The sequence below is a fragment of the Malus domestica genome, chromosome 16, assembly GCF_042453785.1.
Source record: "Malus domestica chromosome 16, GDT2T_hap1".
NCBI classification, from domain to species: domain Eukaryota; kingdom Viridiplantae; phylum Streptophyta; class Magnoliopsida; order Rosales; family Rosaceae; genus Malus; species Malus domestica.
This window is the reverse complement of record NC_091676.1, coordinates 15,642,824-15,714,912: the sequence shown is the minus strand read 5'-3', so window position 1 is coordinate 15,714,912 and position 72,089 is coordinate 15,642,824. Positions and strand designations below refer to the sequence as shown.

General features: G+C 38.3%; 2 protein-coding genes, 1 long non-coding RNA gene and 1 pseudogene across 3 annotated transcripts; 2 read left to right on the top strand and 2 right to left on the bottom strand.

Moving 5' to 3' along the window:
- The first annotated feature begins 35,175 nt into the window (after positions 1-35,175).
- Positions 35,176-35,991, top strand: LOC139193229 (uncharacterized). Its single transcript, XR_011577644.1, has 2 exons — positions 35,176-35,408; positions 35,500-35,991. It is a non-coding gene; the product is annotated as an uncharacterized lncRNA (long non-coding RNA).
- Positions 35,992-40,197: 4,206 nt separating this feature from the next.
- On the bottom strand, positions 40,198-44,571 carry LOC103403910 (vacuole membrane protein KMS1). Its single transcript, XM_029095871.2, has 9 exons — positions 44,372-44,571; positions 44,107-44,284; positions 43,013-43,224; positions 42,531-42,609; positions 41,994-42,293; positions 41,648-41,802; positions 41,136-41,252; positions 40,826-40,999; positions 40,198-40,718 (listed from the first exon to the last, which is right to left on the bottom strand). Exons 2-9 carry the CDS (start codon positions 44,183-44,185, stop codon positions 40,563-40,565), a joined length of 1,272 nt encoding a protein of 423 aa, XP_028951704.2. The 5' UTR covers positions 44,186-44,284; positions 44,372-44,571; the 3' UTR covers positions 40,198-40,562.
- A 1,919-nt stretch (positions 44,572-46,490) lies between these two features.
- Positions 46,491-55,203, top strand: LOC103403908 (sugar transport protein MST4-like; annotated as a pseudogene).
- LOC103403901 (large ribosomal subunit protein eL38z/eL38y-like) lies at positions 55,170-55,455 on the bottom strand. Its single transcript, XM_008342746.3, has one exon. It carries the CDS (start codon positions 55,438-55,440, stop codon positions 55,231-55,233), a length of 210 nt encoding a protein of 69 aa, XP_008340968.3. The 5' UTR covers positions 55,441-55,455; the 3' UTR covers positions 55,170-55,230.
- Positions 55,456-72,089: the final 16,634 nt, after the last annotated feature.

The following is a 72,089-nucleotide window of genomic DNA, read 5'->3' as shown; positions in this document are numbered from 1 at the left end:
TCATATAAAAAAATATTTATTTTCACATGTAAAACATCAATAAAATTATATTTAGAAAAACACTTCAAATTCAATAATTTAGAAACACAGAATAATTAATTTATTTTGTATCAAGAGAAGGAAATTAAAAAACTTCGGGCTTACAAGTAGATAGAGTATGAGTTTTGTTTTCTATCTGAACTTTTAAAGTGTTTTTGTATAAATCGTGAGTTATTTTTTCTTATTTACTAACCTCGTCAATATAAAACTAAAAAAATATTAATGTTTTTGAGTCTTTAAGGATATGTATAAGTAATGAATGAATACTAAATTAAACATTTTGATGACACGTAATATTATTTTCAAATTTGGTCTAAAAATTTATTCTACGCATTCTTTGCTGAAGATTAGACTTGTATTGGAATGGATATTTAAAAATAGCAACCCACATAGCTACTAACTAGTAAATAAATTAACAACCAAACAAAAATTTGTAAAAATTGAAAAAAATAAACATGCACATAGCATTTCGAACTTAGGACCTCTCATTAATTTTAAACGACAAAAACCATTGCTTCTAATTAAACTTCTTGATCATTTAGCCAAATTTTATAAATTTATATTGTTATGAAAAGAAATTTGTAAAAATTGGAATGTAAATAAGCACACATGGTGTTTTGGACCTAAGACCTCCTCATTCAATTTAAACAACAAAACCATTAGTTCTAGTTAAATTTCTTTGTCACTAAACCAAATTTTATAAATTTATACTTTTATATAAATATACCACCCTAATAATTTTGGTGCCTCCAATTTTTTGGGGTCCCGGACGGTCGCCCTGCCCGCACTGGGCCTGAGCTGGGCCTGCCGGAAACCAATGCCACGACAGTGCTGTTTGATTTTTGGTGGTGCCAGGAGGCCCTAGTTCTTTCTACTTGTGGGTTAGGGTGACAACTCTCTGTCGCTTTAGCGTTCAGTTAGTAATCCAAAGTTGGGCATGTGAGGGTTCTGGCATGGTAGTTACTAGCAAGGTCTAAAATATCGATATTATCCCAATATTTTCATCGAAATTTCCGTGTTTTTGGACTACTGATATTTCCGATATCATCGATATTTTGGATCTTGATAGGAACTCTATATGGTACTAAGTCACTCATGTATCTTACCATGCAATGTATAATGTGTAAAATATTGTACTAATTCATTATATATAAATGATTATGGTGTGTTTAAACTTCTTTCATTAATTACTACATATTTTTTACACTCATAATGTTTGCCAGCTCGCTATATAATCAACTTAAATCAGTTAAATCCATCATGCAATGCATTCCCTTCCAATTTTTGTGATAAACTAATAGATAATTGACTAAATAAACATCTTGCAAAGTTTCAATAAAAATTTCCAAGTTTTTCTTACAATTTCCATGGTTTTTATTCAATTTTTATCGATATTGATAATATTCCGATATTTCTATCGAAATTTCCGTATTTTTGAACTACCGATATTTTCAATAACATCGATATTTTAGACCTTTGTTACTAGTTAATAAGCGTTGAAATAAACATTCATGATTGTCGGACTAAATTGTAGTTCTTATTTGATGTGACACTCGGTCGCCCAACTCACTATTTTAACTTAATTTTATCTATAAACACATTAGTAATTTGTCCAACGGTATTATTACAACTCTTGTTAATTTTTGTCAATAATCTTCTTTAATTTATTCTATTCGACAGACAAAAATTAAGTTAAGTGTATGAGAAGTAAAAATGAGTACGGCAATACTACTCCCCTGTTTAGAATTGGGCACAGATCATAGTGAATAGTGGCCATAGATCACTTTGTGAGTAACAAACTGATAACTTGTTTGACCAAAAAAAAAACAAACTAATGACTTGACTCTTGACCAGTTGCGGAGCCAACAAGGGACATTAACTGCCACTGACCCAAAAACTTCAAATATCCTCCCCTTGAAATTTTTATATGACCCCAATAATAGTTAAGTCAAACAAAATAGAGTGACCATTTATTGATATTTTCATAATTAAAACTATAACCTTTCCAAAATAGAGAGAGGTTTTTTAGTGATTAATATTATAAAGAATCGACATTATATAGATACTCAATGGTTAAATAATAACTTGGTTGCATACAATAAAAAAGTAATTGAAAATCAATGATTTAATGATAACTTGTTTATATACAATGAAATGTATTTCTATTGATAATGTTATCATACGACGTTTTAAAATATAAGAATATGTAGTTGCCAATTATAAATGAAAGTATACTTAATTTTCGAAACTTGCTTGTTCATGATCCCATTACCGTAACTTTCTGGCCACAATGCTCTTGACACATATGAGAACTCAAATTACACCACGTGAAGTCTGCTAAATCTAGGTCCAAAAAGTTATGCTAGAAAGTGGGATTTTTTATCACAAAAGAATATTTGGACTTTGGCGATACATAAATAATTAAAAACCTTGACCAAGATAATTGAGTGCACAAGATATTTACACACGTATGTTTTGGGATTTGGATCCCATCAATGGTAGGGATTTTAGGGATCTTGACATCTTAATCATTCATCGTACATAGTGCAGTTAGAAATTATTTAATTTTTTTTATTTAAAATTAAATACAAATAATACCTGACGAAAATTGATCGTACGTAGTAAAGTTACTAATCACAAATAGGATCCCCACAATTAAACAGTAAAATTATGAGACTAGTATGCTTAATTACTAAACTAAGATGTCCGCATGTTTTTTTGGTTGAAAAAGATTTCCACAGTTTGAACCACCGCATATGTATAAACAACTACGTTTATATGAAACTATCTTCTAGTTGATCATCATCACTAGGGGTGCGGAGAAATGAATAAGAAATGAACGAATGCATGAAGAGAAATGCCAAATAAAGTATTGTTTGTGCGTTCTAAATTATAGAGCTCTCCACACTTGAACGCATTTTTTATTCTTTGGTGACATCGTATTGTATATTTGTATTCAAACAAAAATAGTGTTTTAATATTCCAAATAATCAAAAGGATTCATGAATAATCCGCATCATGCATTTTTGAATTCCTTCTATATATTCGCACTGTTCAACTTTCGGAACCTTAAAATATGTAATAAATAATATATAATAGTTCCTAGCAAAAAAATCAAATATAATAGTAATCTTATATATTCAAGGTCTTGTTAAATAATTGACGTTGGGAACTATTGGAAAATTTGGAAAACTAACCAAATTTGGGATCTTAAATAGAATTCTAGTCACCTTTTTAAATTTATGATACTTATAACAAAAAATTGATATGAAAGTTGTGAAGACCCATCCCGAATTTATATTTATTTATCCCCGATAGAGTGGAAATGACTATTTTGCCCTTGAGCATTGGGTTGTGATAGTATTAATGGATTAAGAAAATGGAAGAAAACAAAGGGCTAAAAGAATGGACCAATTATCTAATTTCCTAAGTTTTGGGATCCAATTGAAATTGTAGGGTTGTTAGGACCAAGTTTGAATAGCCTAATTAGAACTTAGGGATATTAGGTGGGTGCCCAATCCGGATCAAAACACACATACACACACTCACACGTGCAACCTTTCCCATACTCTCTCTTTCGTTCTCGAACCCTCTCCCTTTCCGTACACTGAAAACCAGCCCAAATCCCTTCAAACCATTGCAGATCGAGCTAGTGGTAGTTACCTTCGAGTTCCTTGCAAGCTCAGGAGTCTAACCATACCATTAGTTTGACGTGAGGACTTCGGGAACTTGAGAACCTGTGAGCTCCGACTAGGTGCCATGTTGCTCGAGCTTGATCGTGAGTGTTTCACGGGGTTTTAAGGTACAAGAGAGTCTTAAAACGACTCTGCAAAGTTGTTAGAGGAATTTTGGAAGGTTTTGGACGTCGGGACACTCGAGTTCAACGAGTTGCAGACTTAGCCGGTTTCCATGAAATTATTCCTGCTAAATTCCGTTGGTTTTAGGACTCCAAAGTGGTAAGATCATGTTCTCCTAGTTGAGAACTTCATTTTGGTACAAATTTCATGAATTTTGGTGTTGAAATGGAAGAGATATTGAAGTTTTTCAGTTTTCTAGTTTCCGGCGAGTGCAGCGGTGACCGGCGTTAGACTCTGGCAAACCAAGGAAGGAGAAGAGGAATATTCCGTCAACTTTGACGGCTAACGGCGTCAGGTAAATTAAACGGTATATTACATTATTTAACTGAATATTCCCTAACACCGTTAGGGATTCCGTCCAACGTGCTAGGCACGTGCCTGCACGTGGGAACTTAGAAATTTTTTCTAAAAATATGGGGATGTTCGTGGTGTTGAGTAGGCCACGATGGTATATTCAAACACCTCAATTGAGCAACGTATGAGAAGTTATTTCCTAGTTTTGATTATGTGCTTAAAATAACGTTAAAATAGTTGTTTCACATATAGGTGAGACGTTTCCTGAGGACGAGCGTAGTCAGGCGAGGCTCGGGGGTTACGACCCTTCCACATATCACTGAGTGGGCTTTTGGTTTTCAATATATATATATATATGCTTTGTATTTTTCCCAGAAAACTTCTTTAAATGGTTTTATGCTTTGAAATGCCATGCCAAATGTTTATTATTTAGAATATGCATTTAGTCGTTGCATATGTTATTGTTGACATTGCGGACACTCAGGTAAGTTCCAGGTGAGTTTATAGATTGTGAATGTCACAGCCCGCCCCGAAAGATTATTTTCGATGACAATTTTACCCTTGGATCTTAAAGTGTATTGTGTGATTTAAGTTGGATTTGGACCCATTTATTATTTTTCCCTAAGTTGTTGGATCCAAATTGGAAGTAAGGGAATTATTGATTTTTGATTGGTGGCTTTTGGACCACACACATACCTTCTCTCTCTCCCATGGACTTCTTTCTCTTCTTCTCGGCATTTTCGTACGGGAAATCCAGGAACCATCTCAAACCTTGCAGATCGAAACCAAGGTAAGCATTTTCGTGTTCCTTATGACCTCAGGAGTCCATTGGTACAAGTTTTAGAACCTGAAACCTTCGAAAACCCCGTGAAACCTAACCCTCGAATTGTGCATTGTTCATGCACACGTAAATATGTTGTTTTCAGGGAATTCTAAGCTCATAGGAAGCTTAATGAGGTCCTCACGAGTCTCGGGGTAGTTCATTTGAAGAATTTGGACGTCGGGATCGCGGGAAACGAAGAGTTGCAGGTTTAGTTGGAATTTTGAAGCTTCCCCGACTTGATTTCGTGAGATTTGAAGCTCTAAATAGGTATAATGCCATTTTTCGGCGACCGGTGACTCGCCGGGGACAAAGACGAAATATTCTGTCAGTTTGGACGGAATATTCTCACAGCGTTAGTTAATTTGGACGGTTTCCGTTGGGTTTTAACGGAATATTCCCAGGAATATTCTTAACGGTAGTTAGGGAATCCGTCAGGATTCCCTGTGCGTGGTGGCGCGTTTTGCTGTGCACCCGCCGGCGCGTGGGAGGTCCAAAAATATTTCTAAAAATATGGGGATGATCCTGAGGTTATATAGATCACTGTGGTATATTCATATACCTATTTTGAGCAATGTATGAGAAGTTATTAGCTAGTTTGCCTATGTGCTTTAAAAATAACGTTTTTATAGTTAATTCGCATATAGGTGAGACTTATCCCGAGGACGAGTGTATCCATGGGCGACTCGGGGGCTACGACCCTTCGACATATCAGTGAGTGGGCTTTTGTTTTCTGTATATATTTATATACTTGATATATTTCCTAGAAATGCATTTTAAGGAAAGTATGCTTTAAAATATTATGCCAAATGCTGCTATATTTTGAATATGCATTGCATGGTTGCATATATATACATATATATATATATATATATATAAATGTGGTGTTGTGGAGGCACATGTGAGTTCCGGTAAGTTATGTTTGGTTGTGTGAATCATTGATGATGTGATATGTGATATGTGATTAAGTAATGTTGAACTCATAAAGCTGCATTTAGGGTGATTGTGAATTAGCCAGAGATATGAATTACAGGCCTGTTTATTTACGTCACCTCCCGCACTATATGCTCATATTGGATCCAACTTAAGTGCACAGTCTTGTCGTACAAACCTTATTCATGGTTCTGACTCATAGGTGACTAATGATTCATCGCCTGCTATTATGAGAGAATGGAATTGAGCATAATTATATTTCACCCAATCTTGTCGTACAGACCCTCTTTAGTGGTTCCGACTTATGTGCAGTATATTGCCGTATAGGTCATTGTAGTGACTTCGGCGAGATTGACTTTTGAGCTATGAATTCAGCCGTACAGACTACCTCAGGGGTTCCAGCTAACATATCACATTTCTATGAAATCATTCTTGCCTGGATTGTTTACTTTGTTATATTTTGGCATGGCATACATATAAATATGATTATGTGAAGTATGAATTGAATTGATATGATTTCATATATATTTATGTATATGCTTATATCTTGATTATGGGAAAAATTATACATGTTTTACAGCGAGGGGTTAGATATGTTGTTAAATGAAATGGTTTTGTAAAACATTTGTTTTTGCCCACTCACGTTTTCTGTTTTGCGCCCCTCCAGGTTTTAAGTAAGCTTGCTGTCGGTGGCTTAGGATCGTCGGTAGTTCTGACCTATTTGAATAATAGTAGGACATTTCTGGTACTGTGTAACTAGTACTTATCCTACTAGATTGCACCTAGACTTTATGCTCTGATTATGATTGTTCACTATTGTTACTAACTCCTATCACTTTCGTTTAGTAGTGCACTCTAGTAATATGGTTTTTAATTATTCGTATAGTTGTTATCTTTATCGCTTCCGCACTGTGCACATGGCTACATCACCCTTACGTGACGGCCAGCATGCCTTGACCTCGGTCAGGGTGTGTCAGTTTGGTATCAGAGCCTAGGTTTTGCAGTCCTGTATAATTCTTGAATGTTCTAATCCTTGTGATGTCTTATGTCAGAACTATGCCGCCTCGTAGAGAGCCCCGTCAACCAGCTGAATCTAGTTTCCCTGATATTGCTCAATTAGGGGAAGCTATAGTTTTTTCCATTCAGACAACATTCCGTACTCCCCAGAGGACACCTCTTGAGACAGTCCATAATCTGAAGTTGACTCACTTTATGGGTAATGAAGGTTATGAGGGGGGAGAAAAATGGTTGAATCATGTGGAGAAGACCTTCCAGGTGATGCAGAGTCAGGGGAATCTTCCTCCTGATAGGTGGGTTGAGACGACTACCTGGTTTTTGGGAGAATAGCCTGCATCTTGATGGAGATAAGAGTCTTACGAGATGACCCTAGAGGAGATTGTGGACCTGGGAGTGTTTAAGGAGCGGTTTTGGAAAAGGCTCATTCCTCCTGCGTATATCGATCTTAAGAAACAGGAGTTTACTCATCTAAGGCAAGGAAAAATGTCTGCTAATGAGTATTACAGGATGTTTACTGATCTGTCGAGATATGATCCGGAGGTTGTTGCTAATCCGGTAGAGATGCTTCACCGTTTCAGTTTGGTGGCTCAGGTGGATCCGGTGCTCCTTTATGCCGTAGGTGTAATAATCGGCATTTTTGGGAGTGTATGAGAGGCAACAATGGATCTTTTACTTGTGGACAGATGGGTCATAGGGCTGATCAATGCCCTCAAAGTCAACAGAGACCCCAACAGCCTTCCTTCCCACCTCATGCACTTACCCAACACGCTTCAGGATCTGGTGGTTACACTCAGACCGGACGAGGAGGTGCCTACCACTATTAGGGCGATGCCACTCCCTACACCTCAGGTCAGCAGCAGTACTCTCAGGATCTTCAATATCAGAGTGGGTACCCATAGTACTAGGGAGGATTTATGTCTTATCAGCCTCATTCAGCCGGAGGATCTCAATGGTATCAAGGGGGACAGCCCCAGCAGGGAGAGATTGCTACTAGTAGTGTAGGATCTTCGAGGCAGTCGGGTCAGCGGAGGCAGGGACGTGGTGTTCACGCCAACAGAGGTTGCAGTGGACGACAGCAGAACCAGGCACGTATCCATAACATGTCACTGCAAGATGCCCAGAATAATCCAGATTTAATCATGGGTACGTTAAATATTCTTGGTCATTTTGCTAGAGTGTTGATTGACTGTGGTGCTACACATTCTGTTATTTCTCATACATTTGCTCAAGTGACACAACCTCATCCTACACCTCTAGGATATAATTTAGAATTTTCTATGCCTAGAGGGGATAGCTGTTTTGTGGATCAGGTATATCCAGGATGTCCAGTGATTGTAGAGGGTATTATTATGCCAGCTAATCTTATGCTGTTGGATATTATGGATTTTGATGTGATTTTGGGCACTGATTGGTTGCACTATAATCGTGCCTAGATAGATTGTTATGGGAAGGCAGTCACATTTCATTGTCCTGGATTACCTGAAGTTACATTTGTAGGAGAGCCTAGTGGGGTGAGGCATGGTATTATTTCAGCCATGAAAGCAAAGAGATTGTTGTCGAAAGGTTGTTAGGGATATTTGGCTCATGTGGTGTTGAATGATGATACTCCCAGTAGTGTGGAGGATGTTTGTGTGGTCAAATATTTTTCGGATGTATTCCTTGAGGATCTGCTTGGATTGCCGCCAGATAGAGAGTTGAAGTTTGTTATTGATCTGCTTCCAGGTACGAATTCTATATCTTTAACTCCTTATAGAATGGCTCATGCTGAGTTAAGAGAATTAAAAGTGCAGTTACAAGAGTTAGTGGATAAAGGTTTTATTCAACCGAGTACTTCACCTTGGGGAGTTCCAGTTTTATTTATAAGGAAGAAAGATGGAACTTTGAGGCTGTGCATCGATTACAGGCAATTGAATCGGGTAACCATTAAGAACCGTTATCCATTGCCTTGTATAAATGATTTATTTGATCAACTCAGAGGTGCCTGTGTATTTTCTAAGATTGACTTGAGGTCGGGATACTATCAGTTGAAGATTAAAAATGAAGATGTCCTTAAAACCGCATTCATGACTCGATATGGTCATTATGAGTTTCTTGTGATGCCATTCGGGTTAACTAATGCACCAACAACTTTTATGGATTTGATGAATCGAGTATTCCAGCCATATTTGGACAGGTTTGTTATTGTCTTCATTGACGATATCCTGGTATACTCTAAGTTTAAGGCTGAGCATGCTAGACATCTGAAGTTGGTATTGAGCAGTTTGAGGGAACACCAACTATATGCTAAGTTTAGGAAATGTGAATTCTAGTTGAATCAAATGACATTTTTGGGACATGTCATTTCTGCTTAAGGCATTTAAGTGGATTCTCATAAAGTGGTAGCTATGGATAATTGGGAGCAACCTCGAACCATCACTAAAGTATGGAGTTTTCTTGGCTTAGCAGGCTATTATAGATAGTTCGTTAAGGATTTTTCAGTGATTGCTTTGCCATTGACGAGGTTGACACAAAAGGATGTTAAGTTTGAGTGGGATAATGAATGTGAGCAAAGTTTTTAGCAATTGAAGTACTATCTCACCCATGCACCTGGTATAGCACTTTCAGATGATAGTGGTAATTATGAGGTTTATAGTGATGCTTCTCTGAATGGTTTGGGTTGTATATTGATGCAACATGGTAGGGTAATTGCTTATGCTTCGAGACAGTTGAAACCTCATGAGAAGAATTACCCTACACATGATTTGGAGTTAGCGGCTATCATCTTTGCTTTGAAGATTTGGAGACATTATCTTTATGGTGAGAAATGTAAGATCTTCACAGATCATAAGAGTCTCCAGTATTTGTTTACTCAAAGAGATCTTAATCTTCGTTAGCGGAAGTGGATTGAGTTACTTAGTGACTATGATTGCACGATTGAGTACCATCCTGGTCGTGCAAATGCGGTGGCGGACGCACTTAGTAGAAAGACTCCAGCCAGACTTAATGCCATCTATGATTGTCATGTTCCTCTTCTAGCATATTTGAGGTCCACTAGAGTGGACCTAGGAATGGAAGATCGAGGAGAAGTCTTGCTTGCTAATTTCCAGGTTAGGTGAGTTTTAATTGATCGTGTGCTTGAGGCTCAGATGATTGATGAGGAGACTTAGGAAATAATTCAAGCAAGGAACCAAGGTTGTTTATACCATACTTGACCAATTCCGAAACTACTAAGCACCGGTTAACGTTATACCGTCAAGGACCCAGAAGAGTTTCCCTCCAACCAGGAGGCCAATCACAGTGCAACACGTGTCGACATCAGAAGCCAATCATAGCGCGACACGTGTCAACATTAAAAGCTAATCACAACACGACACGTGTCAATGTCAGAATGAAACTAGAAACTCTCTTTTATAAATAGAGATCATTCTCTCACAATATTTCCGAAGGTCATTTATACTAAATCATTCACTAGTACTCGTTAAAGGAGAGCTTGAACCTAAGTACTTGTGTAAACCCTTCACAATTAATGAGAACTTCTCTACTCCGTGGACGTAGCCAATCTGGGTGAACCACATACATCTTGTGTTTGCTTCCCTGTCCCTATCCATTTACTTACTTATCCACACTAGTGACTGGAGCAATCTAGCGAAGGTCACAAACTTAACACTTTCTGTTGTACCAAAGTCGTCGCTGATTTTGTGCATCAACATTTGGCGCCGTATGTGGGAGCGACATTTATTCCCATTCTCTTCAGCTTTGCCAAGCTGGTTTCCACCATTTGTACACTCTCTGTTGACCAGGCATCCCTTTCCAACATGGGGAGCAAAGAAAGCCACAGCACACATAATGATACCCCTCTTGCATCTAGTGCGAAGTAACGAAAGAAGCAAGGAAAAAGGGTTGCTCTTCAAGCTAAAGTCAATGAGCTAGAAGCTTAGAACAACAAGATAACAATGAAGAATGAGGTTCTCCAGGAGCAGTATGAGAAGCTCTTTGAGACGCTCCACGAAACTAGGCGTACTCAAACACGCGAGCTCGTTGCCCCTGTGGACATCAACCATCATCTGAAAGACTCAAGGGTTTCTGAAAGAGTCGGTCCCCTCCCACGACCCAGGCCAGCTGCTAATCTAGGGAAGGAATGACAGGTCCCAGAGGAACATGAAGGTACGAGGGACTCTGAGGTATTCCGACAGATTCACTTGTACCAAAGTCCTCGCTGATTTTGTGCATCAACAAAGGTAAAAAGAAAGATTTTGAGATTTGAGAAATTGATGGCATGCTTATGCAGGAAAGCAGGATATATGTGCCGAATAATGCATAATTAAAGAAAGAAATTTTGGATGAAGCACATATTTCAGCATATGCGATGCATCCAGGAGGCACTAAGATGTATCATACCATTAGACCATTTTATTATTGGCCTGGTATGAAAAGAGAAATTGCCGAATATGTGAGTAGGTGTGCCATTTGCCAACAGGTTAAAGATGAAAGAAAGAAGCCGTTTGGATTGATGCAACCACTTCCCGTTCCACAGTGGACATGGGAAAATATTACTATGGATTTTGTGTACAAGCTCCTTCGTACCCAGAATGGTTATGACGGCATTTGGGTGGTAGTTGATCGGCTTACAAAGTCAGCGCATTTTATTCCAGTGAGGGAGAAATATTCGTTAAGCTGATTAACTAAGTTATTTATATCACAGATTATGAAGTATCATGGTGTGCCAGTTAATATTATCTCGGATCAGGATCCCAGATTTACTTCCAAGTTCTAGATAGCATTTTAGGAAGCTTTTGTTATGAGATTACTTTATAGTACGACATATCATCCTCAGACAGATGGACAATCTGAGAGGACCATTCAGACATTAGAGGATATATTGAGATCTTCAGTGCTGCAGTTTGGAGATGGTTGGCATGATTGTTTGGATCTGATGGAGTTTGCCTACAACAACAGTTATCATTCAAGCATTGGTATGGCACCATTTGAGGCACTTTATGGGAAATCTTGTCGTACGCCTCTATATAGGTCAGAGGTTGGTGAAAGAGTTTTGGTGGGCCTTGAGATTGTGGATGTGACTACTTAAAATGTTCAGGTAATTAAGTTTAACCTAAAAGTGGCCCAAGATTGACAAAAGAGCTTAGCAGGCAAGCATGCTACTGATCAAAAGTATGATGTGGGCGATTGGGTATTTATGAAGTTATCACCTTGGAAAGGTGTTGTACGATTTGGAAAGAAAGGAAAGTTAAGTCCTAGGTACATTGGACCATATATGATCACCGAGCGAGTCGGTGAGGTTGCTTACAGGCTTGAGTTACCTCCAGATTTGTCCAAGGTACACGATGTGTTTCATGTTTCGATGCTTAGACATTATGTTTCAGATTCTTCACATATGATTCCTCCTCAACCCTTGGAAATCAATTCAAACTTGACTTATGATGAGGAACCAGTGACTATATTGGATTGGAAGGATAAAGAACCGAGGAACAAGACCGTGGGCTTGGTAAAAGTATTATGAAGAAATCATTCAGTGGAAGAAGCTACTTAGGAGACAGAGGATCGAATGAGAGAGATGTATCCATGATAGGAGCATATTTATGCGACTTAGTTAGCTTGTTCTTGTGCATTTATGTTGTTATTTCTTAGTTAATTATGTATTTTAAGCTACTTTCGTGTGTTTGTAGGTCCATAGGCCTTATAAAGCAATAAGGTCCATTTTGGTGAATTTTGGAGCAGTTTTGGGCTTGGAATGGATAGCACATGCATGGAGCAAGGTGGATGGACGAAATTGAAGACTAAAGAGGCTAGGAATGTGTTAAAGAGAAAGAAGAATTAATGTAAAAAGGACAAGGAGCTCAGCAACCAAAGAAGAAACATGAGTCAAGATTACCTTATCTTGATTTAACCTTTCTTAATCCTAATCCAACTAAGTTCCAGCCACAAGGAGGGTTCCCAAAGATATTAGGACACTAAATAAGGATTCTAGAAGCCTTAATCTTAGCCACAAAGGGGTGTCAATCCACCATTCACCTTCCATGCCGTGCTATCATCATCGTCCATTCCTTGCACTCATTTGATGCATCACTCCTTCACCTTTCCATCAATGCCGTGCCATCACCATTGTCCCCTCATTTGATCCAGATTTCATGCACCATTGCAATCCCCTTGGATTCCCATGCCATGCATCATCATCCATGTTCCCTTCTTGCACTCAATTGATACACCATTCCTTGTTTCCTCCATCATTTCAGATTTCATGCATCATTTCATCACTTTAACCTCCACTCCTTGCACTCATTGCTGCAACATTCATTTGTCCCTCCATCATTTCAGATTTCATGCATCATTTCATCACTTTAACCTCGACTCCTTGCACTCATTCCTGCAACATTCATTGTTCCCTCCATCATATCTGATTTCATACACCATTACATTGAATCATTGCACTCATTAATGCACCATTGCACTCCCTTTGGATTCCCATACCAGGCATCATGACTCTTGCTTCACCCTTAACTCATTTCAGCACCATTCCACCTCCCTTTCCTTTCTCTACCATGTGCACAGTTATTCATGTCCCCTACTTGCACTCATTGCTGCACACACCACTCCATTTTCCCTCTAAATGCCGTGCACTACCTCTATAAAAGGAGTGTGTGTGTGCAGCCATAGGGAGTTCATATTTTGTTAGAGCATTCACCACCATTTCAACACAACCTTCATCCAAACACATCCATTCATCTTCACATCCATTTCTCCATACAAACAAACCTTCAAACAGTCACCAACACCTTGTGCTGTAGCAAAGGAAGGGAAGGAAAGTGCTTGGACGTGCTTGCTGTCCAACTTGGATCGTTGGAGCGTTTAGGTGTTTTCTTTCTTTTGTTTCCAATGTTTAAATTCATTTTCTTTCGTTTTGTTATGAACATGAGTGGCTAAATCCCTCTTGGCTAGGGGTGATTTCAAAGCCATGATTATGTGTGCAATATCATTTGATACATTCTAGTTATGAATTCTTGAATCATGAATGCAATTGGCTTAACTATTTGATTGATAACTTATTTGTATTTGTTAATTAAGGGTCGACACTTAATTGGCATGCATAAATCCGTTGCTAGAGTATAAGGAAGTTTCACATAATCGTTACAAACTTATATTCACATGTAGTGAAGGTCGCTTATAAACGATCGCGTTAAGTTTAATTCCGAGCATGAGTTACATGATGTCATAGTTGCAAGTGCTTTATCAATGCTTATGATTTTCATTAAACGTAATGATCTTCGATGGTATCTCTATTATGATGTCATGTAGGGAACTTTTGAAGAATGTTTTGGGTTGTCGAATGATGTCATCCAATCCAATAAAACAAGGAAAATTTGAGAGTTAACTAGTGATGTCACGATTAATTTGGAGCATTGTGGTTCATAATTTAATGAAGTAGTAACTGGAAATCAAGATGTTTGCATACATGTCATGTGTGGAGGAAAAGTCTCTAGTTATCCCATCATCCATCTAATTTCCTAAATTTGTTTTGAAACCTTTTTTTAAGTTACAATTTGTTTTGTTATTCTAAGTTTGCCCAAAACACAACCCCCCTTTACTTTCTTGTTTCAAATTGTTTTAAACTTGTTTTATTTGGGTTCTAAGTGTTTTGAGTCAAGCCCAAACCTTATTTTCGTCCAAAATTGTGTTTAGTGTCAGAAACTGCCTAGTTGGTGTTTTTAGGCAGTTTTGAGTATTTTTATCTTATTTTGAGTCTTGTGAACTAGTTTTGAGTCTTTTGAATCTATCCTATTGTTTTTAAGTTTGTTTTTGTGTCTTTAAGTCAGTTTAGAATCAATTAGCAATCTTCCTAATTCCCGGCCTAGAACGATCCCTACTTATACATATACTACAATTGTCAAAAGAGGGTTTAATTTGTGTGTTAAGTTAATTTTTGCATCAAGTTTTGGCGCCATTGCCGGGGATTAGCAATTTTGCTAATCCCTTGTTATTTCTTTTTGTTTATTTTCATGTGTTTTTATTCCTAGTTGTTGACTTTACTTGTTTTCTTGTTTTAGATGGTTTATGACTTGAAGTTCTCAACCTGTTCATAAGTACATCCTTGACTTTGACGACGATTTTAAATGAACTTTGAGACGAGCAAGGAATCAACAAGAACCCCAACCACCTCAACCTGCACCAGATCTTGAAGAAGACAAAGTAGAAGAGAAAGAGGAGGCCACGACAGGGACTTTTGAAGAAGTCTAAGATATGGCAGTAGACAATCGAACAATCAATGAGCTTTCTGCTTCGGGATTGGACAATGCTATGCCCTTATGCATTCAATATCCAAGGATGGCCCAAGACAAGACCGACGAGTTCGCATTAAAGTCCAGTTTATTGCACCATATTCCTAAGTTCCATGGGTTGTCCATCCTAATAAACATTTGAAGGAGTTCGAGGTTGTTTGTTCGAGCATGACCCCTGTGAATGTTGATGGGAGCATTCTGAAAATGAAGGCTTTTCCCTTTTCTCTCTTGGAAAGGCTAAAGATTGGTTGTATGAACTAGCCCCCAGAACTGTCACATCATGGGAGAGTATGAAACGGGCATTTTTGGAGAAGTTTTTCCCAACTTCTCGAGTCATTCTACTACACAAAAGGATTAGTGGCATTTAGCAAAACCAAGGTGAATCATTTCCAACTTATTACGAACGTTTTAAAACTCTGGTTGCTTCATGTCCACAGCACCAAATGAATGAGGAGCTGCTCATTCAATACTTCTACGAAGGACTCCTCCCCATTGAACGCCAAATGCTAAATGCCTCATCGGGAGGAGCTTTGGTGGACAAAACACCCATGGCTGCCAAGACCTTAATTGCTATCCGAGCATTGAATGCTCAACAATATGAAGGCGTTGGTCAAAAAGACAACCCACGACAGCAACAAGTTAATGAGGTAAGTGCTATTTTTGAACTTGAAAATCAAATGGCTAATTTTACTACTGTTCTTTCACAGGTGGTTGAAAAACCAAAAGAACAAAGTGTAGCTACTTGTGGCGTGTGCTCAATGCAAGGACACCTCACGGATAAGTGCCCTTAATTGATCGAAAATTGAGGGTGGGAATCTGCCAACGTCGTGGGTTTTGGGAGTCAAAACCAACTAAGGAATGATCCGTTCTTGAATACATACAATCCAGGTTGGAAAGATCATCCAAATTTCAAATGGAGGGAGCCCCAACAAACCCAACAACAAAGTGCATTCAGACAGCAACCTCCGGGATTCTACCAAAGGCCGTATGCACCCACACAACCCCAAATACAACCTGCCCAAAATAACTCAGGTTTGTCTTTTGATAATGCTCAAGTTATTTAGTTACTAACACATTGGCAAAGGGTCAGGAAAATCAAGCCCAAGATATGCACAATTACGCCAAGGAAGTGCAAAATCAAGCTCAAGAGGTGACTGAATTGAAGAGACAAGTGGAACAAATGGCTGAATTCATGGGGCAATTTAGTAGAGAACAAGGTAAGTTACCTAGTTCGATGGATGTGAATTCAAAGGGAGGCTTCGAATCTGCCAAAGCCATCACTTTGCGAAGTGGAAATGAAGTTGGATTTGATCCCAACCCATCTAAATCCAATCAAAAGGAGGATGAAAAGATGCAATTTGAGGAGAAGGAACAAGGCCTGCCCTCGGCAAGGATTGAGCAATCTTTGCCGCAGCCACCTACACACCTTAATTCGACCACCAAAGGTAAGTTGGGTTCAAATTCCATGACTTCTAATTCCATTCCACCTAATGCACCATTTCCTCGCAGGTTTGTGCAATCAAAGAAGGATGAGAGTGACAAAGATATCATTGACACATTCAGAAAGGTGCAAGTCAACATTCCACTTCTAGATGCAATTAAACAAGTCCCCAAGTATGCTAAATTCCTGAAGAAGCTGTGCACTACAAGGAAGAGGGCTTCGAACAAAGAGGTGGTAAGGGTAATTGAGAATGTCTCAGCCGTGTTGCAATGAAAATTACCTCCTAAGTGCAAAGATCCCGGCAGTTTTACAATTCCTTGTGTTATAGGCAATACTCACTTTGAATCTTCCATGTTAGATCTAGGTGCATCAATAAATGTCATGTCTTATTCAATATATGCATCTATGAACTTGGGAGAATTAAAAAATGATGGAGTGATCATTCAATTGGCCGATAGATCTAATGTGTATCCAAAAGGTGTTTTTGAGGATGTTTTAGTGTAGGTGAATCACCTAGTCTTTTTGGCGGACTTCTACGTGCTTGAAATGGAAGACTCGAACTGTTCCCCTCAATTACCAATCTTACTTGGCCGACCATTCATGAAGACTACCCGTACAAAGATAGATGTATTCAAGGGAACATTGACCATGGAATTTGATGGGGAAGTTATTGATTTCAATATTTTTTATGCTATGAGATATCCTCATGATGGTCACTCTTGTTTCTCTATTGATGTGATTGACTCTTTGGCGCAGGAATTCCTTGATGATTTGAGTGAGGATGCACTTGAAAAGACTTTCACGCAAAGCATTGGACTAAAAAATGAAGGGTTAGAACCTAGGCATGCCCACGGCAACAACAAGGAACATTTTGACGTGCCTATTCAAGAAGAATTGGTGGAGATGGTTGCTGCCCTAGAGTCAAATCCAAGGCATATTGGTAAGTCTCCTAACCTTATTTCAATTCCCATTTCAACTAACAAGTTGCTTCCTTTTGTAATCCAGCCACCTTCCCTAGAGCTTAAACCATTGCCTAGCCATTTGAAATATGTGTTTTTGGGAGAAGAGAAACGCTACCCATCATCATCTCTTCTTCACTCACTGCATAAGAGGAGGACAAGTTGGTGAGGGTGCTTTGGGAATACAAAATTGCCATTGGGTGGACATTGGTCGATATCAAGGGAATTAGCCCTACCACTTGCATGCATCGAATACTCTTGGAAGAAGGAGCCAAATCATCTAGAGAAGCACAACACCGACTCAATCCACCCATGATGGACGTTGTGAAGAAGGAAATCATCAAGCTACTAGATTGTGGAGTGATTTACCCAATTTCTGATAGCCATTGGGTCTCTCCGGTCCAAGTTGTTCCTAAGAAGTCCGGAGTCACTATGGTAAAAAACGAAGATAATGAGCTTGTGCCCACTCGAATCCAAACCGGATGGAGAGTTTGTATTGACTATCAGAAGCTCAACGTTACAACAAGAAAATATCATTTCCCGCTGCCCTTTATTGATCAAATGCTTGAAAGGTTAGCCGGTCATTCTTTTTATTGTTTTCTTGATGGCTATTCAGGTTATAATTAGATTGTGATAGCTCTCGATGACCAAGAAAAGACTACCTTCACATGTCCCTTTGGTACCTTTGCTTATCGACGCATGCCATTTAGGCTATGCAACGCACCAGCCACATTCCAAAGGTGTATGGTAAGTATTTTCTCAGAATTTGTGGAAAAGATCATTGAAGTGTTTATGGATGACTTTAGTGTTTTTGGTGACTCATTTAATGCATGCTTAAATAATCTAACTTTGATCTTACAACGATGCATCGAAACTAATCTTGTCTTGAATTAGGAAAAGTGCCATTTTATGGTAAAACAAGGTTTAGTTTTGGGGCATATCATATCAGAAAAAGGGATTGAGGTTAATAAATCCAAAATAGATCTTGTACGTTACTTACCCTGTTCCACTTAGTGAGGGAGGTTCGTTCTTTTCTTGGCCATGCAGGATTTTATAGGAGATTCATCAAGGATTTCTCAAAAATCTCCCAACCCCTTTGCCGTTTACTCCAAATGGAAAGTAGCCTTCGAGTTCAACAAAGAGTGTGAGACCGCTTTCAAAACCCTCAAGGACATTTTGACTTCCACCCCCATCATCATGCCACCAGATTGGAGCCTTCCATTTGAGCTAATGTGTGATGCATCCGACTATGCCATTGGTGCTATTTTAGGCCAAAGGAGGAACAAACAGCCCCACGTCATCCATTACGCTTCCCGGACCCTAAATGATGCTCAATTGAATTATTCTACCACTGAGAAAGAACTTCTTGTAGTTGTCTTTGCTTTAGATAAATTTTATTCATACTTACTTGGCACTAAAGTGATTGTATATTCTGACCATGCAGCGTTGAAGTATCTTCTCACCAAGAAGGAGGCCAAACCAAGGCTGATTTGTTGGATGCTCCTACTTCAAGAGTTCAACATTGAAATAAGAGACAAAAAAGGGAGTGAAAACGTGGTGGCTGACCACCTCAGCCGTTTGGTGCACGAGGAAGACTCCTTACCCATTTTAGAGACATTCCCTGATGAGCAATTGCTGTCCCTAGAGGTAAGTGAGCCTTGGTATGCTGATTTGGTAAATTATTTGGTCACAAAACAAGTTCCTAGCACTCTAGATAAATACAAGCGTGATAAACTCAGAAATGATGCACGATTTTATGTGTGGGATGATCCATATTTGTGGAAGTATTGTCCTGACCAGATTATTCGTAGATGTATGCCCAATTCTGAGTTTAATTTAATTCTTGCATTCTGCCATAGTTATGCATGTGAGGGTCATTTTGGCACCCAAAGGACGGCCCTTAAGGTTTTAGAGAGTGGTTTCTATTGGCCTACATTGTTTAAGGATGCTAGAACGTTTTGCATAACTTGTGATAGATGCCAAAGAACAGGTACAATAGGTGCCAAGGACCAAATGCCGTAAACCCCCATATTTAATGTGGAGATCTTTGATGTATGGGGTATGGATTTCATGGGACCCTTTCCGCCCTTATATGGTTTTACTTATATTTTTTTAGCCATTGATTATGTGTCGAAATGGGTGGAAGCCAAAGCCACCCGTACTAATGATTTTAGAGTGGTGGCAGATTTTATCAAGGCTAACATCTTTTCCAGATTTGGCATGCCGAAGGTGTTCATAAGCGATGGAGGCTCCCACTTTTACAATCGTACCATTGAGGCGCTGTTTAAAAAGTACAATGTCAAGCATCGGGTTTCCACGCCATACCACCCTCAAACAAGTGGCTAAGCCGAAGTTTCGAATAGAGAAATCAAGCAAATCTTGGATAAGACTGTTGGGCCAACCCGGAAGGATTGAAGCTCACGTTTAGACGATGCACTGTGGGCATATCGCACTACCTACAAAACACCTCTGGGGATTTCTCCATTTCGACTAATCTATGGCAAGCCGTGTCACCTACCTATGGAACTAGAGCACAAGGCGCATTGGGCTGTGAAAACATTCAATTTGGACTTAGATGCTGTTGGAATAAATAGAAAGCTCCAATTGAATGAACTTGAGGAGATAAGGAACGAAGCCTATGAGAATGCACGAATTTACAAGGAGAAAACAAAGGCGTTTCATGACAAAATGATTCGGGGAAAAACATTCTCAATTTGACAGAAAGTGCTGCTATTCAATTCCCGTCTACGTTTGTTCCCTGGTAAGTTACGTTCTAAGTGGATTGGGCTGTTTATTGTTACTAATGTTTTTCCCCATAGTGCAGTCCAAGTTAAAAGCTTAAGGAACGGCGACGAATTCAAAGTGAACGGGCATCGTTTGAAGTTATACTATGAGAGTGATATGGGGCAGCTTGTGGAAGAAATCCCACTTACTGCCGTGGGCCCTTTCCAAGCTTAGAAGGAAGTTTCGTCCGGCTGCAAGACATTAAAGCAAGGGCTTCTTAGGAGGCAACCCATGTATTCAAATAAGGAAGATCTTTGAATCGCTCCACGATTAGTTTTGCGTTCCTAAAAACCTTCTCTTTTCTGCAATTTTTTATTTTGCCATGATTATCATTTTTATTTTTTTTGCTTGTTTGATTGTTTTTGGTGTGGGTTTATGTTTGAAACATTGACAGGTATGCAATGTGTTTTTACATTAATCTTCGTGGAAAAAGGAACATTAGGTAGAAAGGAAGAAAAATACAAGAAAGTGTAAACAAGCAGGAATGAGCCTTCATTGGTCAAGTGGTGCCTTAGCATTCGACGGACCTCTAGAAAGACGAAGCAGCAGAGATTGATTTTCGGGAGCCTCAACACTTGATGAAGCGCCAGATGACGAAAGCAGAAGTTGCTGCTGGAGTAACACAACAAACCTTTGATGATCACTCTGAATCCGAACTTCGAACTCCTGCAGTTGGTCAAGCTTCATCTTCATACTTGTTGAGTAATTAGTTGAGAGCATGTGCAACTCCTTATTCTCATGCCTAAGCACTCTGAACTTTTGCTGAAGACTGGCCACCTCAGCCATCAACGACTCAACCTGACAAGAACGAGCAATAAGACGTTGGCCCATGTTTAATACAGAGCCTACACATCAGACGCTGTAGGCCAGAGAGTCCTGAACAGCCAGCTCGTTAGACCGCCTGGAAAGTATCCTAGTGTCTCTAGGAATGAGAAGATTTCTGGCCACCACCGAAGCGGTTGTATCGTTCATCATCATAGAATCCCTAACTGTAAGAGGACCATTGGGGGATACGAAGGACGGATGCCAAATGTTGTTTGGATAAGACATATCAATATCTTTCTGACATTCAAGTTAATACGACGATGAGATGGGCAAGACATTTCCTAAGGTGTTGAAGAAGAGGTCAGACAAATCAAGATTTCAGAAGTGTAAAAAGGGAATTTCTACAGGTGGTAATTCAAGTTTACTTTGAAACATAATGCGTGCCTTTAAAAAATCAGCACTTGATGGAGCTTCAGAAATCAAAGAGGCGCCCGCTCAAAAATCGAAGAGACACCTCCTTTCTCAAAAACTGGGCTGCTCAAAGCCCACGGGCCGATCTCAGAAATCGAAGAGGCACTTGCTTTTTCAGACGTGCCATCACCTATCACATGCACACTCAGCTTTGCAGAAATCACGGGCAGTTTGTCGAAGCGCCGATTCCAGATATCGAAGAGGCACTTGCTTTTCCAGACGTGTCAGCACCTGTCACAAGCACCCTCAGCCTTGCAAAAATTACGGGCAATCGGTCGAAGATTTCTGGTGAAGTAGAAAGCACGTGAAGTTTACTGTTCAATCATCCAGCGGTTGCCGACAAAAGTGAAAGAATAGTACCGGTTATTAATTCATATAAATGTAAACCTTCACCCTCCATAGCTAGGCATATGATAAGCTCATATTTATATATATTTTACATAAAATTCACTTGTCTTTTCTTAGTTAGTTCCTTATATTTTTGAGTTACTATGTTTTTATGTTTTGTGTGATTTATCAAGCAAAGAAAAGAAAAGTAGCACAAGTGAGATATTAAGTAACAAATTCGTCAAAACTGCCTGTGCAGATTAGCTGACTTTGGAAGCATGTTACGAAAAGATCAGAGTGAATGAGAGAATGAGCCTTATATGCTTGGAAAGCTACGGATGTCTATTTTCTGGAGCAATTTACGGATTGTTAATATCATTTTTCTAGAAGAATTTATGGGCATTGTAACACTGAAAGGTTCAGAAAAGGGCTAAGCAGATTTGGCCAATAAAATGAGAAAGTAAAGGCACTTGTTTTGTGTTTTTCTTTGTTATCAACACTCAGCAGCAAATGGGGTTATGATTGAACTCATTTGGCTTTGGAGCAAGTGGAAATGCATAGCTAGAAAGAGAAGGCACGACACATGCAAAAGAGAAACATGGACAACACACACACAACAAGAAAGGCACGGCATGGAGGGCTTGGCATGGGCAGAAAATGGGTGGATTGTTGGCTGAAATAATGAAGAACATGTGTGTGCAAATGCAAAGGAAAAAAACACACACATGGGCAAAGGAAAGACACACACATGGGCAAGGGAAACACACACACATGGGCAAAGGAAAGACACACACATGGGCAGAAAATGGGTTGATTTGTGGCTGAAATGATGAAGAACATGTGTGTAAATGTAAAGGAGAAACATGGCAGAAAATGTGTTTGTTTTGTAGCTGAAATGATGGAGGTCATGTGTGTGCAAATGTAAAGGGAAACATGGACATCACACACCCATACAAACTGCACATGCAAGGGATTGAAGTGGTCCTCTCCTTAGCCTATAAATACATCCACCATTCCCCTTCCTAAGAACCATCTTGATCCATCAAAAAAGAGCTACATTCACAAACACAAATACCATCTTCATCCATTCATTCCCACATATCCATACACATCCTAGACATTTGTGCTACAACAAGGTGGTGAAAACAAAGGTCCTTGGTGTTTCAAGTTTGGAAGATTGAAGCGTTTTAGGTGTACTTCATTCTTGCTTTTAATGTCTACTTTGTTATTTTCTGATTTTGTTGCAACTATGAGTGGCTAAACCCCTATTTAGTGAGGGGGAATTTCAAAACCATGACTATATTTGCAATATGAATTGATTACTTTCAGTTGTGATTTCATAAATTGTGAATGCAATTTACGTAATTGTTTGATTCAAAACTTATTCTTGTATGTTAATTGAGGGTCGACACTTAGTTGGCATGCATGAATTTGATGCTAGAATATAAGGGAGTTTCACCTAATCGTTATGAACTTATATTCACAAGTAGTGAAGGTTGCTAGTCACAATCGCGTTAAGTAAATTCTTGGCATAAGTTTCATGCGATTCATAGTTACAAAGTGCCTCGTCAATGCTTATGATTTTCATAGAACTTAATGATCTTTGCTCGTATCTCTATTATGCAATTCATGTAGGGAACTTGTGAGGAATAATTTGGGTTGTCGCATGCAATCATCCAATTCAATGAAAATAGGAAAATCTGAGGGTTAATTAGTGCAATTCACGGTTAATCTGGGGCATTGAGATTTATGGTTTATCGAAAGAACAACTGAACATCAATTTGTATGCAAGTGTGTCATGTGTGGAGAAGGACTCTCTAGCTAGCCCATTAACCATCCAATTTACCAAATTCGTGCAACTTTCTGTTTGAGTTTTTAGTTTACTTGTTTTGCTTCAAATTAGACAAAAACAAAACCCCCTTTTACTTTCTTGTTTCAAAGTGTTAAATTTCTGTTTTGTTTGTGCTTTTGAGTGTTTTGATTCAAGTCAAAACACTAAATTCGTCCAAAGTTGTTTTAGAGTCCAAATCTGCCCAATTTGTGTTTTTAGGCAATTTTTAGTGTTATTAAGTTGTTTTGAATCTTTAGAATCTGTTTTGAATCCCTTGAGTCTATTCAAACGTTTTTAATATTGTTTTTATGTTTTTGAGTCAGTTTAGAGGTTTTAGCAAGCCCTCCTAATCCCTGGTTTAAGAACGATCCCTACTTGCATTTATACTACAATTTGACAACAAGAGGGTTTAATTTGAGTGCTTAACTTTTATCGCACCAGCATACATACATAACCTTTCTTCATCTCCGAGAATGCCTTCCCAATGAAGCCTCTCGAGTCACTCAGTGTTCCTTATTCCCTGGGGTATCTCTATAAACAACTCATCAAAAGCAAAAATATTTCATATCATGAAGGTTGAAAGCAAGAGTATCTCATATCATGCTTTCTCCCTGTCCTTCTCCTTGTCTTTGTTTTCACCTGCGGGACAAGGAGAAAGAAAGCAATCAGCCAGCACTTGGTATCAATCTTCCGATCTGGAACCGACTGCCTGGAACATCTTCCTGATTGCTTACCTAGCATTGCTCTCGAGTACTCATCTTCAACATCTTATGCTTCCTGAAAAGATACCACATCTGCTTGGAGAACAGATAAGAGAAGTGAAAATGATACCTCGAAGCATGTGGAGACAATGTGTTAATTCATCCTCAGCTAGGGACAAGGAGAAAGAAAGCAAATGGTCGGGACTTGGAAAGATTGAAAAAGGAAACAGACCATCACCTCTACCTCGTGCCTGCCTGCCGTACAGAAGAAACAAGCAGAGAAGAATGCAGACTATACAATCAAATCAACCCAGCAGAAGGAGTCTGATTTGAAACCAAGGAACTCTCATATTCCTTGCTCAGAATTCCAAACCAGTTCGAGATCAAAGCTGTGGAAAGTCAACAAGATCATCTATCTCCATAACCATATTTGTGTTCTTAAACTCTACTTTGTCTTGTTTTTACTTTGCCATACTTGTCATGTTTTATTAGTTATGTTATTTGCTTGTTTGAGTGTAAGTCTATGCTTGCAACAATGAGGACAATGTTTGATTTAAGTGTGGGGGGGGTAAACAAGTGTTTTTATGCAATTTCGTGGGTTTTATTCACCTATCACTTACAATGTTGTTTTTCACTATTTTTAAGTGTTTGTAGTGTGTTTTGACATAAAAATCCGAAAACTTGATCAAAATTTGAAAATTTGTTTTGAAAAAGCCAAATTGAGTTGTTTTTGAATGTTTGTGTCTTAGAGTACCTTCCAACACAATAATGAGGATTTGGTTTTTAAGTGCATGACTGTTAAAGAAAGTTACAAACATGGATGGAAGTTTGATATACTATTTGGTTTATGCTTGGTTGTAGTTATAGTTTATGAATTCACATGCAATCACAAAAGAAAAAAATCAGTTGTTGTAACATGCTTGAAGGAAGGAACTCAAACTAATGCTACATCCCTGAGGGACTTGAGCCTAAATGTTTATTTGGAGAGTTATTAATCTATGCAGTCTTGTTTTCTAACGTCGTTGCATGATCTCATTATTCTTTGCTTGGTTGCTACTTAGAATGCGTTTCATCATTATAGATTTAAATACTAGAACTCATGCCCATTCCATTCAAAGTATGACATTGATTTGCATAACACATATTCAAGATGAAGTTGTTTAGTGAACCAAAGCAAAATTACCGAATCCACCTTTGTCATTTGTTTTGTAGGTTTTAACACCTTTGAGCTTTATTTAGCCTACTTTCTTTGTTAACCACATTATCCCTACCTAGCCTAGATTAGGACTTTCCATACCCTTGTTCTTGAAGTATAGTGGAGCATGATTTAGAAGGAATTCCTTTTTGGTAACACTATTGCAGAAAATAAGTGTGGGGGAAATGTTTCAAAGTGTATGTTTTATGTGCCATAGGGCATGGCAATAAAAAAAAAAGGAGTTGAAAAGTATAGAAAAGAAAGAAAAAGAGTTGAAAATAAGTGAGAATGAACTCAGTGTGATTGTTGAAGAAAGGGTCCAAAAGTTTAAATTTGACCCTAAGTGTTGCATGAACTTCCCCTTGTGTTTAAGTAGATTTTTACATACAAAAGTGAATTCTAAGTGTTAAAATCATTACTTTGCTTACTATTGCTTTAAGCATGTTTGTTTACCTTTACCTTTCTTTGTTAGCCAACACCCTTAACCCCGTTACAAACCTTGACCTCCATCTTGAGTGTACATATACCTAGTGTAGGGAATGTAGTCAGAAATTCTTGTGTGAAAATAAGAGTGTATCTAGTAAGGAATTGAGGGAATTCTCTAAGGCATGTTACTGCAAAATGTTGTTTTAATTGATTAAATGTAAGGATGACTAAAATCTGTGGGAGTGGTGATCTTTGGCATGTCATGTTTCATTGGAAATCCCGGAGGCAAATGTTGGAAGGATTAGAGTGTGTTTTGTTTTATTTTGTTGATTTCGTCTTGCTCGAGGACTAGCAAAAGCTAAGTGTGGGGGAATTTGATAGGAGCATATTTATGCGACTTAGTTAGCTTGTTCTTGTGCATTTATGCTGTTATTTCTTGGTTAATTATGTATTTTAAGCTATTTTCGTGTGTTTGTAGGTCCATGGGCCTTATAAAGCAATAAGGTGCATTTTGGAGCAGTTTTGGGCTTGGAATGGATAACACATGCATGGAGCAAGGTGGATGGATGAAATTGAAGACTAATGAGGCTAGGAATGTGTTAAAGAGAAAGAGAAGTAATGTAAAAAGGACAAAGAGCTTAGCAACCAAAGAAGAAACATGAGTCAAGATTACCTTATCTTGATTTAACCTTTCTTAATCCTAATACAACTAAGTTCCAACCACAAGGAGGGTTCCCAAAGATATTAGGACACTAAATAAGGATTCTAGAAGCCTTAATCTCAGCCACAAAGGGGTGTCAATCCACCATTCACCTTCCATGTCATGCCATCATCATTGTCCATTCCTTGCACTCATTTGATGCACCACTCCTTCACCTTTCCATCAATGCCGTGCCATCACCATTGTCCCCTCTTTTGATCCAGATTTCATGCACCATTGCAATCCCCTTGGATTCCCATGCCGTGCATCATCATTCATGTTCCCTCCTTGCACTCAATTGATAAACCATTCCTTGTTCTCTCCATCATTTCAGATTTCATGCATCATTTCATCACTTTAATCTCCACTCCTTGCACTCATTGCTGCAACATTCATTTGTCCCTCTATCATTTCAGATTTCATACATCATTTCATCACTTTAACCTCCACTCCTTGCACTCATTGCTGCAACATTCATTGTTCCCTCCATCATATTTGATTTCATGCACCATTACATTGAATCATTGCACTCATTAATGCACCATTGCACTCCCTTTGGATTCCCATGTCGTGCATCATGACTCTTGCTTCACCCTTGACTCATTTCTGCACCATTCCATCTCCATTTCCTTTTTCTACCATGTGCACAGTCATTCATGTCCCTTACTTGCACTCATTGCTGCACACACCACTCCATTTTCCCTCCAAATGTCGTGCACTACCTCTATAAAAGGAGTATGTGCGTGCAGCCATAGGGAGTTCATATTTTGTTAGAGCATTCACCACCATTTCAACACAATCTTCATCCAAACACATCCATTCATCTTCACATCCATTCCTCCAAACACTCACCAACACCTTGTGATGTAGCAAAGGAAGGGAAGGAAAGTGCTTGGACGTGCTTGTTGTCCAACTTGGATCGTTGGAACGTTTAGGTGTTTTCTTTCTTTTGTTTCCAATGTTTAAATTCATTTTCTTTCGTTTTGTTGTGAACATGAGTGGCTAAACCCTTCTTGGCTAGGGGTGATTTCAAAGCCATGATTATGTGTGCAATATGATTTGATAAATTCCTGTTATGAATTCTTGAATCGTGAATGCAATTGGCTTAATTATTTGATTGATAACTTATTTGTATTTGTTAATTAAGGGTTGGCACTTAATTTGCATGCATAAATCTGTTGCTAGAGTATAAGGAAGTTTCACATAATCGTTACAAACTTATATTCACATGTAGTGAAGGTCGCTTATAAACGATCGCGTTAAGTTTAATTCCTAGCATGAGTGACATGATGTCATAGTTGCAAGTGCTTTGTCAATGCTTATGATTTTCATTAAACGTAATGATCTTTGATGGTATCTCTATTATGATGTCATGTAGGGAACTTTTGAAGAATGTTTTGGGTTGTCAAATGATGTCATCCAATCCAATAAAACAAGGAAAATCTGAGAGTTAACTAGTGATGTCACGGTTAATTTGGAGCATTGTCGTTCATAATTCAATGAAGAAGTAACTGGAAATCAAGATGTTTGCATACATGTCATGTGTGGAGGAAAAGCCTCTAGTTATCCCATCATCCATCTAATTTCCTAAATTTGTTTTCAAACCTATTTTTAAGTTACAATTTGTTTTGTTATTCTAAGTTCGCCCAAAACACAACCCCCCTTTACTTTCTTGTTTCAAATTGTTTTAAACTTGTTTTATTTGGGTTCTAAGTGTTTTGAGTCAAGCCCAAACCTTATTTTCGTCCAAAATTGTGTTTAGTGTCAGAAACTGCCTAGTTGGTGTTTTTAGGCAGTTTTGAGTATTTTTATCTTATTTTGAGTCTTGTGAACTAGTTTTGAGTCTTTTGAATCTATCCTATTGTTTTTAAGTTTGTTTTTGTGTCTTTAAGTCAGTTTAGAACCAATTAGCAATCCCTCCTAATCCCCGGCCTAGAACGATCCCTACTTATACATATACTACAATTGTCAAAAGAGGGTTTAATTTGTGTGTTAAGTTAATTTTCGCATCAATCCACGCTTGTTTTATGATTATTAGTGGATGTATTGGTTGTATGTAATTTCGAGGATGAAATTTTATAAGGTGGGGAGATTGTCACAGCTCGCCCCGGAAGATTATTTTCGATGACAATTTTACCCTTAGATATTAAAGTGTATTGTGTGATTTAAGTTTGATTTGGACCCATTTATTATTTTTCCCTAAGTTGTTGGACCCAAATTGAAAGTAATGGAATTATTGGTTTTTGATTGGTGCCTTTTGGACCACACACATGCCTTCTCTCTCTCTTCTGTGGACTTCTCCCTCTTCCTTTTAGCATTTTCTTATGGGAAATCCAGGAACCATTTCAAACCTTGCAGATCGAAACCAAGGTAAGCAATTTCATGTTCCTTGTGACCTCAGGAGTCCATTGGGCATAAGTTTTAGAACCTGAAACCTTCGAAAACCCCGTGAAACCTAACCCTCGAATTGTGCACTGTTCATGCACATGTAAATATGTTGTTTTTAGGGAATTCTAAGCTCATAGGAAGCTTAATGAGGTCCTCACGAGTCTCGGGGTAGTTCATTTGAAGAATTTGGATGTCGGGATCGTGGGAAACGAAGAGTTGCAGGTTTAGTCAGAATTTTGAAGCTTCCCTGATGTGATTTCGTCAGATTTGAAGCTCCAAATAGGTATAACGCCATTCTTCTCACTCTAAGCTTTCATTTGGTTCAGATTTCATGAAAAATGGTTGAGAAACGAGTAAGAATTGTGAGTTTAAAGTTTTACCCAGTTTTCAGGTGACCGGCGACTCGCTAGGGACGAAGACGGAATATTCCATCAGTTTGGACGGAATATTCTCACGGCGTCAGTTAATTTGGACGGTTTCCGTTGGGTTTTAACGGAATATTCCTAACGGCAGTTAGGGAATCCGTCAGGATTCCTTGCGCGTGGTGGCGCATCTTACCGTGCACCCGCCGGCGTGTGACGGCGCGTGGAAGGTCCAAAAATATTTCTAAAAATATGGGGATGATCTTGAGGTTGTATAGATCACTGTGGTATATTCATATACCTATTTTGAGCAATGTATGAGAAGTTATTAGCTAGTTTGTCTATATACTTTAAAAATAATGTTTTTATAGTTAATTTGCATATAGGTGAGACTTATCCCGAGGACGAGAGTATCCACGGGCGACTCGGGGGCCACGACCCTTTGACATATCAGGGAGTGGGCTTTTGTTATCTGTATATAGTTATATACTTGATATATTTCCTAGAAATGCATTTTAAGGAAAGTATGCTTTAAAATATTATGCCAAATGCTGCTATATTCTGAATATGCATTGCATGGTTGCATATATATATATATAAATGTGGTGTTGTGGAGGCACAAGTGAGTTCAGGTAAGTTATGTTTGGTTATGTGAATCATCGATGATGTGATATGTGATATGTGATTAAGTAATGTTGAACTCATAAAGCTGCACCGAGGGTGATTGTGAATTAGTCAGAGATATGAATTACAGGCCTGTTTATTTACGTCACCTCCCACACTATATGCTCATATTGGATCCAACTTAAGTGCACAGTCTTGTCGTACAGACCTTATTCATGGTTTCGACTCGTAAGTGACTAGCGATTCATCGCCCGACTATTATGAGAGAATGGAATTGAGCATAATTATATTTCACCCAATCTTGTCGTACAGACCCTGTTTAGTGGTTCCGACTTATGTGCATTATATTGTCGTATAGGTCATTGTAGTGACTCCGGTTAGATTGACTTTTGAGCTATGAATTTAGCTGTACAAACTACCTCAGGGGTTCCGGCTAACATATCACATTTCTATGAAATCATTCTTGCCTGGATTGTTTACTTTGTTATATTTTGGCATGGCATACATATGAATATGATTATGTGAAGTATGAATTGAATTGATATGATTTCATATATATATATATATATATATATATATATATTTATGTATATGTTTATATCTTGATTATGGGAAAAATTATACATGTTTTACAGTGAGGGGTTAGATATGTTGTTAAATGAAATGGTTTTCTAAAACATTTGTTTTTGCCCACTCACGTTTTCTGTTTTGTGCCCCTCCATGTTTTAAGTAAGCTTGCTATCAGTGGCTCGAGATCGTTGGCAGTTCTGACCTATTTGAATAATAGTAGGGCATTCCTGGTACTGTGTAACTAGTACTTGTCCTACTGGACTGCACCTAGACTTTATGCTCTGATTAGGTGTTCACTGTTGTAACTAACTCCTATTACTTTCGTTTAGTAGTGCACTCTAGTAATCTGGTTTTTAATTATTCGTATAGTTGCTATCTTTATCGCTTCCGCACTGTGCACATGGCTACATCACCCTCACGTGACGGCCAGCTTGCCTTGACCTCAGTCGGGGTGTGTCAGTGAATGTGAGTTGCATGGTTATAATTACGTTTGACGCATTTAGAGCTCATAAACCAGCACCCCGGTGTTAGTGCTCCCGCCGATGGCCAGGGCATAGTCCTTCACGTGATGTTCACCTCCTGCACCACACGCTCACCTTGGATCCGAGTTAGGTGCACAATCTTGTCGTACAAACCATTATAAGTGGTTCCGACTCGTAGATGACCCGCGATTATTCACACAATATTCACGTGATCGTAGCACTTGAGTGTATTTATTCACACCCATTCCTGTCGTACAGACCACTGTGGTTCCGACTCATGTGCAGGCATATTTGATGAGCTATAGGTTCAGCCGTACAGGCCACACTAGGTGGATCTGGCTGACATATTGCTTTTCATTGATTTGCTTCATTTGGATTACTTATTTATATTGCTAAGATATTTGGCATGGCGTATATGTGGATTTTGTTATTTCGAGTATGGTTTCAATATACGTATGTATTCTATTTTATGGGAAATTATACAAGTTTTACAGCGAGGGGTTACTACCTTTGATGATTGAAATGGTTTTGAAAAGCTTTGTTTTTACCCACTCACACTTTCTGTTTTGCGCCCCTCCAGGTTTCAGGTAGGAGTGCTTGTTGGTGGCTTACGAGGAATTGACGGCGGTTCTAACAGATTATCACTAATGTAGGACCATCTCTGGTATTGTATAGTTAGTACTTGTCCTACTGGACTGCCCTTAGGCTATATACGCTCTGATTATGTGTAATCACACCTAAATTCCGTTACTTGCACTTATATTTGTCTAGTGTAAATTAGTTAGCTTGGTTTTTACTTATTTGCATTTTTATATCCTTTTTCACTTCTGCACTGTGCACATGGCTACGTCACCCTCAAGTGATGGCCAGCACGCCTTGATTTAGGTCGGGGTGAGTCAAAAGTACTAATACACCCTTCAAATAAAGTTTTCTCAAAAAAACCAAAAAAAAAATAAAAAATTGTCATCCATGAAAATTAAAAAAAGCAAGATTCAATTAAGATAAGAAGATTCGAAGTAGAATTGAAAACGTTCAAAGCCACCCGTGCTCCTTGAAGTTCCTTAGACAACCCAAAACCCCAATTTAATCATAGAAGAAAACAAAATCCAAAGTTCAACCTTTGGAGAAAATGAGAGAAAGAGATAGGGACCATCACATTTTGGGCCTTTCACCAACGATTTGGTTCTGGAGCCGATCTTAAAAGTGGAGGTTCCAATTGAGGGGCTGTGATGTTGAGGAAGAGCAGCGGACACTGAAGTGAGCGAAGGCTTCGTTGTAAGCTTGGTGGTGCAAGTGCTCGAACTCAAGGATTACATCATCGTAGTTGAAAATCAGAAATTGATTAGCAGAGGAGGAAGCTGACCGAGACTGAGAGTGAGAGTCGTCTTCATGTGGAGGAGGTCGAAAAAATTTTGGGGGTTCGGAACAAAATGAAGGTTGTGTGTGAGAGTATAAAAGAGGAAGAGAGAAGGATCGTGCTGCACGCCATGGCTGGTTGTGCTTGGGTTGGGATGTGATGGGTTGGGTTTCTATGGTTTTGGATTATCATCTATACTATAGAAATGACAAAGATAGAGGTAAAAGATAACCGAGCCTTTTGTTTTTTTTGTTTTTTTTTTGTTTTAGAAAACTTTATTTTAAGGATGTATTAGTATTTTCATATCAACTTGTGGTTATAATTATTAAAAATTTAAAATGGTGGTTAAAATTCTATTTAAGGTCCGAAATTTGGTTATTTTTCCAAATTCCCCAATATAATTGATTAATTTGCTCTCTTCGATCAAGCCCAAAAATCCGGTCAAATCCATGTTCTAAGATTTCATTCATTTGTCCTCCACTCACCCTAAATAATTCATAAATTTAAAAAAACAAAAAATTCATTTTTAGCCACCAAAACACCCATTTCTTTGCCACCCAAATTTGGGAGTACTATAACAATATTTTTGTTTTTATTGCTGGAATTGTTTTTACTTGGATGGGTTTAATGGGTCTGAAAACAAAAGAGTAAAACACAATCGAAGTTTGAGGTCAGTTCAAAGAATAATGCTACTCTTACAACATTATTAGATCATTTGAGGCTTCAATTCTACAATCTAACATTAGTTTTTGACATCATATCTTCCTCCTACCAATATGTTAAAACTGAGATGGAAGTTGACATCAAGCTGCTATCATCAAATTAGACAACAGCGGCAAATGATTCATTTTGGTTTTTTTAAATATTTTCTACCACTTCCAAAGCAACTTATTTATTTATTTATTTATTGGTCTGGGTCCTCCTAAAAAGTAATATAACATATTTTTATGGGTCCCATTTGAACAAAAATAAAAAATAAAAAACTGATGTTTCCATTCGCAAATAAAAATTTAAAGATGTTATTTCAATATCAGCTTAGCCATCAAATACAAATTAGACATATTTTTTTACGTCTCTATTAGAGATGTTCTTATACCACAACTTATATAGCACCCTATGTGGTAGCTTACTTTGTAATAACCAGTCCTTAATTTTACAATTGTATTAATTTTAAATGTGTGAATTGACCCAAATGCCTCTAGAGGCGAGATTGTTAACTTTCATTGTCCATCATTTCATGACATATTTGAGCTATTATTTTATCATATTCTCGAAGTTCTCGATGGTACGAACATGTAGGCGCAAGCAGAATTAAATTTGGAGTTACGATGAAAATTCTACAGAACTACGAACGCAAAGGGTGTTTAGAGCAGTTCCACTGGGGAACCTTTAGGCTGGCACCCAGTCAAATTATTGACCCGGCACCCAGCCAATCCACTCCAGCCGAGCAGATAGGCTGGCACGCAGCCCAAGCTGGTCTCTAGGTTGGCACAGAATGTGCTGAGCTCTTGCCCGGCCTACATGATGCCATGTGATACCGCCATGCCTCCCTCGACCCGAATTCGACTCCCTGGGTGTGGAGCACCTCCTTGGCAAGCTCCGACAAGGAGACGACGACGAGGTTGCGCTGCCTTATGCGGAGGAGGAAGCAGTCGCCAAATTTCTTGGTGAGGTCGGTGAGGCGACGATCACGACGACAATGGCGATGGCGACGACGATGAGGGTTTTATAATCATATGCTTCAAGTTCTTGGATTTGCTGAGGGGTGTGTCGGTGGTAACGCTTCTTCTTACGAGGGTGGTGGTTGTCAATGGCATCTTGATCGTCCCCAGAAGCACCATCCATGTTGTCACTCCCAGATCTGCTCTCGTGCTCTTCCTTTCTGCTCCTTCTCCCGCCGTTGTTTGCCTCATAATTCTCAGCCACTCTCGTCACATCTCCTTGCCCATCCACATTTGTTTGCTGATAATAATTACCAAAAAATAAAATAAATACACAATCAGAACCAAAAATAACAAAAACCCAGATTAGAAGAGTGGGAAGAAGAAGAAGGGATAATGTTTTAGAAATTTAAATTTAAATTATTATTTTATAATAAAAAATAATAATATTTTAATAAAATTGACTAGGCTATTTTTTGTTAGGGGTGGAGATGCATTGGCCTATTACTGTTCATTGGAGTATATTACTGTTCACTGGAGTGGATAAATGGGTTGGGTGCTGACACAAAGTCCTTAGGGGTGGACTTGCTCTTAGGTAATTTCACAATTATGGAAGATATTTTTCTGTTTCATCTTTTTGGGTTTGGACTGTGTGCCAATTGGTACCCACACCCCACTCCTGTGCTCCCTTTTCCAGAACTCTTGGATTCTCTCTCAAGTAATTTCACAATTATGGAAGATATTTTTCTGTTTCATCTTTTTGGGTTTGGACTGTGTGCCAATTGGTACCCACACCCCACTCATGTGTTCCCTTTTCCAAAACTCTTAGATTCTCTCTCTCTCTCTCTCTCTCTCTCTCTCTCTCTCTCTCTCTCTCTCTCTCTCTCTCTCTCTCTCAAACCCTCTTAACTCTCATCCCTCTCCCATCTTCCTCGGCAAACATTGAGATGGTGCAACGGCAACACCACACACCACCTCCCCGACGAACTCCACCATAACCACTAGTGACTATCACAACACTCTCTCCCACTTTCATTACCTCCCTTTCTCGTCTCTCCCTATCTTTGCAAGTGCAGAGAAAACACATCAACACCACTGCCATTTTTCATGGCAAATCTTCACTGTGCAACCAAGGTAAGCCTTGAAATCCCTAAGATTCTCCTTTTAAACAAGACTTGGTATTGTTTGTAACCTCTATACTTGTTTTGGAAAATGATTGTTGCAGAAAGGACGAAGGGGGAGACTTCCCCAAATTTCTAGAAAAAAAAATGGAACCATGGCCATTTTTTGGGCCAACACCGACTATAACTCGGCCCCATATTGTTATGGTTTTGTTTCCTACATTTCTAGCTTCAATATGGCTTTTGAATCATCGAGTTTGGTGAATAATTGAGCTCAAACGGAGCTCTGAAAGTTGGAGAGAAAATAGCTAAAATTTGGAAATCCCGAAGAAGGTGCGCGGTGGGCGTGGTGACCGGTACGTGGGCGCGCATGGTGGTTGGTGTGTGTAGCATGTGGAGGAACCCGAGGTCCTGCCTTAAGTTTCTCAAAGTGCTGAATCCGAATCCGTGCTCCGTTTTTCGAAATTCAATCGTTTTAAAATAGTTCATTTATTAGCCGAACTTTGTACGAAAATGCGTATTTACATTAGTACGTTATATATTTATGTAAATGGTTTTGTTTGTAAGTGAAACGCATTGCAAGATCTTCGATACCAGCGAGGCAGGTTCGACTCGACAACATGATTTATGAGTAGGTCTTTGCTTTTAAATATTATATATTTATTTAGTTTCCATATATATATATATATATATATATATATATATATTATATAAAGAATTTTCTATGTATGCCTAGATTAGATTAACGTTTTTAAGAATTAGTTAAATGAAGAAATTTACGAAATTATGCTGAATCCTACAAGATGCAGAGGTATGCGTACTATTATAGGATTTTATTTACGACCATGATTAAATATTTTATTGAATAGTATTGTGTTGACATGAATTATTGATTTACCGTTGCATGATCGTATTTATGTTACTTGCTTATCATGTGCTACACTGGTGTCAATACTCGCCTGAGCCAGGGCTAGGCTTCACATGTATGTTCACATCGTATCGTACGCTCACTTTGGATCCATTGTAGGTGCTAGTCCTATCCTAGATTGCTATAGGCAATTAGGACTCGTATCTGACACGCATAGCGCCAGTCTTCACATGATTGTAGTACTAGAGCGTAAATCATTGTTATACCTAGTCCTATTCATGTCAGAATACCTCTGCATGAGCTCGTGTGTCACCATATGTCGATGAGCACCCGATATTATATGTTTGTTTATGTGAGATATTACGATTACTAGCTGTTATATGTTTTATAGGTGAAATATTGTGATTTAATGTACTTCTGAAATATTGTTGTTTTGTAATAAGTGTTTTCATACTATACGTAGTATATTATATTTGGAAACTATACTTGTTTTACAGAGAAGGATTATTACATTTTCGAAAAGGTTTTACAAAGTTTTATTTTCAGGCCCACTCACCCTTGTTTTTCACCCCTCTAGGTTTAGTAGCAAAGCTTTTGTGTCAAAGCGGATTCTTGGCAAATGTAGGCATATGAGAGTACCTTCGATGATATAATTCTTATCCTATTTTTACTATACTTTACTTATACTCTGACATCACGTGTGAAATAGATTCATTCCCACTCACATGCGCACTCTTGCATTTAAGCACTTTTAGGTTTAAATTTACTCAAAATTTTCACATCACTACACTTTATGGCTTCATCACCCTTCTGGTGTCGGCTAGTACAACTCGATTCAGAGTCCAAGTGAACATACAGGATCGAGGTGTGTCATACTTGGACATGCCATATCATTAATTTTAATTTTATTATTCGTATAATTAAAACACTTATTTTTTCAAAAAAAAAAAAACCCCTAATTAGAATTGAGGTCTTTCATGCTCCGTTTTCCACTCCATCTCCTTTCTCCCTCTTGCCCCCAATCTTGTCCCTCCTTTCCCCCTTCTATCTATTTTTGGTCGAATTTTACGTGGTAAGAATAACATTATTAAGTTTATAAGTTATAAAGTTTTACCTTTTTATATTACATCTTATTTTTTGACATTTGTTCAATTTTTTGTTGTTGTTAGGTTGGTTGTCTAGTCAACTACTAATTGTTCATGCATCAAAACATGGCTCACTTTTAAAACCGACTAATTGTATCACCAAAAAAATACAATGGGGGAGATTTGAGAGTGTGTTTCCCCTACTTACACGTCATTAATTAATATAGTTGGTCTGACAATTAACCTAACAAAAAGTATAATTTTTTTTTATCAAATAACAAAAAGTATAATTAGTTGATGTAAAAATGGCAGGGTGTAAACATTACAACTTTTTTGTCAATTTTTAAAGAAATTTTAACGAAAAGCTATTGGTACTGTTAACTTTAACGAAAAATCATATTTTTACACTAAAAATTAAATCCTGGTACTATTCATTTTACCCTTTATTTTATTGTTATCGTTAAAACTCAAAGTTTTTAAACTATTTTCATTAGTTTTCTTTTTTTACAACTAACTTTAAACTTAGGGTAAATTGTACTCAGACCAAAATAAATTATGAAATTAAGAAATGCTTTTACACATGAACGAACTTGGCTATGCTGTCCAGGAGAATAATACATTGGATCTGCCATATTGGTGCCCCATGACAGACTTATCACCTACCCTCTCGATTCTATCACTCAATGTCCGCCAGGTCTTTTTATATTCTAAAACATACTTTGTATTAAAGTGATAATTAGAGATCGAGAGATTTTTGTAAGTTATGAGTATTTAAATGGTATTTCCCATATTATAATATAAATAAAAAAAATATTTATTCTGTATCTGCTCACTTATTTTATGACAAGTGAAGTACTCACTTAATACCAAACTTTCAGAAAAATTAGCCTTTGAGGTCATAGGGACGTTGTTTGTGGAAATTCAGTAGTCATGCCAAATGGGATGCCAATACGAATGGTTAATTATATTAAATCTACTTGTTGGCCAAGGCCAACAACTTATATATATTTATAGGGAACTTTAAGAAAAAACTCTTGGTACTATTCACTTTAACGAAAAACTACATTTTTACACTAAAAAATCAATCATGGTACTATTCATTTTATCATTTATTTTGTCATTTTCGTTAAAACTAATAAAAAGGGTTTAAAATTTTTGAGTTTTAACGATAAGTACAAAATAAAGAGTAAAGTGAATAGTACCGTGATTGACTTTTTAATGTAAAAATATAATTTTTCGTTAAAATAAACAGTACCAAAACTTTTTAATTAAAATTCCCCATTATTAATCTACTTCTTTCTTTGCTTCCATAGAGTACTTGATAGGGTTTGAATATGGCTTGATGAGAATCAAACCGTGATCTTGGGAACGTGGACACAAACTTGAATAACCTGGGCTGCTTTTTATAATTTACCATATTTTCATATTATGTTTTTGTACCACATTTTCATACCACCTTAAGTGGTATTTGATATAAACAGTTACATCATTTAAATTAATCAAAATTTTAAATTTAGTTTATTATTTAATAAACTAATAATTAAGAAAAATTAGTTAATTAAATAATGATTGTGGTATACGAGGAGTCTTTATCCTTCATTTCCTTGGGTTTTGCAAATTTTTCAAATGATGTGGTTATCTACATCAGATGCCACCTAAGATGATATATAAATATGATATAAAAAGATGGTATGAATATCATTACTCAATATTATATATACGCGTTAGTTAGGGAAGTGTGTGACATCATTCATGTGCCTAGGACACGTAAGATGAATCATTTGTGTTTCGGATGCACAAAAATGGGCCGGTGTGAGACTCCACTCAGGGGCTTCGCCTTCAATGTGTCTTGAACGGAAGGGACGTAGAATCGAACCCGAAGGCGATTATTGACAAGCTGAGGAAGGGGACGACTACAGACACGGCTGTGGAAGGTATTGTTCATGATATCCTACACCTCTGCGGCAATTTAAGGCATGCATGTATTTTTCCAGTTTACTCCAAGAGAGTGCAACAAAAGAGTGGTTATTCATTCTGGTAGCATATGCGAATGTAATCATTTATATTTAATCAATGAATCCTTCCCTATTAGAGTTAGTAATATTCCTCTTAACTTGGTGAGACAGAAGTTCTAACTACATCGCTATGCTAGCAAGCCAAATAGATGGAAAAGGCATTCAATTTTTTTTCCAAGTCATGTATGGACTTTAGCCTTGCCATGTATTTTGACATATAGCTTCACTTTATGTCAACAAGCAAGGCTAGTACAACCCATGCACTTTGTTATGACATGTCAAAAGGCGTCTGAGCCTCGCTTGTTGTTGACGAGTGAAGTTATGTCTATCTATGCACTTTATCAACGGCATGTTGTAGTGTGTTCAAGGATCATTTTGACATGTCATGACAACCCAGTAAAACATGTGACTCTCATTTTTATCGACATTTTTCCTTGCACAATATGCTCCCCATTGTTATAGTTCGTGAGTATTTTGAAGATGACTAAATGCCAAAAGTTGATCAAGACGTGGTTCATAGAAAAGAAATGACGTTGCTAGAGCAACTTGGCTATTAATGCATTCTGATGGTTTAGACCACTGGAGTTTGGACTTTGTTTTGTTTGTAGTGCGTTTAGATCACTCGAATCGGTAAATGTGTTCACTCTGACGGCTTTAACAGTTAAATCCTTGGTCAAATATACAATAACCAAGATAAAACAGTTTCCAACTATTTCCCAAAAGTTAGGAAAAAGTACGTCCAAAGTTAAGAAATGTGCTGTATATTAACTGAAGAAGGATTTGAAAGAGAGAGAGAGAGAGAGAGAGAGAGAGAGAGAGATTAACACTGAAATGTACTAGAACCTCCAAACGTTGTCTTGCATTGCAAATAATAATAAGATTCTAATTTCTAATTTCAACATTTAGTTGACAAAGGGTAAAAAACCAACCCCAAATAATGCTCTCCCCAAAATTACACGCATCATAAACCTGCAACTTGTACAGTTCTCCATGATATTTGTGATCCTATACTAGCTTCTAACAAGGACATGCACAGAACATTTTGGGGAGAGATCAACGGTGCCTTCCGAAAGAGCTGTATCTAGCAATTTCTATTACTCCTAGTTGTGAAACCGAAGGAGAAAAGAAAAGATAAAAGAAAAAAAGAGCAGTGCCGCCATTTTAAAGGCCATGGCCAAACATTATGTGTGACCGGTATTCTATGACTTCTTTGACAACAAAGCAAGCTCCGTTTCCTGCTGTTTCTTCAGATACCTCTGAGCGGTTGCATTAACAATCTTGACAAAGAAGTTCAACAACATAAGCCACACCAAACTGTTCCAAATTGAGGCAAACGAGAAATCCCACGTTTTCACCTGCCAAGGATTTTGAATTAGACAAATTGAAATAAACCCGGACTTGAGATCAATATCCACAAGTTAAAAGCCAATGTACAAGGATGCATTATAATCAGTAGAGTTACCTTGATATTTGACGAAGGAGAAGCTGTGAGATACTTTTCCTTTGCCGCATCAATTTTCGCAATGAGGTTAGGAAGGACAGCAGCAAAACCAGGAATGAGACTGAAAACCCAAATCAATTCATTCTCTATCCAATTTAGAAGTTGATTGTTACAAACTGAGATGATGAAAACTGTCTGCATGTATAGAAAATATGCAAACCACCGGTATTGATCAGAAGCCAATTTGGTTGCCAAAATATATCACAAAAATGAAAACTAAAAACATTTGGTGTAACTGAAACCAAAACATACCAAAAGGAACTTAACAAACCTGTAGATGAGTTTTAATAATTGCCTTTCCAATCAGTGTTGCAAGGAAAAATTTCCAAAATGGAATACCAAATTGTCCACACATAATGCCGGCCAGGTCAAAAAGAGGATTCGGCACCTGAAAATATCCCAGTTAACTGGCAGGTTACAATGAAAATAGTAATGAAAACAATTTTAAGATATGCATAACAAGTTAACAACTGATACTTTCTGAGATCAAACAAGAAGTCCGGCAGTACAAGCATACATGAACACCAGCTTTAATGAGCACATACTTAAGAATTCTCAAGACTTAAAAGTTGGATTTAAAAGACTAACTCTAACTCATAGAACTACTGTGGTAATAGAAATCCAAAATTCATTTATCTGTGTAACATTGAATAAAAATTATCCATAATGAAGGGGAAATAATAGATTTCCCATGGCAAAGCATAAAAGGTCACCCGGATGAAACTAAATCTCATATTTTCTGAAAATGGTAATCTAGTAATGAAGAAAGATGTTCAAACTAACCGAAGCAAGTACTAGGATTGTAAAGAAGTTCAACTGCTGAGAGTGTGACAGGAGCCAGCGCTTGATTTGGTTTAGACGAGTAGCTATGAATCCTGTTCCTTCATATGAGGGAGCATCCAATTCTTCCATGACAACTTTGTTACCAGACATGCTTGCTACATGAAGCAATAAACCAAAAGAACATCAAATCTAAATATATAAATAATGTAAATCACTGGATGAAAAGTGTGCTCCCTCCCCCTATCTATTTTCCTTGTATGCTAATGGCTCCGCATACCTGCCCTTGGTGGTAAATACTAATATAAGTTGTATGACGGTTTATCAACCTAAACTTTGTTCTGCTCACCTGCTCTTGAGATAAAATATGGAGGAAGCTCTCCAATTGCAGTCCCAAGACCCCATAAAACAGCCTCTAACTGGACCTGTGGTAATATGCTGCTAAGTGGAACCCGCAAACCATGTAATGATGTAAACAAGGGGGGTCCAAAGTCAGAGCAGTTCTTCCCAAGCCACGAAGGGCCTTGTTTTAGCTGTATTGTATCGTAGGAAGCACTTTTTAGATCAACCCGACCACACTGCATTGCCTTTAATGTAAAGAACGCAATATGAGGGCCCAGATATAGGACAAACGTGTGCAAACCAGATCCTGAAGGAAAAATAAGCAGAAGAAGTCTTCATATATCAGATATCAGGTAGGTTAGATCAAGGCACACCAGGAAAGATGTGGCTAAGTAGTTAAAAACAACATCAGAGGAGATGCTCTTTCTTGTTCCAAATATGAACAGTATGACAATTGACAATTGGAGCATCCTTTTCCGAGTTTAAATTACTTGCACCATCAGATATTCTGATATAGGAACAAGGATTTTGTCATGTTGCTTACCAAGACCAATTGAAGATGCAACTCCAAGGGCCACCCACCATAATCCGAACTGAAAATATTTGACGAGTTCCTCAAGATGCTGCAGAAATATGGCAACAACTTGTATTCATAATTCCCAAGAAGCATTTAAACAAAACAAATAAGATAAATTCAAACACAGTATGTAATATCATGGTTCACCATCAGGAGGGTACAAATGATGTGTAAAAATTAACATCCGCACCACACAAAAAGCGTTGAAGATTGTTCACAAGGCATCAACATGGAGCCCTCTGAAAAGGTCGTGACTTGTTATGACCCTAAGTCCTAACAAGCAGCTACAGAAGGGTTTAGTTAACCCTAGGTTAGCATCCTATCTACCATATATGATAGCCCCTAAAATAATGAACAAAATATCAGCGAGAAAAACCTCCGACTCATCCATAAGAACATAAATTGCTACAAAATGTGATATCACTAAGATAATCTACAAAGAAATATACCTTTTCATGAGGACCGTCAATGGTAATTAGAAGAATCCCAAGAGACAGTACCACAGTACTCAAAAACACAAGCCAACCACCTCTTGCCAACAAATATGATATTGAACGCTTAACATACTGAACTACAGCCAAAATGAAAAACTTCAATGTTCTCAAGGGTTGAGATGTTAGTGTCAAGTTATCTAGTTCCTCTTGATGCTTCTCATGGATCCCTGAAACATTATGCAATTTAATCAGTGAAAAATATTGAAGACTGATCAGGTCTGCAGCTTCCTTTAGAGAGTGATGATCCATAATTGACTTCATTTACTTCCTAATCGTAGTTACTAACTTGCGACTGATTTCAGCTGATATTGAAACTTTGTTGACCAAGCATTAACATAGAAGAAAAGAGGTGCGCAAAATAGTTTTTACAGATGAATTTATGCACAACAAAAATGAAAGTCACAGTATTTACAAGAGAGAGAGATGGCTACTGTAACATTTGCAAGTGCAAGTATACAAGTTGAACGACCACAGAGGTGAATACTTGGGTGCCTATATCCCCAAGATGGAAATTTTTTAACTAGAATATCACAGGAAACCGGTACTAAACAATTTCAATCATCTAAACTAAAGAAAACATTTGTACAATATCCTTCTACTCATAATCCTACTAATCATAAAGCCCATTAAGTAGCAAAACGATAGAATTGCATTTACAGGATATGCATCAAAAGGATTCCTAATTATTTCAAATCCAGTATTCCGATAGTTTTCGAGATCAATCTTCATATCTTAGACCCTATTTCGCCTAACAGAATTGTTTTCTTAAGACCCTTTTGGCCTCAAATGTTACATTTCAACTTCTTTCTATTAGCAATCCACTTAATAGTCCAATTATCACCCTAATTCAAAATTCACCAATAAAACCTAAAAGTCCACTTGTTTCTAACATATTCAAAGTTTCAAATCAATCAAATCTCAATAAATTAATAAACATGAACTCCAAATATAAAACCAATTCTGGGTTTTCGATTTGGAGGGTCAGAAATTACAGAAAAATAACATAATAAAATAATGAATGAGGAAAAGAGAGAAATTGAATAACTTGCCTGAGATCGAAGCGTCCGTGTGCTGAGAGGAAGAAGAAGAAGAAGAAGAAGAAGCATTTGATCGTTTACGGGACCCCATTGGAGTAGGCTCCCACTGCCCCAATCAAAAGCTCCCTCCTTTATATATGGAAATAAAAATATGAAATTTCCATGTATGCTTTGCGATAATCTTCCTTCTCTGAATTTACAAAAAAAATGGGTCGTAAGACAATCGGAGACTGGAGTGAATGGAAAAGTGCTGGGAAATTTTGAAACTGGATCGGACCGTTGAATCAAAGTTTCCGATCTAAGACAGATCCTTCTCCAAAAGTAGAGCGAGAGGGAAGAGAGATGGAGAGATACGACCTCGGAAGATTGCGTAAAGTTTCGACTCCCCTTTTATATCTCTTTATGGAGTGTCCTCCTCCTCGTTGATATCTATAAAGACCCAAACTTTTTGGTGTAGTCTGCAGTGTTTCAACCACGAGACCAATGTGTAATGTATGGCAAGGTATTAAATATCGGTAGTATCGAAAATATCGGTAGTTCGAAAACATGGAAATATCGATGGAAATATCGGGATAATATCGATATCGATAAAAATTACATGGAAACCACGGAAATTGTAAGAAAAACTTGGAAATTTTTATTGAAACTTTGCAAGATGTTTATTTAGTCAATTATCTATTAGTTTATCACAAAAAATTGGAAGGAAATGCATTGCATGATGGATTTAACATTATCAAGTTGATTATATAGCGAGCTGACAAACATTGTGAATGTAGAAAATATGTAGTAATTAATGAAAAAAATCTAAACACACCATAATCATTTATATATAATGAATTAGTACAATATTTTACACTTTATACATTGCATGGTAAGATATATTAGTGACTCAGTACCACATAGAGTTCCTATGAAGTTCAAAATTATATATTGACGTAAAATACTATGTCAAGAAAGTTGCCTTACAAGTTAGATGACTTTATCTTTATGTCTCTTTCTACCAATTTTTCATAAAGCAATCCATCAGTTGGTATATTTCTAGTTTAGAAGGGTCACATCTTCGAATAAGGCCTTAATGTAAAACTCTTCCCTTTAGTTTATAATTTTACTTTGTAGGTTTTTATTTTTATTTTTTAAAAATATTATTGTTTTTGGATCTTAATTAGTGAGCCAAGGGGTCCACCCCCTTATTTTTGTCCCAAGGCCCTCATCTCTCATCTGTCTCAGTCCTCTCTTTCTCTCCACTTTCCCATGCTCTCCCTCTCTCTGAAACTCTCATCATTCCTCCCTCTCTCTGCAACTCTCATCATTCCTTCTAGTTCTTCGGTTCTTCCCCGAACTCACACACACACACACCAGCACTCCCTCATCTCCCTCGTTCTTCTTCTCCCTCTGCTAGTGCAGACAACGAACCAAAACCCAGTTTCCGGTGTGGACCGTGGGTTCCAAGGTGAAACTCCGTCGAGCTCCGACCACGGCATGCCTTGAAAATGGTATAGATCTCTTCCTCTTCCCTTGGGCTTCGGTTTGGTAGTTTATTTGACATGTGTTGGTCACGTTTTGGGGTTGACCGGAGCTTGTAAGCTCCGGCGTCCTCTTTCCGTCGAAACCAGGCCAAAATATCGCGATAGTTTCGGAAATATCGCGATATTATCGATATTATCGATAATATCGCGATATTTTGACGAAAATCATTTGGATATTGAAAAAAAAATCGGTTCCCTTAAAAACCGATAATATCGGCGATATTTCGCCGATATTATCGGCATTTCAGACCATGATGTATGGACAAGGATTGTCTGTTATTTCACTTTCGGTGTCCTCCTGTTTTGTGTGGTCATGATTAAGCCATGTCAACATTTTATATTATTTTTTTATAGAGATAATAAGACAAAAATAAATAGTAATATAAAATGTTGACGTGGCTTAACCGTGACCACACAAACAGAAAAGCACAAAAAGGCACTGGAAGTGGGAGGATAGTCAATCCTTGTCCGTAATGTATTTGCTTCCATTCAAAGCTTTCATCTCTTTTTGATTTGTTGAATAATATTTTAACATGTGTTATATTGTTTTAAAAATAATAAATATGTTATTATTTTAAATGTGAATTATCATTTTTACCTTATTGCATGATTACCATTAAGTACAAGATAAAATTAAAATAATAAAATGAAATTTATCAATAAACCCACACCCAAATTAAACATTACCATCATGTAATGTTTATCCTACGTTGATCCTACGTTAAAATGCTTTTTTTTTCTTCGTTTGATTTCTATTTTTTTTTATAGAGTTGAGAAGATGATTTTTTGAGTTTCAATTTATGTCCATCAACACTGAAAGTTGAGAAGATGGGTTTTGGGGGGGGGGGGGGGTTGAGTTTTGCTGTGTAGATGGTGGCGAAGCCTCACTTTGGAATTAAGACTCTCTTCTTGGTTGAATATTTCAACGGAAAAGAAGTGGTTTCCCAGCTTGAGAAGGAGGTTAATGTTCCCGACGATAAGTCACCTCTAGGTATAACACATAATCTCCAAGGTAGAGCTTGGTAAGCTCATCCTCCACTGCTATTGGCAACACAAATTGTACATCACCTTTCTCTACACCTATGGCAGCTTCGTCGATACCCCAAGCATTCCCGCCTAACTACCACATATCACAATATCTGCATAGAAAGAAAAGTTATTATTAGTTTATTTTCTATAATGTTTTAAGTATAGACATATGAAGGCATATACTTTATGCTTATGCAAATACAGTCATGGGGACATGGATATCAAGAAAGTATATGGAAGATTCATAAACAAGTAGAACCTTCACCAAATTATTCAATTGGGATTTTATTTTTTAAATGGGTGTAAAGATAAATTCACATTTTGAATTGGGTTTGTGAGGGTAATTTAGGTATAAAATTGGGTTTAAAGAGATATTAATTCTTTCATTAAAAATAATATGAGTGTATGAGTAAGTTGGATGTAGAAAAAGATTATATGAGTTCAAATAAAATTTCTTATAGAGTAATCACCCATGAATACTTAAATATGAATAATACTAGAAAAACAAAATTTTAAACCAAATGTGAAAACCAAATAAGTTGGCGTTTAGCAATTAGCAATGGATTGTATTTGAACCATTTGTAGCTCTTGCACCACAATATCCAATCACAATGAATTCGTTAAATGGACCTGAGAATCGAATCTTCAAAAGATGTTCGTGTTGATTCCTTTCAAAAATAGATACGGTTTTTTAAGCAAACCCACGCCCCCCATGTCCCTGAAATAATTTTAGACCTACCAAATTTTCATATTTCAAATTTTCTTTAGTTTTTATATATAAGTAACTTTAGTCGTTAGATCAAATTTCAATAGTCTAGATCTCCAAAGTTTGTGGATTAGGAGGAAGGGATCCGAAAAGGATCCCTTTCCCAAGTCAAATTTAAGAAGAAAAAAAAAGAACTTTAATGAAAATGGCTTGGGTCAACAAATATTTAATAAAAAAATCATCCTAAAATGTTATTTAATCAAAACGGCTCAAAGGTTAATAAAAAACCATCCAAAAATTGTCCATGGGCCAAACTTACAAGCCCAACCTGCTATAAATCTAGACTTCTGTAAATACCCTAAATGATTCGATTCAAGAGGAAACTGCAGTTCTTCGAGACCACGAACCGCAAAGAGGTTGAAGATATGTTCAGATCAAGTTTTATGATCAACTCTCGTGCCCAAAGGAGCTACCCATGTACATAAATCAAAGCTGCTTCATGGATTGGTGCCAATTCAATTCAACGGAATACTATTATTACACCTTTTTTCTTATTTATTTTTCACGATTTTTGGTTTCTGGGTTTATGTACGGTCCAAAAACGTGGCAATCACGTCCGTATAATTTGTATTACAAGTTCATGGATAGATTCAAGCCTGGTGGGCAAGACTGAATTTCCAGGTTATATATAGGAGGGGTACTTGGATGAGTTTTTCAGACAGTTGGATGTGGATATATATTTGTATTCCTTCATCATCTGTGAGTTGAATTACTTCAATCATATGAATTACCTTTCCTCCCCAACTAGCTAGCTAATTGGTATTCTTTGAATTCTTATTATTTATTCTCTTTGGATGTTGAACATATCTTCAACTTCTTCGCGGTTCGTGGTCTCGAAGAACTACAGTTTCCTCTTGCATGAAGAACCCACCCTTCTGGCCGGCTTTCTCGGCGTAGGCGGACATGTAAGAATCTGGGGATTTTGTTCTCTTTGGATGTTGGTGTGCGGCACTCGGAGACAACTCTTCACCAACCTTAACTCGTAAATAAGAGTCAATTCAAATCAAAGTTGAAAAATGAATCATTCATCGGAACAAAGCCGCCAAACCAAGTTCATAGAAGTTTAATGGCAGAAACCGACGAAAAAATATTTGGAAAAAAAAAAGAACCAAAACATAAAACTATTTCTGGAGAACCCAAAACATAACAGTGTTTCTGGTATAAAAAAAAAATCAGATACAGTGTTTGTTTTGTCTGTGCACAAACAAACACTGTATCTAGAAAAAAAAAACAAAAACCAAAATCCAGAAACAATAACTTAAATTCCAGAAATAGTGACTTACATTCCAGAAATAGTCTATGTTTTTAACATTTGACTGTTTCTTTTCTTTCATGCACTAGCTGATTATATGTAAGAAACAGAGTGCTTATTTTGCTTTGAATACAAATACAGTAAATTTCACTATTTCTTTTTCAGAAACAGTGAGTTAGATTCCAAAAATAGTGACTTACATTCCAGAAACAGTCTATGTTTTTAACCATTGACTGTTTCTTTTCTTTCATGCATCAGCTGATTATATTTAAGAAACATAGTGCTTATTTTGCTTTGAATCCAAATACAATGAATTTCACCATTTTTTTCTAGCTTACATTTAAGAAACAGTGTATATATTTCATTTAAATTCAGAAACAGTGACTTAGATTCCAGAATCAGTAATTTAAATTCAAAAAACTGTGACTTAGATTTCAGAAATATTGTTACTTAAAATCCAGAGACAGTTTATTTTTACAGTCCAGAAACAATGACCCGTCGTTATTATTGAATAGCATGCAAATCTCAAATTTATTTTATGGAGAAACAAACGATGAACTCCATTGACGAAGAAAAATTGAAAAACAATATCGCAAATACACTATAAATAATAACGATGATCACATTTCAACGAAATAATACAAAATATAAATTAAATAGCATGAGATCTATATTTTTGTTTTAAAGAAAAAGAAGAAGGTCTGCAAAACAACGATGAATTTCATTAACGATGAAAATTTGGAACTCAACCTTAAAAAGTTGGGGGTAAAGTCGATAAATCATAATTTATTATAGTTGGGCCATTTTTAATTGGACTGCTTTAATATGGACCTTGTACTAAGCATTAAACAAAACTTATAACATGGTTTTTTTTTTATTAAAACTAAAACTTTTCAAGTCATTTTCATTAGTTTTTCAAAAAAAAAAAAAAAGATTTGACAGCCCAAAATTAAAGCTAACGTCTAAAATAATTTTAAAAAAGATTTGATATCAAATTAGGCTGTCCATTGTGTGGCTTAGCCGAACTCTTCCTCCCCTTAGTGTAAAACTATTGATGTACTAAAAAAAATTGAAAAATTAATTAAATCAAATTTCACTTAAAACTTTATAAATACCTATGTATTTGTATAATTTTTAATTACTTATCAAAATTTAAATATTTTTAAATTAAAATGTTCATAAAAATAAATTAGAATAATCTACATAAATTTTGTTTTAAAAAAAAATTACTCAAAGAAAAAAATTAGGCTAAAATTATTATAATAATCTCGGCTAGCCATAACCATTAGAGGAGAAAAACTGCGACATCCCACATCGCCCAGGCGAGTGGTTCATGTAAGCCTTATATGTATATTCTCATCTCTACCTAGCACGAGGCCTTTTGGGAGTTCGCTGGCTTCAGGTTCTATCAGAACTCTGAAGTTAAGCGAGATCACGCGAGAGCAATCCCATGATGGATGACCCACCGGGAAGTTCTTGTCTGAGTTCACAGAAATAAAACCGTGAGGGCGTGGTCGAGGCGCAAAGTGAACAATATCGTGTTACGATGGAGTCGAGCCCGGAATATGGTGCGGGCCCGGGCGATGATGTGACAATTTGATTGTGACATCCCACATTGCCCAGGAGAGTGGATCATGTAAACCTTATATGTATATTCTCATCTCTACATAGCACGAGGCCTTTTGAGAGCTCACTGGCTTCGGGTTCCATCAGAACTCTGAAGTTAAGCGAGATTGCGCAACAGCAATCCCATGATGGGTGACCCATTGGGAAGTTCTTGTGTGAGTTTCCAGAAACAAAACCGTGAGGATGTGGTCGGGACCCAAAACGGACAATATCATGCTACGGCGGATTCAAGCCTGGGATGTGACAAAAACAATTTCTGGAAACTTAAAATTTTCTGGCTTAAATTTTTAAGTTTTATCCCCAAGTGTTGGAGATGGTCTAAAGATAAATAGTTGCATGTGGTAATAGTATGTACAAAGATCAAGGGATGTGACAAAAACAATTTCTAGAAACTTAAAATTTTCTGGCTTAAATTTTTAAGTTTTATCCCTAAGTGTTGGAGATGGTCTAAAGATAAATAGTTGCATGTGGTAATAGTATGTACAAAGAACAAGCATTTGCTTTGCACTCCTAGGTTTTAGAAGTAAGAGATACAATGCTTTGTCTACAAGAATATCCCATTTTGTTATCTTTGCAGGTTAATACTATTACCACCCTCAATTATAAAACAAAACGCAATCCATTATATACACTTTTCTTTACACCCACCTGAACCCTCTATGTAATAATGCTCCCAAAACAAAACCCAATTGTAACCAAAGTATATAAATTTAAGATTCTACTGTAGTTTCTATTTATTTCTGCTTTTTTTTTCCAATCTATTTATTTTTACTTGTTGAATAAGTCGAGAAATTGAATTATAGGGTGTTTCACAGTTGGCGGGAGCTTGTCTTGAATCTTTTGTATGTAATCGAATTCAGGGTTTAGGATTTACAGGCTATTGATTGGACCGAAATTGGTATGTGAATCGTGATGGTTTGAACAAAACTACTGGAAGGTGTCTCTATAAACCACCATCCCAACCGTGAATCCGGATGCTTTCAACAAAACCATTGGAAGGTGTCACTATCAACCACCATCCCAATAGTGGTAGTGCCATCCTCCGTCAGAATTCTCTGTCTCCAAATTATAAAAACAAACCTAGAATTGTTTCCTTTTTCTATGTTGAACGCCATACCATAAAATATCTAAACGGTCAGTAGGAAGGGTGAATCGATCCGCAAATGTCCTCTGAATCCTTTATAAAAAAAATAGGAGGATTCAAACGAATCTTGTCATAAGAAGGCTTACTAATAAGATTTCACATAGAGCAGGTTTGACATACAATTCCTTGAATCAAACCTAAACTTCGGGTTAGTGGATGTCCGTGTGAAGATTTGAGGATCTAGCGCATCATTATTCGTCCAAGGTGTCCCAAGCGATCATGCCAAATTGTAATTTCGTGCGCGGTCCCTGAGGTAAGGCCGGCTACATAGTGGCTCTCTATAGGACATATGGTTGTAGTATATAGACCACTCGAGATACGCTCCATCTTCTTTAAAATATGCTTTTGGCCATATTCGTAAGAAGTGATGCACATAAATTCAACTCTATTTTCTACATAGGTTTTAGCATGGTAATTATTTCTAATGTCCTTGAAACTCAACTACGTTCTTCCGGAATGTGGAGAATACAGTGCCTCGTCAATGGTCAAGATTGTACCATTGTACATTATTATACGTTTCTTACCGTATCTTTTGATCAGGTTGGATGGGCCTGAGAGGGTTGTCATATATGTATTCTTAGGTATGAAGTTAGTGAAATAAATAAGTCCACGCAAAACAATGTGCATGGTTGCACTATCTGCCAAACAACTAACTTTCCCACTAGTCATACCTAGAAATAAAAATTAATTTGAATCGATCACTTGCATAAAAGTTCTAAAAACAAATATTCATTCAAAATAATGTAAGTATTATTCAAGGATGGTAATTAATTTAAAAACTTAATATCCAAAAACAAATCACCAACAAATAATCCAAATATAAAGGAAAAATTGTTCAAAATTATACACAAAAACAAAGAGAGGGTTCGGCCACTAACTGGAATTTGGCCCCAGGTGTTCTAAAAATCAACTAAAAATAGTTCATGTCTAAGATTCTCATCTTCCATATGGGTAATGGCCTATTGAAAGTCAAAAACCTTCATCTTGGTACTCTCTGGTTCATCCACTTACACAAAAGTTTGATTCAAACTTTTTACGACGAGAATGATATTCAGCTACAACCTTTGGGGAGCACGGCAAACACGGGACCAATGGTCCTTTGAACCACAGCGGTAGCACATGTTTGCATTCATGGTGTCAGGTTAGAATGCTTCTGGGCTCTGTTTCCTTCCTTAGATGGATCTTGGCTTTGTTGACCTTGACAGAGTGGCTTCTAGCTGTCCCTACCACGTATATGTTGGCATTTTGGGTGTTGATTTGTGCTATAATCCGCTTCAAGCATAGCAGTCTTCCTAATAGGTCGAGTTTGATGATTTTTCATCAACAATTGATTCTGCTTTTCAGCGAGATGTAAAACAGAGATCAAATCTGAAAACTTAGTGAACTTATGAGACCTATATTGTTGTTGTAGGGCAATATTGGTAGTAGAGAATGTCGAATAGGTCTTCTCTAGGAGATCCTCTTTGGTCAAGTTCTAGTTACAGAACTTGAGAAGTGATTAGATTCGACAAACTTCATAATTATATTCATTCACAGACTTAAAGTCTTGGAAGAGCAAATGCTGTCAGTCATGACTTGCTTCAGGCAAGAAGATATCCTTTTGGTGATCGAAGCAAAGAGACCCAAAGTGCTCGTGGATCTTCCTCAACAAGGTACTCGGTTTACAATGCATCATGAATGTGTCTTCGGATGAAGATAATGGCAATAGCTTTCTCAGCTTCGCCAACCGGGTTGTCCGTCTCATCTTTAATGGCGGGACGTAAATTCTTTGCGGTTAGGTGGAGCTTCACATCTTGGATCCACCTAAGGTAGTTTCTTCCAGAGACCTCTAAAGCGGTAAAGTCAAGTTTGTTCAAATTCGACATGTCCCTATCATAAAATAAATGGACAAGAATGTGGTTAGTGTAATGAAGAAAAAATCAATTCATTCACATAGGAGTAGAACATTCAGGTTCTAATAGACATTTGTTTGTTTAAAGTTCATGAAAAAATTTTGGATTTTCAAGGCTTATTATTGGGAGGATTTTACTTGGATGTGGCGTTGGCTTTGCTAACCAGTTATCTTAAGTTTCAACTTTATCTCCAACTACCACTAATAGTAGTATTTTGTTTTGAACCTAGCATGTTTGGGAGTGGTTTTGTAGGAAACACTCTTGTTGGGATGATTTCATTAGAAGCACATAATTTTTTTTTTTATCAAACAAACACTAATATTAGATACTTCTCCAGAAAGTGCTTTTACAACCAATAAACATTTAATTTCTTTCTCGACAAACCCTGTCAAAAACACTTTTAATTAGCTACAGGAAGGCACTGCATAACTGGCCTTAACATGCATAAACGTACGAGCACATATATGCAACATGTTATAAACCCATAATTTTATTTTTGATCATGTTGTATTTTCTGTGCATATATCAGGCCGTGCCACTGTTCCTTTCCGAGATTGCACCTACAAGAATTCGTGGGGCACTTAACATACTCTTCCAGCTCAATGTCACCATAGGCTTCCTTTCCGAGATTGCACCTACAAGAATTCGTGGGGGCACTTAACATACTCTTCCAGCTCAATGTCACCATAGGCATTCTTTTTGCAAACCTTATCAACTATGGAACTTCCAAGTAAGTCCAATATTGCACCTTAATTTCACAAGAATATGAAGTCATAAATATTACTTAATCATATGATGAGTAGGTGTTTTAATATATTTCGCTAAGCTAAAATGTACTGGTGGTTTTTATTTTGGACGGGTACAGTAATTATAATGTATTTTTGCTCCACAGAATGCAGGGGGATGGGGATGGAGGCTACCATTGGGTTTGGCTAGCATTCCTGCAGCTATGCTAACCTTGGGTTCTCTCATGGTGGTAGACACACCTAATAGTTTGATTGCTCGTGGTAAGTTGGATGCAGGCAAAGCAGCTCTTAAAAAGATTAGAGGTGTTGACAATGTGGAACCAGAATTCTTAGAAATCGTTGAAGCAAGTCGTGTGGCTAAAGAAGTGAAGAATCCCTTCCAAAATCTCCTTAAGCGTAGGAACAGGCCTCAGCTAGTCATTGGTGTTATGATGCAGGTCAATAATTGATAAATTATTTCATCTTCGTTTATTTTATAATAAAACCTACAAATTGGTTTATTCTGATATTCTCATTTAGTTAATGTGTTAATGTTTTGTACAGGTGTTCCAACAATTCATTGGCATCAATGCAATCATGTTCTACGCTCCAGTTTTGTTCCAAACCGTGGGATTCAAGAGTGATGCTTCCCTCTACTCAGCTGTTATAACAGGAGCTGTCAATGTCCTTTCAACCGTTGTATCAATCTACTTTGTTGACAAAGCCGGTCGTCGCGTGCTCTTGTTAGAAGGTGGTGTCCAAATGTTTCTTTCTCAATTGGTGGTTGCAATAGTGATGGGACTCAAAGTCCAGGACAACTTTAACAACCTTATCCCAGGCTTGGCCATCGTGGTGATTATGGTTTGCAGTTTTGTGTCGTCCCTTGCATGGTCTTGGGGACCTCTTGGGTGGTTGATCCTTAGCGAGACATTCCCGCTAGAGGTTCGCTATCGAAGGGTGTCCCGATCGAAGAGATGACAGAAAAAGTCTAGAAACAGCATTGGTTCTGGAAAAGATTTATGGACTACGGCCAGTGGCGGATCCAGGAAATAATGTTAGGGGGGTCAATAAGGATAGCACGCAGTGCGCAAATTTTTTTTAACAGAAACGGCATGCATATCGTCATTTCATCGAGTCTTGGTAGGATAGCGCGACCAGCTACTCCAAAATCCTTGTTCAAAGGTCCTGAACGTTCAAACCTGAAGGAAGAGATTGCTTCAACTTGTCGGCCTTCTCGGAATCAAACACACAAAGTGTGTAAAGGTACTTGGAGCACCGAACCTTGAACTTGACAGCATCCTCGGTCCTCTTGATTTTGACATTGCGGGCATCCTTCCTTCTTGCAGTTAGATGGAAATCCTTGATCTCATGGATTTGCTTCGGCATTTTGCTTGTTGCTCGGTCGAGACCGGAGGCTGCGAATTCTCTCTCAAAGTTTGAGGAGGCTATCAACGCGCCAGCAACCTCCTTCTTCTTCAACCTGCAAGCGAACTCTTTCTTCTTCTTTCAGACATTTCGTCGACCACGTGGTGTGCAGCTCCAAGAGGTTGCAGCAGCAGCTCCAAGAGGTCGCACCAACAACTCCAAGGTTATTTCCATGCCTTCGAAGGGGTCGTGTGACCCCATTGACCCCACTGTGGATCCGCCCCTGACTACGGCACCAGAGGGCGTGCTTGAACTCGTCTCTGTATGACTATAAAGTTCATTTTTACCAATTTCCAGAGTTATCCAAGCCACCAAGTAAACAGTTTATTTTTTATTTTTTATTATTATTATTTTTTTATTCGGAATACCTCTTGAAACTTGACTTCAATCCCACTTCTTCTTAACGTTAACATTTTGCACACTTAACTCCCTTTGAAATTTGACATTCATCCCACTTAATAAAATTAAGCTTAATTGTTGTTCTTATTGTTTACCTAGATTTTGTCAATTTCATCAAAAAATTTGACGTGGCTTATAAATATGTATATGGTTTCCAAGTGTCAGTCTAGGGGATGAGTCGTATTTTGTGGGAATATTTCAAATATAAAGCAAGAGATTAAGTGGTGGAGAAAAATGGAATAAAACTAACAGTTGTATCTCTTGGTTAATGGCTTTTGCTTCTCCTTTTGAATGAACTAAGGCCACAAGGGCTAAATGTTCAAAAATGAAAAAATATGGTCTTATTTGCCTTAAAGCTCATTCACAATCAAGAGCTGGAATATAATTTTATGGAGTCCACTAGGTCATTATTTGGCCTAAAGGTAAGTGATTATGATAACATGATGATAGAAGTGGTGATAATAATAGTCATTGCATTATGATGGATGATGAAGTATATCATTAGAGAATTGAAAAAAAATGAAATCCAATAAAATCTTAAAGGAAGCGGTTTTGCTATAACAAAAATCATTTCATAAATGCACTCAAAGTCTATTAAAATCTATGACTTTTTAAAATTCTTTAAAATAAATTATGTATGAATAAGCATTAATTTTGTAAGTATGAATTCCACAACATTGGTGCCCGTGGCCTGTCGTCACGTGCAGTAGAGTAAAAAAATATGTAAATTGTCCTGTTCTTATAAATGTTGTGGCCCACAGATGTGGTTTAATCTATAAATATAGAATTGAGGTTGTTAGGTTTCCTTAAAGTTTATATTTTTTCTTACCACCTACATTTTAATATCAATGGAGCATAAAAATCTTAATTAACTTATGTGTAAAAACATGCAAGTGATGGACTGTCTTAGGTAGTTAGGATCTTATTCTTCAACTCATTGCATTCATGATTCAAACCTGTACGATTTCTTAAAGTAGATTTGTGTAAAATATTGATGAGTCGATCTTATAATATATATTTAACCTATTCTTAATTTTAATTTATATGTTAATTTGGTAGAATTTTTATATTTTACTTTATATTTCAATTATAGGACATGCGAATCTACTTTGGGCATCACGTAGGAATTTTGGAGTAATTCCAACTGGAGCTGGTTTGCGAGTCTTTCAAGATGATTGTTCCAAAATTCTGTATTTTAATTCAGTGTTGTTTGACTGAGCGAATAAAAGAAGCTTGTGTGCATTGCTTTCCAACATTGACGTTAAGGAACGTTTTGGGCATTTTGACGATCAAGACAGTGTTTTTTGAGGAAGGTTCCTTTTGAGGACTTGAAGAGGACGTGCAAGCTATAAAAAAAGATCATTTGAGATCAAATCTGAACTGATTTGGTTGGTCAAAAGGGGTATTTTCTCTGCGGTCCAAATTCTGACTTAACTAGAAAACCTTTATCTATGGCTTTTTTTATAAAAGTAAAATAAATTATAAATACACCTCAAATATTCCAAAATTATTTATCTTCTTCAACTACAAAATCAATTTCAACTCCATTATAGAACAAAACTCTAATAAATGAAACTACAAACACGTTAATTAAAAAAATTATTTTTAACGAATGGAACATAGTTATTAACATCAAGAGGTCTGATGTGAGAGGGGTTGCCGTCCACTGCCAACTGAGTCCACTGCTCTCACACTGCATCCATAGGGTAGCAAGGTTCAATCTTGACAACATGGCTATAGAGAAAGAGCTTCCGCTTGAAGTTTCAAATGATATCAAACTGCTTCGTCTCAAATCTCAGGAAAATGGTGAATCAAATGTGTAAGAAATTGAGCCGATAAAGGATAAGAGAATCAGGAGAATCCACAAGGATTCTGATGATGTTGAACTGGTTGGACTTCTGCTTAAGGAGTCTGATATTACGTTAGATGATGCTTAGGCTCTCCACTATGTTGTTACATACTGTGATCCTAAGGTTGTTAAGGAGGTTCTCGGTCTAGGCAATGCAATGAATTGTGGAAGTAGTATCCTAAGGTTGTTGAGGAGGCTCTCCACTATACTGTTGCATACTGCCTAATTCTGAATGCCATCAAGACATTACGCTAGGGGTGTTTTTGACTCTTGCAGTCGCAAAGAATGACTAACAGCTTCCTTAATTTTGCACTGGCATTTGCATGGTTGTTGTTTCATGTTGAGGTAAAGCTTGCTATGCATTTGCGCGGTTTTATGATTATACAAAAGTAAAAAATAAAAATAAAAACATAAGGTATGTATTCGCAATTGATGTGAAAAATGTTGAGTGTATGCAAAAAATGTGGGGTTTATGATGAGAGTGTAGGGTGTGAGTGTGTTATGCAAAAATATGTAGGGCATATTAAGATAAATTTTAAGTGAAAAAACAAAGGGTAAATTACACAAAAATACCTCAATTATGGGTCGATTACAATTTCATACCTCATATTTTAAACATTGCAATATCATACCTCAACTTATAAATTCGTTGCAATGTTAGACCTCAGTTAAATTTTCTGTTAATTTAGTTGTTAAATAATGATGTGATAGGAATGGGGCCCACTCATTCGTCAAATGGAATAAAAAATTTAATTAATTCTTAATTTTTATTTAACAATTAAAAGTAAACAAGTATTTTAATTAGTTATTTTGACAAGAATATTTTATTAATTGAAAAGACACAGTTAAACTTAAAAAAAAAAAAAAATATGAAGGTTGCCTTCTCGTCAAGCAGCCCTTTTTGCAGGTTGGCCGGCTTGTCGCTCTTGCTTCGGTAAGAACTAGATCCACCATGCTATGAAAGTACTTTCATGTTCCTCCTCCTTCTTCTTCCCTCTCCTCTTATTCTGTCTCCAATGTGGATGCAAATTTCCGCCTTCTTCTTCGTCTTGGACAAAATTACACCTACAAAATAATTTACACCTTAGGTCAAGGCCAAGAGCCTCACGCGCCCACGATAAATGGGGGGGCTTTGGCCGAAGAACCTCCGATGTCAAAGTTAGAATTTAGAGAGAGAGTGTTTAGAGTATTTAGGATTTTTTGCAAGAGGATTGGACTCCGTGTTTGGTGAAAATGTGAGCCTATTTATAGGGCTAGGCCGGTCCACTTAGGAGAGAAAGTGGCCGGCCAACTTGTGGATTTTTTGTTGAATTTGTGGTTTAATTAGCAAATTTATTGGCTAATTAAATATGAACGAAATAAATGGGGGTTTATCAAATTGAATGACTAACTTTATTTGGGTAATAAAGCGGAGAAAATAAGAAAGGTAAGGAGCAAAGGGAAGTGGCCGGTTTTGACTAGCTTTTGGGATTAATTTGGGTGACTTATTTGATATAATGGGTGATTAAATTGGTGATTAATGGATTAATTAGGAATTAATCCATTAATTAGCCAAGTAATCTCTATTTATATGAAATAATGTATAGGTTATGAAGTAATTACCTAAGATGAGGATGGATGAGATAAGTTTGAATTTGTTACCTTTTTTGGGCACTTTTGACTTCATCGAGGGATGATTGCCCGCTGCTCACGCATAGGAAACCCGTTATGCCTCAAGGGTATTTTTGTCCTCTTTTGCCCAAAAATCTACGTGTCGCCTTGTGATTATTTTTGGCTCCACGAATGCCCCCACACTTGTTGGGCTGCTCGTATGAAATGGCAGCAGGTGTAGAGATCATCTTGCTTTAGGAAACGTATGACTGCTTCCTATTTTGATGTAGATTTTCTGTTTAATAGGAAATTAGGTCCTTCTAGGAAAGGGAAGTAAATTTCTCTCAAAGCCTATTTAAGTCCACCTTCAGTGGGTTATTAAATCAACTTTGGAGAGCGATTTATTCTACCCTACAAGAAAGAGAGAGCTTAAAGGATATTTGTTCCCCCTCCTCTAGCAATCTTCTACATCTTGCCCGTGCAAAACCGTCTTTCGTTGATTTCTTCATCTTCTATGTGCCGCACCGATGTAAAAAAAATTTAATTTTTTCTTGTCTTATTCTTGGATAGTGCTATTGCAGGGCAGCCGTCGGGGTGGTGCAGCAAGTCGGTTGGCAGGGGTCAGGAGTCGGCTCGGTATGGGATTGTGGCAGGGGCCACTGCTTGGGCTGTTTGGCTTGGCTTGAGCCAAAGGAAACTTGTACGGTCAGGGCCGCGGATTGTGGCGTTGGGGCGCAGTGCTAGGCGAGCCACATGACTCATGTCCTTTGGGCTCTTGGACCTTACTTGGGCCAGGCTGGCGACTGAAAGAAATGAGGAGGTTGTAGGCCTCATGGGTTGCTGGAATGCTGGGCATGCAGGCCTCCTGCCTGCTAGAATGCTGGGTTGATCTCATCTGTTGAGTACTGTGAATGGCGTTGGCTGCTTAGTTCTCTTCGTTGGAAGTAAGGTGGACTGCTCTTGAAAGATGAGGTAAAGAGGATCATGGCGGATGCATTGGCTTGTCTGATCGCTATTGTGGAGCCTACTATGAATGATGGTAGAAAGAAGAGATCTTCCCCGCCTGCTCAAGAGATACCAGTTGATAACGACTGAAAACTTCTTCTGCAGCTTATAAGGGCCTACTTGCTGCCGAGATGCTTGTGATTGACATAACTTCTTCGAATAGGGAGAAAAAATGAGGCTGCTAAATCTGAGCCTATGGCGCCTGCCATGTCGAGAATGGCTAGTCTGATTGCTGATAGGATTGCTCAGCATAAAGGTCATGTCATGCCCCTAGTGCCGAAGTCTGTACCAAGATGTCTGTTGGGAGCTAAGTCTGGTTCACATTTGGAGAGGCTTGCTACTATGAATAGCGATAAGGTGGACTCTCCTACTAATGTGGCGCCAATGCCTACTCCCTTTGTTGCTGAGACTGATCCTGCTAGGAAGGAAGAGACTGCTCTCGTGGGCAGCTATGAGAAATTCACTAAGCCTGCTTCTGAGGAGGCTGCTGAGATCTGTGTGCTTTTGAAACTAGATCTGCTTGAAGACATGGAAGCTTGTGCCAAGTTTGTTGATGGCGGTAGAAAGGTTGTTTGCCCAAGTTCATTTTCAAAGCATACGACCCAATATAGAAAGACTGCTCTGCTTGCTATGATGTATATATAGCAAGGCTGTCAAGGAGGGTGGCGAAGACTATGGCAGCTGAAGCTTATTCCTCAACCAAGGAGATTAAGAGGTCGGATTCTGTGCTCGTTGCTTTGAAGGGGTCTAATATTTTTGCCCCCACTTCTCTGCAGCTTAAGACTGCTCACCAAGAGATTGTTAACTTGAAGACTAGGCTTGACGTAATCCAAGTTAAGTACGAAAGTGCAGAGAAGGAGATTGGATGTTATATACCTCAAATTCAAAACCTTGAGTTTGCAGTTTCTGAGCTTCGTTTTGCTGCTTATGCAAAGGATGAAAAGTTGATTGTTGCTTATAATCAAGTGATCCACTTCAAAAGAATCGTTGATAGGCTTGAACCCCAAGTGTTGGAACTTGAAGGTGTACTAAAGATCAACGAAAGTTTGAAGAAGGAAATGGATGAGCTGCAATGCGTCCTTGTTGGTCTGCTTGAGAAGAATGAGCAGCTGAAGGGTGAGAAAGATGAGCTTGAGATTTCGAGACCTTCCTATTTCTCCAGAAGACTTGCTTGTTTTTACTTTTGAGGATTCTATTGGTGAAGTAATTGGAAAAGCTAGTGCCTAGGCTAGGGTAGCTGGGGGTGAAGCGCCGGATGATGCCGCTGCTGAAGGTGTGGTGACTTAGTAGTCGTGGGATATCCAAGCTGCTGTAGTATTTTAGGATTTTATTTGTTTTTCCTTATAGCTCTTGTTTTGCTTGAACTCCTTTGGCCTTTGCTAATTATTTATAAACATGTTTCTTTCACTTTTCTTCATCTTCGCTTCTTTTATTCATGCCCTAACCTTTAGACTTGATAGACCAGTGGCAGGCATGCTACTTTTTTATAAGCAGACAAACTTGCGTAGCCTATGCAGCCGTAGGTGTTGGTGTAGAACTTTGCAAAGTTGTTAGCCATAGGGTTGGCATCCAGATGCCTTACTTACAGAAGCAGACAAGTTCGCGTAACCACTAGGCTGCTAACCTTAACTTTCTCCAATTTCGTAAGTTGTGTAGCAAGTATCACAACACTTTAGGACTTGGTGTAGGTTGTTTCGCGCTTGGCAGAGGTGAAGCTTATCGACTACGTAACATGTTGGCAGTGGATAACACTTCGTATATGCGCGCTAGCTTGTTTAACCTTTCACAAGAATGTGTGGTTGTATAAGTTTAGTGCGGCTTTACTGCTTGAAGGGCAAACCGTAGGCAGTATTTCGAAAACCATAGGTTACCTTAGTGCACTCGGTAGCAACTTTAGGGTTCCAAGGCAGCTGTCTGTAGAGTGTACTGCGTAATATGCCCCCTCCGTCTCTAGGGCCCGGTTCCCTATGGATTAGGCCAAGAGACCCAAAATCCTTCGGTTAGCTAAGCCTTGAAAAAGGCCATTGTGGCTACTTCTAGGAATCCCAGCGCAAGCCATCGTGCATCTAGTTATACTAGGACAGCCAGGCTCATCCAAGTCTGGATATTCGGAGAGTAAAGTTTATCTTCTCGTCTTGGAGAGCTGACCCATATGGGTGTCGGGGAATTGGTTTACCCTTTCGCACTGGAGAGTAATTAGTTTACCTTCTCACACTGGTAAGCATGGTTGGTATATCGGGGGGCACAATTCCTGCGATGAGTCTCTAAGAAGGGCGAAGTCTTCTTTTGAAGTGCAGGAGTGATCAATTGTTGTAAGCATGCAGCTGAGCCAAGTTATGATTACATCTGAATTTCTTATTGAAAAATGAGTGAAACGAATGAGAACTTACCTGTAAAGTAGGAATTGCATAACAACTGGATAATCCTCGGCTTGTGAGGTGGTGCCCATCGAGTTTCTTGAGTTTTCGGGCTTTGATGTAGCGGGAGGTCACACATGGTACTTCCTCAGATTGTAGGCGCTCCACTGCTTTTCGATCTTTTTATCGTTTTATGGTGGCGAGGGTGTAATTACTCTTGCTGCCTACTCTGCCGATCTTGTACAGACTTTCCCAGATGAGATCCATCTTTTTGGAGCCTTTTATACCGGCAGTGATGAAGGCTTTTCTTAGGACTAGATCTCCGGACTAGAATTGCCAAATCTTAGCCCTTTTGTTGTAGCTGGAGATGAGCTGCTGTTGGTAGGTTGTAATGCGGGTGATGATGGTTTGCTCGCGCTTCTTCTCTGCCAGATCTAAGATTGTGAACATCTCCTTACTGTTTTGCTTGATGACATTGGGATGAATGATTGCTTTCGAACCAAATGCCAAAGAGAAATGAGTTTCACCAGTTGCTCGTCTTTTGGTGGTGTGATATACCCATAGACATCCGGGGAGTTCGTCTGGCCATTTTTCCTTCTTGTTGGTGAGGGATTTCTTGAGGCAGTCAAAGATCATTTTGTTGGATGTTTCGACCTGCCCATTGTTCTGAGGATATCTCGGCATGGACATGTGCTGCTTGATGCCATATTCTTGGAAGAACTTTTCCAAATTTCTGCTGATGAATTACGGGCGGTTGTGGGTGACGATGGACTGAAGGATGCCAAATTGACAAATGATGTTCCTCCATATGAAGCACTCTATGTCCGTTTGAATTTTGATCATCATGGGTTTTGCTTATACCCATTTGGTGAAATAGTTGGTTGCCATGATCATCATGCTTCTGCCTCCAGTAGTAGGCAGCATAGGTCCTACCAGGTCGATTGCCCATTGCATAAACAGCTAAGGACTCATCTGCAGCTATAGCTCGCTGACAGGCTGTACTGGTATTGGCTTGTAGCGTTGGCAGCGGAGATGTGGTTCGGTGTGGGATATTTGGATGAGAATGTTATGACACTTAAGCTGCTGGCTCTGTCTCTATGCTTGGCTTGTCAAGATATTCCACCGAAATAAAGTGTTTTGAGTTGGTGATCGAGTGCGGAGCCTAGGCTGGTTAGTACGTCTGTATGGGCGTTCTCTGCCGGGGGAACTTGAGTGAGAGTGTAAGTCTGAAATGCCTCAAGCTGCTTTGCGTACTTTCTTTAGGTATTGCGCTATCATCGAATGTTTTATCGTGTACTCCCCAGTAGTTTAGCTGGTGATTAGCTAGGAATCAGAATGAATTGCGAGCTTCTTCACTACCAAGTCTTTTGCCATTCAGAGCCCTGCTATTAAGGCCTCGTACTCTACTTCGTCGTTAGATGCTTTGAAGCATAGAGTGATCGCCTAATCGAGCATTAAGCCATCTGGGTTGACAAGAACCACGGCTGCTCGCGAGCCTTTGTAGCTGAATGGGCTGTTGACATGTAAATGCCAGAAATCTCCATTAAGGAAGTAGGTGCGACTAAAGTGTTCTCGGCTACCTTCAGGGCGTCGTTGAGCCATTCTGTTGCGTCGTAAGTGAGTGGTATGGAGCCGTGGAATTGGGGCTATGCTACATGCAACAGAAGATGCTCAACTACTGGTATTGGGCCACTCTAGAATTGAATTATGGAGCAAGAGTCAGCTAGGGCCGTGTGACGCACAGTAGAAGGTAGTGCTCAACTGCCGGTACATGTTGCTCTTATGTAGAATCTTCTGGGGTGACGAGGACAAAACTTGCTTCTGAGTGTTTTTTCCAGTGTTCGTCTGCCCTTGGCATGTCTTTTGGGCCGAGTTGTTGCGTTCGTCGAAAAACTTTGCAACCACCAAGGTCTATGCCTTTATCGTCGTGCGTCTGGATTTGACGGAATAGTGCGTCATGATGATGACTACATGCGTTTGAAGGTAAAACTTGAGCTTTCAGGTTACAACAACTATTGCCAAAGTTAGCTTTTGAATTTTTAATAGCATCGATGAGAGCTTTTGAACTGTAGAATACAGGTAGTCGGGCCTCCAACTCTTCTCGCATAATGATAGAGCTTATTACTGCTTTAGATACCGTCAAACATGCGAATAAGTCATCCGCTACTTCATGTTTGGATAGTAGGGAGGTGATGTCAGGTACTTCTTCAAGTCCTTGAATGTGCATTGGTGAGCCTTGTCCTAAAGTGCATGCTTATCTGCCAAAGCGAAAAAGTTTGCCAGAGTTAGATCTTCTTTCATGATCAATTTTTTGAATAATGGGTGGTCTGCTAGAAGTTCTTTTTGGAATGCTGCTTTAGCTATCGAGTCGTTGCATTCGACTATCCTTGCCTTCTCTTCTTTGAACTTCCTCACATAGTCGCGAAGCGACTTCTTTGGGTTCATCTTGACGTCGAACAAATGGTCGGACTTCTTTTTGATCGAGAGATAGGATGAATATTCTTTGGTGAAAACCAAAGAAAGTTCGTCGAAATTCCAGATGGATTGTGACGGCAGGGTGTAGAACCAATCTTGCGCCTCGCCTTATAGAGTGGTGGCGAATATCTTGCACATGAGATCATCATTGTTTCAATAGAGGATCATTGCGCTTCAGTAGTGCTTTAAGTGTCTCTCCGGGGCTTTATCCCCTTTGAAAATATGAAATATGGCATGCTGAACTTGCATGGAGGCTCTGCTTGCTCAATCTTGTCCGTGAAGGGTGACCTGCTTATGTTGGTCATGTTCTGTCGTAGTGCCTTGTCGGTGACCTCATTGCGTTGGAAATTACGCAATCGCTTGGTCGAGAGTCTCTCTACTTCTTCTTGAATTTGTCTTTGTTGGGGTAGCGGAGTTCTCAGCTGCCCCCAACCGTAACTTGCTGGTCTAGGCTGCTCTTCCATATGTTTGGCTCGTCTATGTCGCGGATGCGGTGCATGTAACGCGTTCCTAGTAGGTGAGTGAGTTATTCGCAGGCTGCCGATTGAACTTGAGTCGTATTGAGTGACTGTTTCTCTCCGTCGTGCTGCCTACTCCGATGTGAGATGGATGACGCTCCTTGCTAGCTTAGCCGGGAATGAACACTTCGCTTGGAAGGCTGCTTATGTTTACTATCGGAGTTTGACCCCAACCGTGAATGTATGCTCGTCTGTGGGCCTAGTCGAGAATGCATGTTCCTTCGCGCTCTAAGACGGCAGTATACGCTATCTCGGGGGCCCAATCAGGAGTGTACACTGCCTGAACGCTCGGTTCGTGGCTGATTGAGTGGCTGCTTATCGGGATGCTGCTGGAAAGGTTCTTTGTCTGCCCTTGTCCTACTTCGGGACACCTCATCTAGGGCATATTGCATCTCGGTGCACTGCAAGAGCTGGTTCACCAAGGTTGTCTGCTGTGCGAGGGTGCTCATCAATTCTATGACTTGTTGAGACAAGTGTTGTTCTCCATTTGGGTTGGAAGAACTTGGAAGGAATGTTTCTCTTTGAGTAGTGGAAGTGTGGTAGACTCCGGGTGCAAAATTTGAGTTGAGAAATGTCAAATCTGTGAAAAAATATGGTGAGAATGCCCCCAGCTCTATGGTAGGTCCGGATAGTTGAGATAGTCTTGGGTCGACTTGGGCTGCTTGGAAAGCCACGGGAGCAGGTTGGGCCATGAGAGCATGCTAGGCTGCGAGAGTGGGTTGCTAAGCGGGAGCAGGCTGGACCATGGGAGTGGGCTGCTTGTCGGCAGCAGGTTGGGCCACGAGAACAGGATGCTCGGCGAGAGCAGGCTGGGCTACGAGAATGGGCTGCTTGGCAGGAGCAGGCTGCGCCACGAGAGTGGGCTGCTCGTCGGAAGCAGGTTGGACCACCTGAGTGGGCTACTCGTTGAGAGCAGGCTGCTCAGCGCGTGATGCATGTGAATGCGAGGCTTAGGCTTGGACCCATGCAAGCTTGGATGGCACGGCTTGGGCCATGGTTGTACCACTCCGCCTATGACCATATTTAGCCTCGTGGATCGCTGCGGTCCCATTTCTTGAGTATTAGAATTTTCACTTGTGGAATTTTCTAAATTTCTAGCCATTATATTTTTCTTATACGTTTTATCAAAGAACCTTTGCAAATAAAATATTCTAGTAACAAGAACGTATGAAAAATATTCAAATGGACTAGAAAATAGAGAAAAACATTTTTATGCGAGAGTCTTCTACGAGTATGGATCTCAGCTCTCAATAAAAGCACCAATTTTTGGATGCAAATTTCCACCTTCTTCTGCTTGGACAAAATTGCACCTACAAAATAATTAACACCTTAGGTCAAGGCTAAGAGCCTCACGCGCCCACGATGAATGGGGGGCTTTGGCCGAAAAACCTTCGATGCCAAAGTTAAAATTTAAAGAGAAAGAGTGTTTAGTGTATTTAGGATTTTTTGCAAGAGGATTGGACTCCGTGTTTGGTGAAAATGGAAGCCTATTTATAGGGCTAGGCCGGTCCACTTAGGAGAGAAAGTGGCCGGCCAACTTGTGGATTTTTTGTTGAATTTGTGGTTTAATTAGCCAATTTATTGGCTAATTAAATATGAAAGAAATAAATGGGGGGTTATCAAATTGAATGACTAACTTTATTTGGGTAATAAAGTGGAGAAAATAAGAAAGGTAAGGAGCAAAGGGAAGTGGCCGGTTTTGACTAGCTTTTGGGATTAATTTGGGTGACTTATTTGATATAATGGGTGATTAAATTGGGATTAATGGATTAATTAGGAAATAATCCATTAATTGGCCAATTGATCTCTATTTATATGAAATAATTTATAGGTTATGAAGTAATTACCTAAGATGAGGATGGATGAGATAACTTTGAATTTGTTACCTTTTTTGGGCACTTTTGACTTCATTGAGGGATGATTGCCCATTGCTCGTGCGTAGGGAACCTGTTATGCCTCAAGGGTATTTTTTTCCTCTTTTGCCCAAAAATCCACGTGTCGCCTTATGATTATTTGTGGCTTCACATCCACATCCAACATTTCACATTTGTTTCTTTGGTGGCCTCGAGTCAGAGTCAAAAGCCGCTTTCCTCATCGTCGTCTTCGTTGTCCTCCGTGGAACCTGCTGCTACCTCCACGTTTCCAAGCGGTCACTCATGGAGGCTGCGAAGGCCATTTATGAAGGAAATCTGAGGCCGTGACGGAGATTCTCGCCCGATTGACCATGACCCAAGTTTAAAGAACCAATTTTTTTCACAAAAACTTATCAATTGTTTCAGATGTGAAGATTTTCGATTTCGATTGAGGAGAAATTCAACTTTACCTATCGGGCTATGTAGACCTAGCCAAATTTTCCCCTTTTGGAGGGATTTTTCGATCTCAAATTCCCACTGGTTTTCTAGTGTTTTCTGGGGTTTTGATTCCATTCCTTCTGATTTTTAAGGAATGGGGTTTTTTAGGAATTGAAGCTACACACAGAGAGAAGAGATTAGACGCAGACCTGTAAACGGGTCGGTTTTATCGGGTTTGGGTCGAGTTCAATCTGACCCGTTAAGTTAAGGAGTCATCCGAACCCAACTCGTTAAGCTATCGGGTCACCCAAACTTGACCCATTAAACTAACGGATCACCCGTTAACAATTATTATTATTATTATTTTGCATAGAGTTTATTTTTTGTTGTTAAGACTTTACTAAAATTACTAAAACATCCTCAACTAACGGGTCCTAACGGGTCTAACGGGTTGACCCAAAGTGACCCGTTATTTAATGGGTTCACCCATTAGCGACCCGACCCGTTAAGTATCAATCCAAATACTAATATTAACGGGTCGGGTCGGGTTGGGTCCAACATGCCAGGTCTAATTAGACGGCCTGGGATTAACGCTTCCTCCCTCAAACCCACGGAACCATGAGGATCCTGCTTTAAACACACGGCTTATAGGTGCCACAAATTCCATATTTGAGGTGAAGATGAAGCCTGTAGGTGCTCGGGTGGGAAGAACATTTTTTATTTTTTAATTAATAATTTTTTTCTTCTAAATAATTTAATTAAAGGGAATTTTTATGAAAAACTTCTGGTACTGTTTATTTTAACGAAAAATCACATTTCTACACTAAAAAGTCAATCATGGTTGTTGAGCTATATATTTTCACAAATAAAATATATTAGCAACTCTTATTAAAAAAAAAGGAGACTTAAGAGAAAAAAAAAAATATATATATATATATATATATTCTACACCCGCACATACGTGGACTATGACAAGTCTGATGGAGTTTTGTCATCTACGTGGCAACCAAGTACAAAGATCATGTGTGTCTAGAACTCTCCAAAAACCCCCACTTTCTCCACTCAAATGATGGCTTTCTCTCAACATCTCCACACCCCAGGAAAATAGCATCCCACTAGCTTCAATTGCCATGTCCACCTTTTCGCCTATAAAAAGGCATCAAATCAAAGTAAATAGGAGGAAACAAAAAAAGAAGAAGAGAGACTTTGCAGAAATCGAGAGACGACGGTGTGAAGAACGGACGACAAAGAAGAACAGAGCAAGACAGTAAGGGGAAAAGTACACAACATCAGGGGAAAAAAAAAGCAAGAAATGAGGAATGTGTACACACGGCAAAGAACATCAAAGTGTGCACACGACAAAGAACATCAAAATACCCAAAGGTATCAATCTTTATCTTTAATTTGTTCTTGGTTTTGTGTATTGGGTGCAGCTTTTTGCAGGATGAATGAAAAAATGGATGGGCAAATTTCCCTATGGCAGCTAAAAGATAAGAGAAGAAAAAAAATCTCTTCTCCTTCCCCCTCAATCTTGCCGACAACAGGTAAAGCAATCCACCCCTTTTAATAGAGGCGTTGCTTTGAAAAAAACCCAGTCACCATCCTCATTTCAAGTTCCCCATGACACATTCTCTCTCTCTCGGCTGAGCAGCGCCAAGTCGCTGACTACCAGTTTATTCCCCTCCGGCAGTTCAGAACTAGAGTATAAAGCCGTACACCTCTGGAGATCTGCAACAAAAAAAAATAAAACAATTGCTTGGGTGCCCAAAGAGGTTTCGAAACCGGTTCTTTCGTCGTCAACCTAGCGCGCCCAATGATGGTTCCAAGGCTCGCCAACAGCACGAAGAAGGACACACTAGCAGCAGCCATGCCGTGATCTCTGCCCAGCAAGTTCATCCATGCCAAGAAGAAAAAAAGAGCAGTTTTTGCCGCTACAGTTAGTCCCATGAATTTCTTCGGGGTGGTTTAAACTACACCGTGAAGTTCTAATCAAACCTGAAAGTTCCGTAAGAGTCTCGACGCCATGTTCTGTCTTCTCAAAGTTGAAGATGTCGAACACGGAAGCAACAAGCACGAATATGAAAAAGCAACAAGAAGCATGGACCAGCGGCGATGAAATCAGCCGAAGTTTTCCTACTTTAAAAAGGGTGCCAGAATGACGCCAACTTCAAGCACCAACGGGAATGAAGATTGCTCTCAGGTCACTAATGGAGGAAAGAACACAAAGGGCTGCTCAGGCATCTAGAAGGTTTGCAAAGGAAAAGTGAGTAAAATTGATAGATGCTGCAAGACAAAAGGGAAAAGAAAGAGAACGTATTGTTCAAGAGTTCCACCAAAGTCTTTTGAGCTAAGAATTCTAAGGAGAAGGAAAAATGGACATTGTAAAGTCTGCAAAAAGAAAGCTACAACAGGGAATAAAAACAGGGAAGTTGTCTTCAAAGTTGCTAGGAAATTTGACACAAACACAAAGAAAAGATGAGATGGAAATGGATTGATAGAAGCTCCAAGTCAAAAGTAAAAGAAATAAGTAAGTTTTCATCAAGAAAAGTTTTAAGCAATACTCGAGACAACGATACTGTAGCAGCTTTGATGTTCTGGTTTCGCAGCTTTAATAGTTGTTCTTCCTTCTTATTCCACTGAAAGCCTTGCTATTAAGAAAAGGTGAGTTGATTCCAAAGTAGTGGAGGATTGCAGTAAAAGACAAAAAGATGGGCAAGTCTGCTGCAGGGAAGTCAAAGTCCCATGATCCTTTCACGTGGTTAAATGAGCAAACCCCTATGAAAGACTTGAAGTGGATACATGATAAAAAAAAAATGATAATATCCTGGGTGGTGATTCTAAATTATGGCAATACCTCATCCTGGTCATACAAATAAAGCCTTTGTACAATGAAAGAAATGAGGCAATCACATGATAGTTCAAAGGATGAAAGACCCAACAATTAAAAGGGTGTCTATCTGTTCAAAAACAAAAAAGACAAAGCCACTTCTACAAAGCTTATTAGTACTCCCAAGCAACAAATACAAGATTGCCAGTCAAAGGGTATGAAGCAAAGCTTTCAAATACGAAGCAAGTTGAACTCATAAAACAAAATTGCCAGTCAAAGTGGGTTTATACTGATTAACAATTAATTGGTATAATTTTCCAAGTGAATTCAATGGACATGATCTCCGAAGTAAATTCGTCCATTGTATCAGTTGGCATATAATTGATACAAAATTTCTACAAAGCTAAATCCAAATTAAAATGGCACAAAGCTGCTTCAAATAGCACAAAGTCATTCCAAAATTATGGAGTGTGTTAAAATAAGTTTGACGGTTGGATCGTTGAAAAAAGTTTCATAGAATGCATATTGCATCAAAACTGTAGATTAAACAAACACTTAGAGTTCATATTATACTTCTATTAAGTATAAAATAAGATTTTGTGGTATCCACGAGTGTAAATATTTTAAATTAAAGATCGAATTTATTCATTACATTCTTATAGGGTCGAGGAGTGTAGCTGTTAAAAATAATCAAAATCGGAGCTAAAATAACCATTAAATTGTGATTTTTCGTTTATAACCGTCGAAAGTTTTTGTTCCGTTACGTAATCTCTGAATGTTTGTTTTTTACAATTTTTTATGTATGCAATCTCGGAATGTATACAAATAAGTTTGACGGTTAGATCATTGGAAAAGTTTCGTAGAATGCATATTGTGTCAAAATGGTAGATTAAACAAACACTTGAGTTAATATTATACTTCAATTAAGTATAAAATAAGATTTTGTGGTATCCACTAGTGTAAATATTTTAAATTGAAGATCAAACTTATTCATTACATTATTATAGGGTTGAGGAGTGTAGCAGTAAAAAATCATCAAAATCGGAGCTAAAATAACCGTTAAATTATGAATTTTCTTTTATAACCGTCGAAAACTTTTGTTCCGTTACCTAATCTCTGAATGTTTGTTTTTACCGATTTTTTACGTAAGCAATCTCGAAGTGTGTACAAATAAGTTTGACGGTTGGATTGTTGAAAAAAGTTTCGTAGAATGCATATTACGTCAAAACGGTAGATTAAACAAACACTTAGAGTTAATATTATACTTCTATTAAGTATAAGATAAGATTTTGTGGAATC

Excerpts from the sequence above, each read along its gene's own strand:
- LOC103403901 (XM_008342746.3), bottom strand. The coding sequence starts at position 55,440 with ATGCCGAAGCAAATCCATGAGATCAAGGATTTCCATCTAACTGCAAGA.
- LOC103403910 (XM_029095871.2), bottom strand. The coding sequence starts at position 44,185 with ATGGGGTCCCGTAAACGATCAAATGCTTCTTCTTCTTCTTCTTCTTCT. Across the intron at positions 41,253-41,647 it reads CAATCCTAGTACTTGCTTCG|GTGCCGAATCCTCTTTTTGA; the intron begins GTTAGTTTGAAC and ends GGATATTTTCAG. Across the intron at positions 40,719-40,825 it reads CTCCTTCGTCAAATATCAAG|GTGAAAACGTGGGATTTCTC; the intron begins GTAACTCTACTG and ends AATCCTTGGCAG.